General features: G+C 37.0%; 1 protein-coding gene, 1 non-coding gene and 1 pseudogene across 3 annotated transcripts; 1 reads left to right on the top strand and 2 right to left on the bottom strand.

Annotated features, from left to right (window-relative positions):
• Positions 1 to 19,541: 19,541 nt before the first annotated feature.
• On the top strand, positions 19,542 to 47,458 carry DSC1 (desmocollin 1). 2 transcript variants are annotated; one of them, XM_028098363.2, is made up of 16 exons: positions 19,542 to 19,604; positions 22,638 to 22,722; positions 23,947 to 24,149; positions 25,319 to 25,438; positions 26,277 to 26,432; positions 32,696 to 32,840; positions 34,008 to 34,174; positions 34,624 to 34,758; positions 36,239 to 36,424; positions 37,310 to 37,569; positions 37,653 to 37,795; positions 42,000 to 42,212; positions 43,455 to 43,694; positions 45,307 to 45,425; positions 46,133 to 46,387; positions 47,261 to 47,458. In XM_028098363.2, the coding sequence occupies exons 1-16, from the start codon at positions 19,542 to 19,544 to the stop codon at positions 47,456 to 47,458; spliced, it is 2,688 nt and encodes an 895-aa protein (XP_027954164.1). The 2 variants fall into 2 exon arrangements, with proteins under 2 accessions (XP_027954164.1, XP_087875411.1); XM_088019285.1 differs by lacking the exon at positions 47,261 to 47,458 and adding an exon at positions 47,134 to 47,169.
• Positions 40,661 to 40,816, bottom strand: LOC114205113 (U4 spliceosomal RNA; annotated as a pseudogene).
• Positions 47,459 to 55,678: 8,220 nt separating the features above from the next.
• Positions 55,679 to 55,784, bottom strand: LOC114205131 (U6 spliceosomal RNA). Its single transcript, XR_003608330.1, has one exon. It is a non-coding gene; the product is annotated as a U6 spliceosomal RNA (small nuclear RNA).
• Between the last annotated feature and the right edge of the window lie 5,164 nt (positions 55,785 to 60,948).

The following is a 60,948-nucleotide window of genomic DNA, read 5'->3' on the forward strand; positions in this document are numbered from 1 at the left end:
TCTTTTTTGAGCATTTCCTTACTTTCTGACATTATGAGACGTGCTAGGTTCATCTGGTATTTTTCCTGCCTCAGACCTGCAATCAATCTGTTTTAAAGGATTTCTGGACTTTTTATTTGGAGATTTATTTATTTATTTATTTAAGATTTATTTATTTATTTTAGAAAGAGCGAGAGAGGGAGCGAGCAGGGGGAGGGGAGGGACAGAGGGAGAAGAACCCTCTAGCAGACTCCTTGCTTAGTGCAGAGCCCGACGAGGGGCTCAATCCCAGGAGCTCAAGATCATGACCAGAAATCAAGAGTCGGATGCTTAACCCACTGAACCACCCAGGTGCCTCTTAACTGGAGACTTAGAAACCAAGATCGGAGCACTGGGTGTTCTCATTGCTACTGGGGCATCAAAACTTACAGAAAAAAAAAACAAAACAAAACATACAAAAGAGACAAAACTGACAAAGGAAATTTCTGTTATGATATTGATGAGCAGTCTCAGGAAATCAGCTGTACCAAAGCCCTAGAGCTCCACAAGGCCAGCTTGGGGCAGGAGGACAGAAATTTTCAGGAAGAATTCCTACAAAATATAAATGGAACTGAGCAACTGCTAGATATGTCTAACCTAATCAACAGTCATAATAAGGTAGAAACTGGACACTGATTTAATCTAAATTTATGAGGAAGTTGGGTGAGAGGTTCAGAATTGTGGATGGGGGATGTAAGAGAGATAAACACATATTTTCATTGGCTTTTTTGTGAAATTGATCCATATCCCTATTAATAACATCATTGTTGGCGGCTGAATACCTTTTTAGAAGAGTTTTTCATCTTGGGGATTGGTGAATAAGTGAGGATTTGAGAAGCTCATGGAGTAAAAATTTGCCTATGTTTTGTGTTTTTCTTTCATTTTTTTTTTGTCTTCCAAGGTGTTTTGTATTTGTAAATTAAAACAATTCAAAATAAACTTATCTTTTTTCCATCAAAAAAAAATACCATGTATAAACATGGTATTTAGCAAAGTGGTGGCAAATGACAGAACAAGTAGCTTAAAAATTGAATGTACTTGCTTTTAACAGTGAGAATTGGGATTTGGGAGGAATAAGGCAACAAACTGCGATATTTTTTGAGCAATGTATTTGAGATTTACATACTTTGTTGTTATAAATAAAATATTAAATTTAAAAAGGAAAAAAGAGCACAGCCAAAAGTTCCAATGGATAAAGATGGATGGAGCCACATCTATTCCAAGTAAAATCAGTTCGAAGAGACCCACAGCTAGAGATATATTTGCAAAATATTTCCATTTCAGGACCAGGAAAAAAATCCTGAAACAGTGTGCAAAAATGTAAAAATTAACAGAAAATAAGATAAGTTTAAGGAAAAAATAAATAAAAGCTGTGACCCAAGAATATTACACCCTAACAAATTGCCTACCTTGGGTGAAGTCAGTGGAAATTCAATTTCAAATATTTTCAAGTTCACAAAATGTACCTACTCTGAAAAAAAGCATTTTCATACTTAATTATGAAACTAAATATGAAATGTCACAGATTAAGTAACTGATTTGCAGAGAAGTTGTGGGGGTTTTTTTGCTTTATTTAATTAATTAATTTATTTATTTTTGGTTTGTTTTTTAACCTACTCAAAGTATGTAAGTGTGAGAGGTAGAACTAGCATTGAAACCCAAGTCTGTTCGGGTGGGAGCATTATTCCAAGAAACTCTCCTTTTTCTTCTCTTTATCTTTATCCCTCTCTTTTTCTGCTTGGAAAACAAAACAAACAAAAACCTCTGTAACTGATTCTTGGGAAGGAGTTTTAAGCTCAGAATACATAAATCTGTCAACTTTTCCTAAAAGAAAAAAAAAATGCATTCATTGTGGTTTTTTTTCCCAGTGAAAGTGCAGCAGCAGCAAAAGGGAACAAAATCTGTGTGCTGGGCACTGTGCCAGATTACGGGGACACAGTGATGAACAAGACTGATGAGACCCTGTCCTAAGGGAGGACACATTCTAATCGGGGAGATAGACAAAGAGACCAAAAAAAAAAAAAGTAAAATACAGTGTTAGGTTGTGGTAACTTCTAAGAGGAACACAAAGAAGGAGTTGGCAGAGAAAATAATGAGGACCAAGGTATCTACTTTACATGGGGTACCCAGGACAAACTCTAGAGATGATTTAAGCTGATTCATAGTAGATGAGAATGAGGAGCCACATGCTAGGTGGTGAGGAGGCACTCCAGACAGAGGGGCAGGACATGGCTAAGACAAGACAAGAATGACTTCTGAAGTGTGTGGTCCTGTGTAGACAAAGTTATTTGTCAATACTTAATCTAGTTCTTTTTCATTCAACAAATACTTAACTTGCTTCCCTCTGTGTGGGAGGCATAATTCCAGCCCCTGGCAATACACGGTCCCTGAACATAAAGAATTTATCATCCAGGAACGAAAACTTACAAGTCCACTGGAGGTGACCTACTAGAGTGAAGAGGCCTCATATCAGAAGAGTAGCTAACACCAATCTGGATGGGGATTAACAGAACCAAGAAAGTTTTGCCTACAAAGTTATGTCCAAGCAGATACGTGGACTTAAATAGGAGTTATATGTAACTAACGGTGCATAAAAATACATGGGGCATAACTGGTTTTGTTTTGTTTTGTTTTCACTGGATCAAGAAAATTGGATAAATGTCTTCAACATTGTTATGGGTGGAATTGTGTGCCCCCCAAATTCATATGTTAAAGTCCTAACCCCCAGTACCTCAGAATGTGACCTTATTTGGAAACAGATTTATTAGTTAAGATGAAGTCATGAAAGTGAACACTAATCCAATATGACTTGTATTTCTAAGAAGGCAAAATTTGGACACGGAGACACATGTAGACAGAAGACAATGTGAGGAGACATGTAAGGAAATGTAAGGAAAAGACAGCCATCTGTAAGTAAAGGAGAAAGGACTGGAACAGATCCTTCTCTTAGAAGTAACCAACCCTGCTAACATCTTGTGAACTCTGAGGTAATAAATATCTATTGTTTAAGTCACCCAGTTTGTGGTATTTTGTTATGGTAGCTCTAGTAAGCTAATACAAACATAAACTTGGAATTACCTACAATATTATAGTAAACGAAATAAATATACAGAAATGCATACCCTCACCAATAACTTGGCAATGTATCACAAGCACACACATAAGCACACACGCACATACACACAAACATTACGCCCTGGGGAGAAAATATTTGCAAACGATATATCTGACAAAGGACTGTTATCCAAAATATGCAAAATACTCTTAAAATTCAACAGTAAGAAAAAGAAGCCAACTGAAAAATGGGCCAAAGAACTTAAGAGATCTCACCAAAGAAGATCCATAGATGGCAAATAAGCATATGAAAAGATGCTCCACATCAAATGCTACTGGGGAGATGCAAACTAAAATAACATTGAGATATCATTACACACCTATTAGAATGACCAAAATCCAGAACACTGACACCACCAAATGCTGGTGAGAATGTGGAGCAATAGGAACTCCCATTCGTTACTTGGGGGAATGCAAAATGGTACAGCCCTGTTGAAGACAGACTGGCAGTTTCTTAGAAAACTAAATCTACATCTGTCATATAATCCATCAAGGGAACTGAAAACTTAGGTCCACACAAAAACCTGTACACAGCTGTTTATATCAGCTTTATTAATTATAATTAATTTTATATAGAGTTATAATTAATAATTGCCAAAACTTGGAAGTGACCAAGCTGTCCTTCAGTAGGTGAATAGATAAACTGTGATACATCCAAACAATGGAATATATTTTAGCCCTGAAAATAAATGAGCAATCAAGCCATGAAAAGACATGGCAGAAATGTGAATTTATACTACTAAGTGAAAGAAGCCAATCTGAAGAGGCTGCATACAGTATAATTCCAATTCTAATGACACTCGGCAAAAGGCAAAACTATGGAGGCAATAAAGAGATCAGTGGTTGTCTGGGGTTAGGAGGGAAAGGGGATGAATAGGCAGAGCCCAGAGGATTTTCAGGGCAGCGAACCTGCACTGTATGATACCATAATATAGATGTATGTCCTTGTACATTTGCCCACATCCGTACAATGTACACCACTAGGAGTCAACTCTACTGTAAACTACGGACTTTGAGTGATCATGACGTGTCAATGTGTCCTCACTTGTAATGAACATAACACTGATATTGGTAATGTAGGAGGCAGGGGGTATATGGAAAAATCTCTATACTTTCTTCTCAGGATTGCTCTGAACCTAAAACTGCTCTAAAACATAAGGCCTCTTAAAAAATGCCACAGCTTGTTTTGTAAAGCCTGTATATGTAGAATATACCAGAAAGTATGTAAAAGCAAAATAAATCCTTCTATTTTGGTAAATGTGAAGTAGGACATTTCTGTCTGTTCAAAAAATCTATTTATAAGTAAATATGACAGCTTTGTAAGTTGTACTTGATAATTAATTCTATATTTTATTGCATAAGTGACAATGATATTCACACTCTGAACTGAAAACAAAAATAATCTTTTTTAAAAGATGAGGTTTTCTCCAATAACATTAATCCTAGCCCTGTCCTAACTGCCCAGTTTGCTGCCTTTTCCTGGATTTTCAAATTGTGAAGATGGGAGCAACTTCCTTGGGGACTTGATTATATCCTTTTATTCATTTAGACATTTATTGGAATTTATTAAAATAAAAGGAGTGTACTTTCACTACAAGATTGGATAATGAAAATAAAAAGTTCTTAAACAACAAGTACACATCCGTATAAATCGGATAGGCTAAAGTTTAAATTGCTAAGGGGAGTGGGTGAGATGTCCTTAGAGATTTGATTTGATTTGATTTGATTTGATTTATTTCATTTCATTTCATTTATTATCAGATTATGCTGGAAATTCTTCCACTTTATTTCCTCCCTTCCTGCCAATTCTCTGTCCAAAAATGCAGACATGAAATTACAAGAGGAAGAGAGTCACCTCTGCGGTCCTCAGAACATCTAGAAATGCCCCAAATTTGCTACTTTTTTCCTAAATGTCTGTAGTATCCACAGATTGGACAACCGGTGTTTTCTTGTTAGGATTTCATTGATTCCTGTTTTAGAGTAGTATTCTCTCAGCTTCCTGTTAAGGTAAGGCCAGTGATTCTCACTCTTGGTAGCACATTAAAATCACCCGGAAGTCTTGTGGTGTTTTGTTTGTTTGTTTTGTTTCATTTTAAGAATGTGCCTGAGGGCGCCTGGGTGGCTCAGTTGGTTAAGCGACTGCCTTCGGCTCAGGTCATGATCCTGAAGTCCCGGGATCGAGTCCCACATCGGGCTCCCTGCTCAGCAGGGAGTCTGCTTCTCCCTCTGACCCTCTTCCCTCTCGTGCTCTCTCTCTCTCATTCTCTCTCTCTCAAATAAATAAATAAAATCTTTAAAAAAAAAAAAAAGAATGTGCCTGAGCTCCAATCCCAGAGGTTCTGATTTAATTGGTCTGAGGTGGTGCCCAGACATCAGTATATATATATATGTATATATAACTCCAACTGATTGAAGTGTGTAGCCAAAGTTGGAAATCCCTCATCTGGGCTGTGTTTCTTATCCTGGCTACTCATCCAAATCACCTGGGGCACTTGTTAAAAATACAGATTCCTAGGCCACTCCCTCAAGAACCTGATTCTGTAAGTCTGAAGTGGACCAAGGGAATCTGCACCTTAATAAGCACCCTAACTGCTTCTGATTACTAGCCAAGTTTGAGAAACACTGGAGATGTCCAATAAAAATGCAAAACAAGCTAGACTGGTCTGTTTTTTGCTTTATGACAAAATTTCCTCAAACTCATCTTAACTACAGCCTCTCATTGAAAAAAAATTCCTTTCAAAATATTCTACTTCTTTCTGTGTGTGCATGTGTATTTGGGTTAGCTATCCATCAACGCTTCTCAGAGCATTCAAGAACCAACTTGCAATATTTATTTTATACATACACATTCACACATGCACGCAACATATAAAAACAACAAACTAAATAGTGGTAAAATACTTGTGTATATATAATCCCTCTGAACACCAAAAACACTTTTCTAAGTGATATTTTTCTTTGGGGAGCATTTCTTTCTCTACAATCAGAGCCTTCTTTCCTTCCCAGTTCTGAATCATCATGTTCTATCCAAACAAACTGGAGATTCTTAATTGACATTCGTAGAGTCTGACAACACTGGGTCTAGGACGCATATAATCAAGCACATTTTCCTTCAATTTTCACATCTTCCACACCAGAACACCTTATGCTCATCCTCATTTTAGAGATAATACCACTAATTGGGGGTGGGAAGGGAGTCCCATTCTGCTGACCAGTCTTTCCAAGTGGCTCTGCCCAGTAAGACTGTCTACAAAGCTGCTTTGTTAGACAGGTATCTTTCAACCAGGGATCAGATTGCAACTCCCAAGTCCAAGTGGGTGGAGTAGGGACGGAAGAACTCCTGTATTTTCATAGTTCAAATATTATATACAACATTTTAATTTACAGTATCTGCTATGTACATTTGTACTTCTCAAATCAGCATGGGGTTCTAGAAATACATATTTCACCTAGAAAGATCACTTTGCAACTTGTGTTCAGTAAATATCAAGTTGTTGCTACAGACACAGGAGGATTTCCACATTTAACAAACAAAGAAAACAAACACAAATGAATAAAACAGCATCATCAACAATAAGAAGAAAAAATACATTTTGAGACAATAATAAATGAGGTTTTCTTTCTTTCTTCCTTCTTTCCTTCCTTTCTCTTCTTCATTGTATTCTTTCCTTTTTACTTATGGATATTTTTAACTTAGATCTTCAAACCCTCTGCAGTTAGATTTTTTTAATCAGGCTTAATATTTTTATTTTGCTTTAATTCCTCTTTGAGAAAATGAAATGTATTGATATATTGTCTTTTCTTTTTCCTTTTCTTTTTTTAAATTTACAATTGGAAATAGAATGAGATTGTCCAGGTCTAAAAATAAAACAAAACATACAAATAGACAATCAATGCTTTACTTGTTGGTTGTTTAACAATGAACTCTCCAGAAAAAAAAAAAAATTAAATTAAAAAGAAAACCCCTCTGATTTAAAACACGTGATGATTGCCGTGTGTACATATAGCCACCATCGGCTGATTTCAAGCTACCAACATATGCCTCTTAGAGTGGATGTTAGAAGGGATATACACTGTTGGCTCTAGAGAACCTGGACACACAGCTTTAGCACACCCCTGGCAGGAACTTTACTGGCATTTGTTCACTTGATATCCATTATAACCTGATGAATTAAAAGAAGAAACACGTAATTTAAAATCAGAACAATTGGGTCTGAGTCTTGGTCTGGCTACTTTTTGGCCGTGTGAACTTGGGTAAGTAACTTCATTCTCTCTGATCCAGAGTTGCTGGAAATAATGTATTTAAATCTTGCTTTTTAATTATCTGCTTTAGAGGATTTTCTACTTCTTAGCATGTTTCAAATTTATTATAATTCATGTTGCTAGTATGCACCCTTGATAGGATGTAATGAAAATGGCACTTTACCCCAATCTAATCATGAGAAAAACATCAGACAAATCCAAACAGGGCATGCAATACCAGCTCTCCTTAAAACTGCCAAGGTCATCAAAAACAAGGACAGTCTGAGAGACTGTTACAGTCAAGAGGGACTTAAAACATAATGATCAGATGTAATGTGTTATCCTTGATGGGATACTGGAACAGAAAATACACATTAGGTTAAAACCAAGGAAATCTGAATGAGGTATAAACTTTAGTTTATAATAATGTATCAATCATGGGGCGCCTGGGTGGTTCAGTCTGTTGAGCGTTCAACTCTTGGTTTCAGCTCGGATTGTGAGATCGAGCCTGGCTTTGGGCTCTGCACTCAGTGGAAACCTGCTTGAAGATTCTCTCCCTCTGCCCGTCTGCCAACTTGCACACTCTCCCCCTCTAAAAGAAATAAATCTGAAAAAAATAATAATGTATCAGTGTTTGTTCATTGATAATAACAAATGTACCATACTAATGATATCGATAATTGTTGATATCATATTAATAACAGAGGAAAATAAGTGCAAAGTATATGGGAACTCTCTGTACTCTCTTTGCAATTTTACTGCAAATCTGAAACTGTTCTAAAGCATAAAAACAAGAACAGAAAAACCAAGTGTAAAATTTCCCCTCTGTGATCATTGAAAACAAATATTATATACTATCACCACTGTCCTCTTCTGTTGGATGAAAATTTCCCATTTCCTTAACCATTCTTTACATGAGACCACTTGAAATTTTGTCTCTGTCTAGAAATTTCTGACCATTTCCTGAATAAGCATGGTTTTTTCATGCTTTTTTGGTTTTGATTATATAATTTTCTGGAGATTGTCTTTCCTCTGGACCCTTCTTTCTGGATAACGCCTGTTCTTTTAAGAGCCACTAAAAAGTGACTCCTCCCTTGCAACACACCAAATCGAGTAATCTTCCCTTCCTTATCTGCCATGCTGAATGACTTTCTTCTCTGTACTCATGATATTTGTTCATAGCTGTATTTCATCATGCTCTGTTGTAACATTTTTCTGTTTCTCTTATTCCACTGGGAGTAGAGGCCATGCCTGTCTGCTGAAAACCTAGGAAAGCACCAAGGAGGATAGGAGGGGCCTGATGAGTATCGGTTCATAAAGTTGGAAAGGTGGTCCTACTTGGATTAGCTTTTCCTTCTTTTTAAGATTTTATTTATTTATTTATTTGACAGAGAGAGAGAGAGAGAGGGAGCACAAGTAGGCAGAACAGCAGGCAGAGGGAGAGGGAGAAGCAGGCTCCCTGCAGAGCAGAAAGCCCAACACAAGACTCGATCCCAGGACCCTGGGATCATGACCTGAGCCAAAGGCAGATGCTTAACCGACTGAGCCGCCCAGGTGCCCCTAGCTTTCCCTTCTAATCCATTTTTTTTTAAAGATTTTATTTATTTATTTAATTGACAGAGAGAGAGAGAGAGAGACAATGTGAGGGGGAACACAAGTAGGGGGAGTGGGAGAGGGAGAAGCAGGCTTCCAGCTGAGCAGGGAGCCCGATGTGGGACTCGATCCCAGGACCCTGGGATCATGACCTGAGCTGAAGGCAGACGCTTAACCAACTGAGCCACCCAGGCGCCCCTTTTCTAATCCATTTTGATCAGTTCTCCTGCTCTTCTCTCTTTTCAGGTGTTCTCCATCCTCCTTCTACTTACCGAATCCTTATCTACCTTTCATGTCTCCATTTATGGGATATACTCATCTCCCTCTGAACCTCAGTTTCATTTATAGTTAGCAAAACACCATTAATTTGCCTCTCCTCACTTTAATGTACTTTTAGTTTGTCTGAACTCAGGACCCTTGTCTTATGCTATGCTTGTATTCCTGAAAGGTCACCTTACTAGGCTAATTTAGCTAACTACTATGTGCTGATGGTTTGGTTTTCTGATTATCCTATTTTTCACTGAATGCCCTTCTTCTAAATGCTGGGAACACTTCAATTCTGTACCAGTACTTAGCATGTGATTATATATTTGTTGTTCCATTTTCTCTTTGACAAATATACATTTTGTCTGCTTAGCGACATTGTAAGCATTTTTAGGGCATAATTGTTCTTCCCTATTAGCCACATAACAGATACTTAATAAATAGTGGACTTATTCTAGACTCATACTATCTGAGAACCTGCTAAATATTGAGTCCAAATCCAAACTCTGTGAATGGAATCTGGGGGTTCCTAAACTCTACATTTTCTAGACTAACTTTTCCTGAATTATTCCATGGCAGGGGAATCATCTGTTACCAATTGATTGCAGAAGCATTTATAATGCAATAATAATTTGAGCCCAGTGGGCTAATTGAGGCTAATTCTTAGAGGGAGTGTGCTTTAAAGGGTGTAGTTTCTTTTGTTTAATATTACTCACTCTTAATCCATTTACACTAAGGAAACCACAGTTAACAGAAATCTAAAATATAGAAGTGTATTTTTAATGTAGGTTAATCTAAAAATATTCATGGACTACTACTGTCTCTTTCTCCATCTGTAACTATTTATATATTCTACACTAAATCTGTAAGGTAAAAGTTCTTATATACTTTATTAATGAAAATAGAAATGTAGTTGTCCAAGCAAAGATTTCTTTCCATTCTATAATTTGTCTATTTGTTTTATGATACAACTAATAATATTAAGGATTTTCCCAATATATGCCATTTCTTTTAACTGAAATTCACTAAGAGGTTTACAGAATTTAAAATCTGAACGATATGCTATCATAAAACACCTAACATCCAATTCTAGAAATTATAATTGTGAAAAAAAAAACCCTTATCTTTTAGCCTGATTTTTCTATTTTTCACTAATTTACTGCTCAAATCAGTAAGCCAGGTATATGGACAGACGCTTAACTTATAGGCAATAGACCTAGATCTGACTGTGTCCAAGATCAATGGTGTAACCTTGGGCACATTCTTTTTCTCTTAGTTTTCTCAGCTGGAAATGAAGGATTAAGTGAATTAATGCATACAAAGGGTTCTAAGGGTTCTATAAACTTATATGATATTTTAATACGTTAAAGAAGATACTTAGCTTAAATTATAAAATTTGAAGATAAAGAGTAAAATCTGGATAATAACCTTAGGAGCTCCATTCTTCATAGTCTTTAGCATCAGGGACCTAGAAAATCAATTGAACAGAGTCTTCTGTCCTTTTTGGTGAAGGCAGTTTTACTTTCTATCAGACTTTCTTTTTTTTTTAAGATTTTATTAATTTATTTGACAGAGAGAGAGACACAGTGAGAGAGGGAACACAAGCAGGGGAAGTGGGAGAGGGAGAAGCAGGCTGCCCACTGAGCAGGGAGCCCAATGCGGGACTCGATCCTGGGATCCCCGGATCATGACCTGAGCCGAAGGCAGACAGACGCTTAAAGCCTGAGCCACCCAGGCGCCCCATCTATCAGACTTTCACAGGTAGGTCAGGACACATAAGGTGCACAGCTCAAAGGAATTTTTCCAGGTTGATTTATAATATTTTAATCAGCTCTGAAATGAACAACTGTTTTATTATGCTTTCTTTTGTTTTAGCCATGCAGAGTGTTTTGATCATGTTGCAAATCTTGAGCGCTCTCTCCTTTGTGTCATTGTTAATTGTCCTATTGATATGGAATACTGTTCTGTCTTTCCTTTTTTATTGATAAATTCCTACACCTCCTTCAAGACTCATTTCAAATGCCATGTTTCTGGAAAGATCTCCCTGCCCCTTCTGCTCTAGGTTGGTTAATTATGACTCCTTTGTGCCCCATCAGATAGTGAGCTTATTGTAGCCATGTCACTTTGCACTTTTCTTTGAGCAAATCCTGATCTAGTGTGTGGTACATAATAGCCACTCAATACAGCCAGTTGAATCAATCCTTCTCTCCTCTTCTATCTTTTCTCATGTCTTATCTCTTTTTCTTTACTCTTGGTCTTTCCAACTCTAATTCATTTTTAATAGTTTTGTCAACATATTATTTTAAAATTTATATTTTCTATAATTTTTTTTTTACTATTACTACTGTCTTTAAATTTGTGCCATGGAATTTAAAAATCCTAGATGTTGTGGTTTTGTTTTGATACATTGAGATGTATGCAATTATTTCATTTTAAAAAGACTAGAATTATGGAATGCTTTACATTCCATTTTTAGGTAGTACAACTCAACCATTCCATCACACTATATTCATTTTCTAGTATCTATTTTCTAGTATAATATGTAAATAGGGCATTTGTCAGGCTATTCATGGGCCAATATAAGTTACCGCCTGCTTCTCCTCTGTGACCTGGTTCCTCCTAGGATTCTCTTCCTAGACTTAGGTTCTCTCTCTCTCTTTCTCTCTCCATATATAATATATAATGTATGATATTATATATGAATTTAAAGATTTAAATTATAAATATATATAAAATCTTACAACATCAGAAAAAATTAAAACCATTCACAACATGACTATTCCTCTCAATCCCAGGCAGAAGAAGAAAAAGGAAAGAAAAAAAGAAAATCATCAGAACTTATTCACTGATTCCACTTCCTGGACTGGCCCAATCTCCTGTTTTCAGTTGCTCATGATATGAATCTCTTTACCCCCCTCTCATTAAGATCAATATCCACCATCCTCACCAGACTAGAATAACCCACAGGACATAGTGGTGCATCAACACATTCTCTAGAAGTCAAATTATTTGGTGTAAAATAACACCACCAGGGCTTCAGCAAAACATACCATAATTGTGCTTTCCTTTCAGAATAGTGGTAAAATAGCAAGACAGCCTAACAGACTCAGCTAAGTTGAGGTAACACCGAGCGTTTTCACTGTACCTGGGCCCTCCAACCTGTTTTAGAGAAACACAACGCACGCATGCATGCACATATTCAAAGTAAAGGCAGAAATTCTCAGAAACATTCTAGTTGAAATTCACATAAGGAAACTTTTCCCGAAAGACAGCATGATTTACAAAATGTTTCTCTATCCACACAAGAGAATGTGTTTTGTTCGATCACGCAGAGTTCTTTCTGTTTCCCATTCTCATCTTTCTAATTATCTTCTGGAGTAAGAAATAGCAGGGTTTCGTAGCAACCCATGTAAAGACCAGCAGTCTAATTCCTCACCTTCACCTTAGACCCATGAAGTAGCAGAGGACCATTGAGACGACAGTCTGTTCAATTAACCTTAGGTAAGAACCAATTCTTAGGGGCTCTTCATGAAACAGGATGCAGAATCTGCTCAATAGGCATTTTTTTTTTTTGTTATATCCAAAACAAGCTGCAGGAATCTTGGGGAATGTTTTTTTTTTTAAGATTTTATTTATTTATTTGACAGAGACACAGTGAGAGAGGGAACACAAGCAGGGGGAGTGGGAGAGGGAGAAGCAGGCTCCCCGCTGAGCAGGGAGCCCGATGTGGGGCTCGATCCCAGGACCTTAGGATCATGACCTGAGCGGAAGGCAGATGCTTAACGGCTGAGCCATCCAGGAGCCCCCCGGGAATGGGTTTTATTTTCAGTTTAATAACAAATAAATTAGAAATGGTTCCTTTGAGTCGGTATCACATTTCCTATAGAAATGACAACACTGGGTGCCTGGGTGACTAAGTTGGTTAAGCGACTACCTTCAGCTCAGGTCATGATCCTGGAGTCCCGGGATCGAGTCCCACATCGGGCTCCCTGCTCAGCGGGGAGTCTGCTTCTCCCTCTGACCTTTCTCTCTCTCTCAGTCTCTCTCTCAAATAAATAAATAAAATTAAAAAAAAAAGAAGACAACACTTACATTGCAATCTAGCCAACAAATCAACTTATAAAGCTCTAGGTGAGTTTTGTGATTGTTACTTTAGAAAATAACAATAGTTTCTCAGGGAATATTAGTGTTTCAAAGGACTTATAAGGCAAAAATACTTTTGTACTGTCATCAAATTCAATCACAAATAAATAAAAGGCTAGAAACTAAAAATGTAACAATCTTCTTACTTCAAAGCAGCAGCTCCATTGAAGAGAGTTTCAATCATTAACTTGTTTGGTTTACTTCAAATGTGCCAATTTCCTTATAATTGCCGATTTATGCCAACATATTCAAAGAGCGTGTGTATCATGAAAAAAATGCAATGGCTTAGCATTTGTGAAAAGGGCTGGACATCATGATCAGACAAATAATTCAGATTAAAATGATAATGTCTTATCAAAATAGGATTTTTTTAAAAAAGATTTTATTTATTTATTTCACAGAGAGATAGCAAGAGCAGGAACACAAGCAGGGGGAGTAGGAGAGGGAGAAGCAGGCTTCCCGCCCAGCAGGGAGCCCGATGTGGGACTCGATCCCAGGACCCCCAGATCATGACCTGAGCCGAAGGCAGACACTTAACAACTGAGCCTCCCAGGTGCCCCATCAAAATAGGATTTTTAACGAAATGTTATTATTCCATCCTCGCTAGGATCCTTACTGTTTGTGTTCATTGTCAGTGAGAATGTACATCAGTACTCCGTTTTTGGGATATAAGTTGGTTTTATATATCAAGAGCCATTAAATCTCATATCTTTTGACCTAGAACATCTATCTGTAGGACTCTATCTCAAGAAATGATCCTAAATCCAGAAAATGCTTTAGCTTTCAGGATGGCTTTTATAATAATAAAAAATTTGGAAAAACTTAAGTACTCAATCTTAGGGAGTGGTTTAAATCAACTGTAATGCCTTTATTTGAAGGAATTTAATATAGTTATTGACATATCTATATAGGACTTGCCATGATCTGGGACAAATGTTTGTTTTATAAAAATTTTTAAAGGGAAAATGTATGCTACAAAATTAAATTTGTAGCACAGTATAACTGTTTAAAATTCTATAAACAGAAACTAGACTAGAGGGGTGCCTGGGTGGCTCAGTTGGTTAAACTGCTGCCTTCAGCTCAGGTCATTGATCCCAGGGTCCTGGGATCGAGCCCCACATCGGGCTCCCTGCTCATGCAGGAAGCCTGCTTCTCCCTCTGTCCGCTGCTCCCCCTGCTTGTGCTCTCTCCCTCTCTCTCTCTCTCGCTATCTCTCTCTGTGTGTCAAATAAATAAATAAAAATCTTTAAAAAAAAAGATATCCACGATTATAAAAAAAAAAGAAACTAGACTAGAAGATGTACACTGGAAGATTACATTTAGATCATGGGTGAAGTTTTCCCCCCTAATTTTCTATCTTAACAAAGTTTAGGTAGTGAGCATCTATTCTTACCCATAAAAATCAACATTTAATAACATTATTTTTAATATGTAAGATACATAATTGACAGTAAGATTCCATGTATCATAGAAAAAAACAACACGCTTTCCAAACATTTAACTTTGGAGGCCAGCAAAGAAAATAAAAATTGAAGGAAATTTCAAGAAGTGAATAAAATCTAAAATATTCATTACGTCCATTTCACTATGATTTTAATCCGAACTATATCATATGAAGTACTTTAACTAATTTTCAAAAATGTATAATAGATTTTTAGGTCCATGAGGGCAAAGGTCATGTTTTCTCAGCTTTCTGTCATCAGCACCGTGGGTAGTGTTTAGAGTATAGAAGCTGTTAATAAATGATTTGGTGCATAATTAATATTATTGAAATGACAAATAAAGAAACGGACAGTTTGGAGGATATTTGCCTGCCGAGTTACTATGCCTCCTTTTTTGTCAATAGCCTACAGTTGTTTTGGGCAATGACCTCTCTGCCACTTTTTGCCCATGTGATCTGGCCTGCCCCTTGACTTTAAACTTATGGACAAAATTTGGCCAGTGGAATTGTGTTTTGCCCAAACTATTGGAAGCAAGATACGTTCTTTCAACTAAGGATTACCAAACTGGTAGAATATAATCTTAGTGCTTCTGCTGGCCATCTTTGCCTCAACACTGAGGAAACTGAATGACAATGAAACCAACACAAAGGAAGATCTGGAGAGAACCAACAGCTTGGTAAGATCATTTGATCACTTGGCTCGAGCTATGCCTGAATCCAAGATATCCCTGGACTTTCCAATTACATGACCTAACAAATCCCTTTATCCCCAACTATTTTGTTTTGTTTTGTTTTGTTTCTCTTAAACCAGTTTGAATGAGGTGTGAGTGCCGAATAGAGTTCTAAATCAAACAGAGACATTATGCTGATCTTTCTTTTCATAGGTTTGCCAACAGTTTTGATAATGCGAAGCAGTCATTTTTAAGGTAAAATTAATCCATACTCTATGCAAGCAACCTCAAGAAAACATTGCTAATAATTATCAGTACTTATAAATTACTTTTAATTTTCAATAACCTTTTACCCAGATAAAAAGATTATGAGTCCAGTGGAATTGAAGGGGCTTTCCACTGTGGTACATTGAACTCATGGGACCCAATGTGTCTTTTATAGCTAAGACTTTTTTTCTTTGTTCATACACTTCTACCTTCCCACATTAAGATCACACACCCTCATTTACCCCTGTAGTTTCTGTTATCTTTGGTCGTGTATATTTAACACAAAGTGCCTTGTTATGGGTTCATCAATGTATACAGACTCCTAAAATAAATTGGGTCACCTGACAGAATAACTCTATCAGTGTGTGGCTATTTTGAGGTCTTGAATTTATTCATCAATAACACTTTCAACAAGTTGGTTGTGCATAAACATTTCTTATGAAATTTGTTACTGTATTTCCATAAGACACATTCTTGGAAATTCACAAGAAGGCATTATTTTCTCAACATGTCTTAAACTAAAAACTAAAGAACTATAAAGGCCACGTGGGTCTTTAGATTTAAATCTTTCTCTGTATGACCATAAATCTGTGGTGAAAAACAGGTTATGTAATACTGACATATTTAAATATTTTTTTCCTTCTACAGGACTCTGCATTTAGAATGTAATCCTTGTCTCTTAATTTCTCTCTGAATTGCTAAGATATTTAACATTTGCTATAGTGTCTTCTTTTACCCTATATTTTGAACTAGAAAGAAAACTACATTTGTACTTTCCTCCAGAAACTTGTACCTTTTTAAAATTTTAATAAGATGCCTGTCTTCCTTTTTTTTTTTTGGTATATGGGGCTTATCTTCTACCAGAGCTAAGAGTCCTGATATGGACCCTTAAATATGTGTTCAATGAATACATCTGTTTGTGGATCTTTAGATAGCTTTTACATAAGAGACCTTGGATTTACAATAACTTTGTGTTTGTTTTACTTAAGTGCAGTCTCTTTAACTTTTTATTGCACACTTAGGCAATTATATGGTATAAAACATTAGCACTTGCTATGAGCCAGACACTGTTCAAAGTGTTTTCTATGTATTATCGCATTTATCCTCATAATAATCTATAAATTAGCAGCTATTATTATCCCCATTTTATAGATGAAGAGTCTGAGGTGCAGAAGAGTTAAGTAACTTGCCTAATGTCATATTGCTAGTAAGGAGTAAAGCCAGGAGTTGAAGCCCCAGGTCATCTAGCTACAGAGTCTAAGCTCTTAATCTGAAGAATCTAAGCTTCTAACCACTGTACTATACCATCAATCATTCAGTTATGCTGGTAATTTAGACATAGATTAAAACAAAATGCAACTAACATACACATAAAAATGAAAATAAAATAGAGCTTTTTCTGAATAATCTATAGTACTATAAACATATTTAGATACCTATATTTAAATATACACCTAGATAATCAGGCAGAAACATACACAGACAGAATTACACTTGGATCTGCACATATACATCAGGTAATTATTCCTATTTCTATATTTCCATTCTTTTCTTTTCTCCCAAAGTATCAAATATGAAGATATCCAATTAAAGTGACTTTATTTCTGAGCAGTCAAATTCCAATGCAGACACAGAATATATTTATCAGTAGTATACCTTTGTATACCTTTGGCAATAAAATACTACAGGATATATTTAGTTCTTGTTCCCTGGTCTTTTATTTTCCAAATCTTCCCAGCCTCTATGTGCAAAGCAGCAGTTATATTTACTATTTTCATATTTACATGCAGGAAAGGAATTGCTCCCACTGTCAAATAACCAAAAGAAAATCTTTCATCCTTCCTTTCTCAGCAGCACGGGCATTGGGCTGTGCCTTTACTTTTCAGTTAAACACAAGGTAGAAATGTCAGTAGCAAGAGCAGGAAGAGTAATTTCATGTATAAAAATTCGTCATGTCAATGGTTTAACAACCATTTTACTTGACTATAGAATGACTCTCACAAAAGAGGCCAGGTGCTCACAGTATTCCAGAGTGATGGGCCGCTATTAAGAGGTGTTAGGTTATAACTGCTTCTGAATACATTTTACTAGTCCCAACCTGGCTTATTCAGCAAGGCTGAGTTCTTACAGGCCTGATCACTTTCTTTCTTTCTTTTTTTCAAGGATTTTATTTATTTATTTGTCAGAGAGAGAGAGAGCGCACACACAAGCAGGGGGAGCATCAGGCAGAAGCAGAGAGAGAAGCAGGCTCCCCGCTGAGCAGGGAGCTCAATGTGGGACTCGATCCCTGGACCCTGGAATCATGACCTGAGCTGAAGGAAGAGGCTTAACTGACTGAGCCACCCAGGCGTCCCACACCTGATTACTTTCTGCTCCTTTTCAACATATGGGTCTATATTTATCATTGAAATAGCATGAGAGTGAAAAAGTAGCATTTTAGTGGCAGTCAGGCCTGGTTCCGATGTTGACTTCTCCATCGTCTGTGGATCAGTTGGCAAAGGATGATCACCTACTTTCTCGTGGTTTCATCATCTACAAGGAGCCCTCGCTGGGCTGTTTGGGAGGATTCACTGAAACGCCTGCCATGGTTCCTGATTTTTAGCAGTGGCTCAGGAAATACGAACTTTAGTTCCTTCTCTATAGGCCAAATGAAACATTGCCATTTGAAAATATTTACCCTCCTTTCCTAACGTCCATCACTGTGATGGGTGCCATCGATACTGAACTCACTGAGTCGCGACAGGAGAAGTGATGCTTTAGTCCTCCTTGCAAGGGTCATTAGTGCTTAAAAAAACTAAACTGGATGGAATATGGTACTTTTAGGCTAGGATAGCCTGCATGCGATGCAGCAGTAATTAGGATGAATGGAGTGATTTGAAAGAGAGTTGGTCTCAGATCCTAGCTGCTCTCAAATAATGATACTCAAGGAAGAAAACATATTGCCTCACAAGTAACAAAAAAGAAAGCCATACAAAACTTACATCCCAGCTGTTTCTTTATTCTCTTTTATGAGGTCCGTATACACTGTGCTAAATTCTTTGTGACACCTAGAAGACCAAACCATAGTGGCCAGCCGATGACAGGGAGTAGGCAGAGCGAGGTCCCCACTGTAACCGGAGCGCCAGGTCTCCCTGGGAGCTGCAGAGCCGTGGGTAGGCAGACAACACCTAAACCCTTAGATGGGGAGATAACTTCCCATGGCTGTGACTGCACATGCATATGGCCCCTGATTTGCCAAAACGACAGCTGAGGTGGCATCACTTCCTCGTAGGGAGTGTGTGCACCGTTTCTGTTTGTACCCAGGGGCAAGACAGGTTAATAAGGCCAAGAAGGAGGGGAGGACGTAGGAGTGGGTAATAACTGGAGAGCATCAACCTGGGGGGAAAGAAGGAGGGGCGAGGATGGAGGGTGTTCCCTCTTGCTTCTGCCTATGTGTCAAGTGGCAGGAGAAATTTTGAAAGCTGTGAGGAGGAGCTAGTGACTGGGTTTTGGGGTGTTTCATACCCCACCCTCCCCACTTGTAGGAAAACCTCTGCACATTCAGAGGTAATTGAATTGGAAGGAGGAGGACTGACCTGGAAATAGGAGGAAAGCAATTCTCCTGCTGTTCCTTCTGTCTTTTATCGCTTGCCTCCTGACTCTCCTCCAAACCCAGCTCAGCTGCGCCAAGGTGGCCGCAGCATACCCCACGCACGTGCCAACCATTGGGGAATCTGCTAAAGCCACCCTGTGCATCCCAAGCTGCCCTATTGTCCAGCCACCATCCCTGACCATTGGGACCACTTCTGATGGCTGTGGCCTCGGCTGCCCCAGGGAGCATCTTCTGTAAGCAGCTCCTTTTCTGTCTCCCGGTGAGTAACAACCAAAGGATTAGGGAACTCAAGCATGTCACTACGTGCTTCCTCCCTCCAGTTTAGGCTTGAAAGGCAGTAGGGGTGGCAGTGGAAGGCAGAGAAGATAGACTGGGAGAACAAAAACAGAGCTGAGGAAAAGTCAGGGAAGGGTTGAGAGACCTGTGACCTGGGATGGCAGGTGTTTTGTTTATTCTTCATGCGCCCACTGCCAGGACATTAACGTTTTTCAAGGGAATCCCCTGTTCAGTCTTGCTCTGGTGTTTTCCTAAGGAGTAGTGGAATGACTTCATTCCTCGGGCATTTGGCCCAAAGGTTCTGAGGTTTGCTTTTGCTAGGAGTCATTAAATAAGCTGTCGATATTTTACAGTTTAGTTCCACTGAGCTGCAAGAAGAGGAAAAGGAGCCTGGGTGAAGTTGCAAATTATCCAGGACTTTCGTTTTACCCACCAGGAGCTAAGAGACAAGCAGAACTCCTAGTTTGAGCAAAGGGTTTAACTTGAGAAAAACAGTAAAGAAAAATGTGACCGTCACTGAAAAAATTCCATTAAGCTGACTTCCACTTAGGTTTTTCAGAGTTTTGTACATGTGTACTCAGGTGCTATTTTTCTTTGGTAGGAATGAGGGAGAGGGGATTTGTCCAATATCTCCACCTGGCATTTTCTGAGCTGGGAATTTCCTTTTTTTTCTCTCCATTTTGGCAAAATCCTTTAGCTTCAAGTTATATTTTTAGAATTTAAAGATTTAACTGTATGGGGGTAAACAATTTCTCCATGTAAATATATGATGCAGGGTTGATGGTCAAATTCTCATTCTGTAACTTCCTGGGGTAGGGGGGACAACAACAACTTCAGAGACCACCTTAAATTAGTATTAGGTAAAAGGCAGTGAAAGATTTCTGAGGGATTCATCCAGATTTCTTTTGCTTCTGGTCTCTGCTGTGTCCAGTATCCTTTGGTTCATCCCTTGCCCATCCACCCTTAACCCCCATAATAGCTAAAAGGTTGTCTGACCCCAGCTCCCTCTAAGTCATTAAGCTGCGAATTTAACTTGAAGCCTGGAAGAGTACTTCTGCAGACCTCCATTGGCTATGCCTACAGAGGCAGAAGCAAAGAAGTGGGGGTCCTAGGGCGGGAAGGAAACAAGATTGGTGTGGAAGTGGGAATGTGGCTACATCCTATGAGAATCATGTGTGTGTATATATAGGTTAGATATATGTATATACACACGCATATATATACACACAGATGTGTGCATACATATATATATTTTGTCAATTAAAAAATACTCTTTCCATGTCATATATTTAGATCATTACTAATAGGATTCTTTATGTTCAGAAAGTTCTTGGGCTATAATTTAGCTTATTCCTTGGCATTAGGAATAAGTATATTAAAAAAGTCAAATAAGAACGTCTTATGTTTTAAAAAAGTGGTTATTTAAACCAAATACAATTCCAACAAATTCATTCTGCAACTATCTGTTAAACACCTACTATGTGCTGAGCACAGAGTTTCTGACAGAGAACAAGAGAGGTGTGGTTTTTCCCCTTCAGTAGCTCACAAGGTAATGGAACTGAGGCCTGGAAACAGAAAGAACATTGCATGGCCATATGATTAGCCTTATACTACATTCCGGGAAGGGGAATGTGGGGGTGTTGTGAAAACATATAACAGGGAGGCTAAAAAAGTAAAATAAAATAAAATAAATATAATTAATTAATTAAAGTGAATACAAATTGACTTTTTAAATTCCAGTTTTTTGTATTATCTGCATAACAGTTTTTGTAAAATTACAAACTATTTAAATAGGCTGATACAATACGGCAAGTGCAATTGAATTGAGTTGGAAATGAACTATACACTCTGGGTATGGACGATAATGCCCTCCTCTTTCTCTCTCCCAAATAATATGTCCCATAACTCTAAAATACATCCTCAGAAAAATTAATCATAAAATTGACCTGTTTCTGGGAAATCTAGCTCTGCTCTATCTTATATTTAAATAATCAAAAAGCAGTCATTTTGATAAACAGAAGAGGAAGCAAATAAATACAAAATGCCAAGAAAAAGAAGCAAACTATGTTTTGAAACTGTCGATACTTTTAAGCTAATAACTTTTTTCCCCCAGACAGTTTATCTTCTTTCCTTTAACTACCTAGCTTTCTAAAACAATAGCTGTGTCTTGAATTTAGTTACCAATCTTTACCCAGTTGAAGGCTACTCCCTATATTTTGATTTATATTTCTTTTTAGACCAGTTTTTTGATTCGAGATCAATTTAGACTTTCAAGTTTACGCCAAACCAGTCCCAGGAGTGATCTGAGATGAGTGAAGATTTGTGGGTGTCGTTCTTTACAAGGTTAAAAAAAAATCCTCATGGTTTCTAGCCTTAATCAACTATAACTTCAAATTGTGTGGGGTTATTGGAAATGATGATTTGTGTACAAATATGTGATCATTAAATTCCAAAGTTAAGTACTTTCTTCATGCTAAGAAATCAGGGTGACATTTATGGATTGGCCTTAGAGATGACAGTCTTTATATAAAATCAATTGTTTGTAACCCATTTTTTTTTTAATGGTACAATAGGATTTGGGTTCTAAGAACTACTGTTCATTTTAATTTTCATTAATACTAAATGACTGTGGTGCCCCTAAAGCCACTTCCTTTGCTTTTCCCTTTTAAAATGAATATGGGGGGGGGTGCCTGGGTGGTGCAATCTGTTGAGAATTGCACTCTTGGTTTCGGCCAGGGTCCTGATCTCAGGCTCATGGAATTGGGCATCAGGCTCAGAGTCTGCTTGAGACTGTCTCTCTCTCTCCTTCTGTCCTTCCGCACCCCCCACCTTCTCTCTCTCTAGAATAAAATAAATAAATCTTTAAAATAAAATGAATATGAAAAATATTGAAGGACCAGAAGATAAATTTGTTTCTGAAATTGACATTATTTTTATCAATAAGACAAAACTGTAATGTGAAAGTTTGTGATCAAATATAATTCCTGATTTCTTCTTCTTTTTTTTTTTTTTTGAGGTTTTAATATTATCTTGCGATGCTTGTCAGAACATTTCTCTTCAAGTTCCTTCTCATCTTCAGGCCGAAACACTTGTAGGCAAAGGTGAGAAACGGCATTAAGAATTTCATAGTTTTAACTGCTACATTTAGCTTCAGGCTGCTCTTGTAAAGTTTGGGATAAAGCCATGTAATAGCTACTTGGCATTAAAATTCAACATAAAATGAAAGATGGACTACTTGTTTTTTGGTAGTGGTTAGAAACAATTAAAGTAGCAAGTTAGTTGTATACTCTTCTTGCCAGAAAAATTAGCAAACATCAAAGGGCTAAATTAGCTTAGTTCAGACTAATGAAGGCATGAAAACCAGAGGCATATTTTTATCCATATCAACTAATCTGCTGCCAAAATTCCAAAGCCAATGCTCTTTAATTGATTAGATATAAAACAGATGTGTTAAAATTTAAATGTCCCTAAATAATATTCGTGCTTGAGGTTGACTATAATGAACAAGTACCCCCCCCAAGAATTTATGTGATCTGTTACAGAGAATAGCTTGTGGGGAAAGTCAAATAAAATTTCAACAAGTCTTACTATCACAGCCATCCCTCAAGCATAGGCTGGTCGCTCTGAGTCCAAGGGTCACATTCCTTTTATCAGGTTTTTCTTTGGCCTTAAGTTTAGACCTTGAATACAGAAGTGGTATCCTTTCCAAGACAGACATCATTTTGCCCAGTGCTTTGAAGTTTTAAATTAATCCATTGCCTTATATCTTCTAAAAACACTTAAAAGATAATACAACCTATACTCTATAGACACATAGCAAATGTGCTAAATATGTTAAATATGAATCTGTAAGTGAAATATTTTGATAACAACCCCATTATATATATTAAGTATTACTCAGGTATAGGCCAATTTTCTTACTTTTTGCAAGATAGTTTTAGTTATCAAAGATTGTTGCTGACATGTTTCCAAATCTACTGATACCATACAGTTATATACTACATATAAAATGATAAATTTGTATGTATATGTACAAACCCATAAGTAAGAGTTAAAGTGGAAACAATAAATCCAGGGACACTAAGAAAATATTTTATATCTCTTCACAAATTGATTTATGATGAAAATAATGGAAACTATGACTCCATTTATTTAATTATTTAATTTCCATGGCCCCTCAATTTTATAATAGCAGGTACTCAACAAGCTCCAAGCGTAACCTCCCTCTTTTTGCTTCTCACGGACTTACTGTCAGTTGTCATTCCTGTAAAACCTGTTCTATTCCTGTTTTATTTTACAAATTACTGCGAATGTCTTCCCTGCAGTGAATCTGAAGGAATGCTTCCCTTCGGCCCGCCTAATCCTGTCAAGCGATCCCGACTTCAGGATTCTAGAGGATGGTTCCATTTACACAACACATGACCTCATTTTGTCTTCTGAAAGGAAGAGCTTTTCCATTTTTCCTTCAGACAGCCAGAGCCAAGAACAGAAAAAGATAGAAATCGTACTGGACGTGGGAGGAAAGAAGGTATACAGTCTGCTTATGAGAGTCCATCATTTCATGTGTTTCCTTCCCCCCTAAAATCATTGTTCCTGAACACTCAACTTGTTTATTTATTCCACTTCTAATTAACCTATGCAAAGACTAGACTGTTTCAAGAAATGGTAGAGCTATCTACAAAATGGTGTAAAAATGAACAGCTCTGCAGCCTATCAGATTTTCAGATAGTGGTTGGAGGTGAGGCAATTAGCACAACCAACCTGAAGAACAGGCAGGGGTGAGTCTAAAACTCAGTGAAAACTGGTTCAGGTTGGAGGTGTGGCACTCCACCCTGAGTGGCTTTCTCCCAAGTGACTGTGGGTTTCAGTCGCTTTAAAGAGATTGTCTACAGCTTACTCCCATCTTAATAGAAAATGCCACGGGGTCCGTCTCTTCAGAGAATGAAGTATAGCCAGCCCACAGGACTGGTTGGAATGTTCTGGCTCTAGGCTCATTTTCTTGCAATGAGTGCTAGTGATCAAGGAGTGGGAAGGGAGAGGTTACTGAAATTCACAGAAATCTCACTGTAAGCAAATTCTGCACCATGAAATATGTCTTGTGGAATAATTTATTAATAAGTAATTTAATTTATGAGAGACTTCCCCAGCTAAATTCCTTCTGATTATAAGAATTCTTCACCAAATTTAGAATATGCTTGCATTTTAATATGCATTACACATATTACAAATTTAGGAGAAGGCTTATAAGACATTATTTCATACTGTAGAGTTCCCACATCACATAAAATAAAATATACTTGAACGAATGCTGACCTCTGTCTTTGCATTGTTATACAAATGCTTTGCACTGTAGCACGTGTTTTAACAAATATTGGTTATGCCACGCCTAGTGAAATAAAAATCAGTTTTTAGATATTTTTTAACAGATTATCTCAGTTTAGGGGGTTTATACTTCTCAAGATGGCATCTTTCAGCAATGCCCTACAAAATTCTGGTTGATTAACTGGTTAAATCGAATGAAACTTGTTCTTACGTGTGCATGTATGTATCTTAATAAAAAACAGAAATGGTTTGGGTATTACCTGTGATATCATTAGGTACAGCATTTCCTTATTTTTTTCATGTTGATGTACATGTGAAAATCACAGTTCCTGGCGAGAGGCAGGGCTGTATTTCTTCATCTCTCACCACATGCAGGCTCCCAAGAAGAGGCACACCAGAGACACAGTTCTCAAACGCAGCAAGAGACGATGGGCCCCTATTCCCTGTTCACTAATGGAGAACTCACTAGGTCCGTTTCCACAACATGTTCAGCAGGTACATTTTACCTCATTTGACTTTATATAGTAGAGGTTTTGCTTGTTTACTTTTAAAACTTTCCATTTGAATGGAATCAGGCCTTTAACTTGTTGTACTAATAAGGATCATCCATTCACCAGGACTAGAAAAAAAAAAAAATCAGTGTATTTGGTCACTTTCCTCCAGAAATCATATTCAACATTTAGAAACAAGTTTAAGATTTTGAGTTTCTGATGCTCTTAAATCTATATCTAGATTTTCCTGAATACTCTACCAGACTTCAGCATTCTTGGACAGAGGACATGCCTACAGATTTTGCATAATTCAATTGTCCCCTTAATTAACACTTATCCTCACAAAAAAGACCAGTATTTTTGTTTACCAAAAAGGTGATGTTACTGCCAGCTAGCTGAAGCGTAAAAATACGCCAGCTTTGAAATTATGAATTAATTGTGGGTGGAAGGTTGCATTATTTTTACTTTTTTTAATCAGAAAAGTTTCCATTCCAAATCACTCAAAACCACTGAAATTGTTACTATGCTTTATATAGGAATAAGCATTAAGTGACTAGGAATTGTGAAGGTATGTTCAACTCCAAGATTTTCCAGAAATATGCAGAGAATTCAGAAGAATTTGGGATCAAATAGATGATCCAGTTTGTGGCTTTGCACACTGTAGAATGTGAATAAGAATGTGAAAAATATGGGGAATGATGGGAAGATAAGCAGGGGCCAGAAAGAATGGGTGAATAGGAAAGAGAGCAAGTGAAAAAAATTAAAGCATCACGACAAATTAGGTTGAAGGTATTTATCATAGCATATTTGTTCTTTTACTAAATTGTCACTTAATGTTATAGGTCCAGTCTGATGCTGCACAGAACTACACCATCTTTTATTCCATAAGTGGACCAGGAGTGGACAAAGAACCCTTCAATTTGTTCTTCATAGATAAGGACACAGGGGATATCTTTTGTACACGAAGCATAGACCGTGAGCAATATGAACAGTTTCCAGTAAGATCATTGGATTATTCAGAATTATCTTTTTTTAGTTATGGTTTTTATATTTTCAATGCTGCTTATTTACATATTAGAAGCATTATTTGATTTAACATTTTAAATATTGTTAAGTTATAATGTAAACTTCAAATTTCTATTAGTGCAGTTAATGAAGAAAGATAACGGGTAGCATAAGGGAAGAAAGGGGGAGAAAAGCTATGTAAAATACAATGACAAATTTTAAAGGCCAGGCTTTGATCTGTAGAACCCTGGGACAATAGCAGTGAATTTTGTTGAGTTTGTAGTTCCCGATAATAACAGGTTTCAACTATTCTCAACCTGACTGTACATTACAAATCACACGAGAACTTTTTAAAAAATATTGATGCTTGGGTCACTTCCCAGAAATTCTGATTTAATTGTTCTGCGATAGGGCCCCAGCAATCGAAAATTTGAAGTAACCCAACATAATTCTAAACATATCTTAAGATTGAGGTTCACTGCTTTCACCTCTTGAATAATAGAGTGCTTCTTTTCTTTTCTTCTCTCTGCCTGTCCTCCAGCCATGAGAACCTTGGATATCATTTTATTTCTTTAGTATCCCAGAATAAGTTTATCGGTTCCTCTTACTCTATCTAATTTGACCCAAAGAAAAATTCTAGCTCTTCTGAAAATTAAATCCTTTCTTTTTTCTGTTTCAAACTTCACATAACTCCTTAGTGTTCTGAGGTCTAACCTGACATACAGGAGAAATTCACAGTGAGTTTCGGGGACACGGTGAGTTAAATTGTTTAAGCGCTTGGATTCTTGAATTAAAAAACTCTTCATTAAAGGAGTCCATAAAAGGAAAAATTATCTCATACTTGGGCAGTCCAGAAAGTAACATCTTAGCAGATATCCGAAAGATAAGCGGGAACTAGTAGCCACACAAAGGCAGCCATGAAAGAAGTGAATGATCACGGCGGGGGGGGGGGGGGGTGAAGACCCTGTCCTAAGGGTGTCAAAGCACTGGATAAGGTGATAAAATTTTTAGAACAGCATAATGTCCCACTTTAGAGATTTCATAATTAAATTAAATGGTTGGATTAGAATGACACATTTTCTTTATAATTTTATGCTCCCACCCAAATTCTCTAAACAAACATACCTTATGCATAATAATACTAAATGATTACTTTAAGAAACAGCTTACATAGACTCTAATAAGAGAAGTATGCTAAGCATTATTGCAAACATTTTGATCTATCAAGAAACCAAATAAAAAGTTGATACATATATATATGTATATATATATATACACACACACATAGGTATGTGTGTGTAAATATGTAAATTCTCTGCTCCCTCCTTTTTAAAAAGATTTTATTTATTTATTTGTTAGAGAGAGAGAGCACAAGCAGAGGGGGCAGCAGGTAGAGGGAGAAGCAGGCTCCCACTGAGCAAGGAGCCCCAATGCAGGTGTCTATCCATGGACCCTGAGAGCATGACTTGAGCTGAAGGTGGATGCTCAATCCACTGAACTACCCAGGCGTCCTTCTGCCTCTTTTAAAGATCCAGTATAAGAAGAAAAGATCTAGCACTAGTAGTCACTCCTGAGAAGAAATAATAAGCTACCTACTCTGTATGCTGCAATGTACATTTCATTTCTTATTTTGCTGATAACATCCTGTTTTTGAGTTTTTGAAGTTTCAGCTGCTTCTCACTGGATCATTGTCAGAGAAAAGGAGGAGAGAATAGTTTTATTCCAAAAAAAAAGGGCACATGGGTGGTGCAATCGATTAAGTGACCAACTCTTGGTTTTGGCTCAGTTGTGATTTCAGGGTGGTGATCTCAGGGTCGTGAGACCGTGCCCACCTGGGGCTCTGTGCTCAGCATGGAGTTGGCTTAAGACTCTCTCTCCCTCTCCTCTGGGCTTCACCTTCATGCTCTCTCTCTAAAATAAATAATAAATAAATCTTAAAAAAAAAAATAAGTTACATGGAGTGCCAGGCTGGATTATGTTGGTAGAGCATGTGACTCTTGATCTCAGGATTGTGAGTTCAAGCCCGAAGTTGGATGAAGAGATTACTTTTTTTAAAAAGTGACTTTGCTATTTTTAAACATCTTTTGAAGGACAAAAGGAATAAAATAGTTTGGAATTTATGCTTGTTGTTGGGCTTCTGGATAATTTTTATTTCAGAATTACCCATGTTTCTCTAGTTCCCATTAACATAGTTAAGATTGAATTGATATTAAGAAATACCACATGCAAATTAGTAAGATTCATAAAGGGAAGTATAACAACCAGATGTAAACATGATGAAACATGGAATCACTTGAGGCAATATAGAATGGAAGCCTTCTCTGTCAACATAGAGGTGCAAACTAAAATAATACATCTTTGCTTTTCTATCAAATCAATTTCACTTACTAGCTTTATATTGGAAAGCTTATTTCTCTGGAAATTAGTAGATCTTCATCATCTGCCTCTTTTTCTTAGCCTTAGACGAGTCACAACCTTCAGGAATCTGTTTCCTTCTCTGTCTTACGGGCTACTAATAGTCTTATCTACCTCAGAGCTGTTACAAACATTAAATACTCAAATTAAATATTGGTAAAATCAGTATGTAAACCGTACAGCTCTTTAAAAATGTCCTAGTGGTGGGTCACACAATACACATGCTCTAGGATTTTGTCCTCAAAACAGGATTTTGACGGGATTTCCCAATTTTTTGCATTTATCTAACCTATACAAATGTTATGTATTACTCAATTATTGTTGCTTGAAATAATTGGATTTCATTGATTACTGGCACAGGTTGCCATGGGTCTAATTCAATATACATCCTCATTGTGCTCCTGTTCTCTCTCTTGCCCCATGTTAGATTGTTTAATCTTGGCTTGTATTTTTCTGGATGAGTCATACCATTCTTACAGTTTGAGGAGTTTGTCTTAAACCATTAAGTTCATCTAATCTTTCAGGGATGTGTATAAGTCCATTTTATCCAAGCTTTTCAAAAAATAGTTGTATAAGAAGAGGATTTTCTTCAATAATTCCCGGTTATTCTATGAAAGAAAGCAGTTGCATACCTATTTCTCTTTGAGTGTTGAGGAGAATCTGTATCTTTTGTAAATACATAGGGAAAAATTGGTTTCAAGCTAATCCCTTTCCCATCCAACCAGAGCCTTATTATCTTGCAACATGTTTCTTCTTCAGCTGCACAGGTCCACCCATTGTCTTTATATGTACGTTGCTAATCATATTGTGTACCCACTCCACTTTGGTGCCACTGCTTCCCCCACCTCTGCCCAATCTACACGAGACATCTTTCTTTACAAGGTCAAACTCAAGTTCCCACTCCTGTTGGCAACTGTTTGCATCTTCCCAAAGATATAAAAAAAATAAATAAATTTAGCAAATTGCAGTGGGAAAGGGCTAAAAGAGATGAGATTGTTCAAGCTACAGAAGAATTCAAGGGAGAAACAATATATCAAAAATGCACATGAAATTTAAATAATTCTCTTCTAACTCAGCTAAAAATATGACTAATTTTATTTTATTTTATTTTTTTAAAGATTTTATTTATTTATTTGAGAGAGAGAATGAGATAGAGAGAGAGCATGAGAGGGGAAAGGGTCAGAGGGAGAAGCAGACTCCCCGCTGAGCAGGGAGCCCGATGTGGGACTTGATCCCGGGACTCCAGGATCATGACCTGAGCCGAAGGCAGTCACTTAACCAACTGAGCCACCCAGGCGCCCAAAATATGACTAATTTTAAAGTATAATATTCTAGGGCGCCTGGGTGGCTCAGTTGGTTAAGCGACTGCTTTCGGCTCAGGTCATGATCCTGGAGTCCCGGGATCGAGTCCCACATCGGGCTCCCTGCTCAGCAGGGAGTCTGCTTCTCCCTCTGACCCTCTTCCCTCTCGTGCTCTCTATTTCTCATTCTCTCTCTCTCAAATAAATAAATAAAATTTAAAAAAAAAAATAAAGTATAATATTCTATATACTTCTTATAGCAATATTCAAGTATATGATTATTGGTTTCAGTATAAAATAATGTGAACTCTACTGTAAAAGCAGTACTATTATTGAGTTTACTTTAATGACTAAATAAGAAAATATTTATAATTAGTTTCTCTATTACAGGAACATAAATGGATTCTCCTAGGGAGCTAGGCTATGCTTTAAAGTTTAGCTATATTCCTAGTTTAGATCATCCTCTCTACAATAATGATTTCAATTTTGATTTATTTTGGAGATACTTAGCTCATTATTAGTAAAAAAAAAAAAATAAAACCAGGTACCTGAAATAGTACCTGAAATAAAATCACCACATCTGAATCCGTGGAATGTGAGATAATGATATTTACTCGTTGTTAAACATCAGGAAACACTATTATTTCAAACTCTAAATGATTGTATGGTGAGAACCAGATGATCTTCATTTCTGATGAAGAGAAACACTAGCAAGAAATTGTGTAAATTATAGCAGGATGGGTTTAGGTTAGATAGGGAGATAATTTAATGCCAATGTGATGAAGTAGAAGAATTCATTACGAGTGATTCTATGGAGAATGTTTATGATAATTTTTTACAAAGGGCCGATTTAAAGGGTAGTTTGTCATTCTAAAAAGGAAAGATGGATGAAATTGAATGTGAAAAGCTACTTATTGAAGAATTACCTCCTTGTGCCCTGTGTTAGGTGCTTCGGCATACAAATATCAGTATGTCTCAGGCTCCATCCCTGAGGACAATTGTCAACTTATAGAGACATAAAACAATTCAATTTTCTGTTGCTAAAAATCTCAAAATAGCAGCAGTTTAAAGAAAGAAAAATTCATACAAAATCTGAGGGGAAAGGAAAAGATTGATAGGAAGGCTGATAGGTGTGACATCCTGATAGGCCGGTGGTGATGAAAACCACCATGCTGCTGATGGGGATGGTGAACCAGAATACCCCTGTATTTCCCCTCGGAGTTCAGAATTTATTGAGAAATAAGAGCTAGTGATCAGACTGATGGAAATCAAAGTATGAGTTTTATTACTGAAAAAGTCTACCTGGGGATTGTTTGGGGAAAAGTAAATAAGGAAACAGAACATGGTCATTTCAATACCTTCCATCCCAGAGAGTGGAGTGGAAGTTTCTTCCCCTCCAGACGAACTGTGAAGATGAAATGTTGCCTTTTAACACAATAGTGGGGATTTTGTGGTTACTCTGGTAGATGATACATAGATCACTAAAGAATCTGATTAAGTAATATCATGATCAAAATTGTGTTATGTGGAAATGAATCTGAGTCGAGTGCTACAGAAATTGGAGAAGGTCAATGAGGACAATTGCAGGAAAATTGGTGGGATAACATGTAGGATACATTTGGGGTCTGTTGAGAATGATGGCATTAAGAATAAAAAAGAGATAATGAGTGGCAGAGACACAGAAATGCCAGAATCTCTAGAACTTGGCAACTGACAAATAAGGCTAGAAAGACAGGGAGGAGGTAGATACCTGGAATTTTAACCCTGGTTCATTTTGGAAGATGGTTACAGTAGGAAAATCAGGAAGAATTAATATCGGTGAAGAACTAAATACAGAATTCACCTTGGGCTTGTTTAGTTGGTGCTGTCAGTAAAAGAAAATCTGTTTAACTCAACAACTATTTATTGAACACTTATTATGCATAAGCCACATAAGAAGAGGGCAGAAATAAATTGATGTTCTTTGAAAGGAAAGGACATTAAATGCTGGCCTTTGAAACCAAGATATATCATTTTGAGATGGGATTTGGAACGTGTATATGATTTTATTGGCACTTTTATTACACAAGAAATATGTTTATGATAGAAAAACGAGAACATGCAGGTAAATAGAGTAAAGAATTTATAACTGAATCACTGAAGATTGTTGATATCTGTTTATACATATATGCAAATCCATAAATAAATGGAATCCTATTTTTTATAAACTTTAATAAAATACTCGTTATTAGCATAACTGGGGGAAATTTACATACATTCTAACAAGCAGAAGGCACGCAGTTAATTCTCGGAGAACAGAGTAGCCTCATTTAGCTGGGGTGCATGGTCCTTGTTGGGCGAATCACGTGGATGCTACAGGAGGATTGAAGGCATATGGCAGCATCCACTGTGCTGGTGTGTTTTCCATCACCCAGGTTCTTAGTTACATATTCATTTGTGGATGACTTTTTAAACATTATGTCTTTCCCCAACCGCTAGGCTTAATTTTGTGCCTAATTGGTCATTTGTGAACAAGCTGACGGTGCTTGTCTACCTTTCAGCTATATGCCTACGCCACAACAGCAGACGGTTATGCCCCAGAGTACCCACTCCCTTTGCTGTTCAGAGTTGAAGATGATAACGATAATGCTCCGTATTTTGAAAACAAAGTGACTGTCTTTAGTGTGCCTGAAAATTGTCGAACTGGTAAGTCCACATCGCAGGAGAACACTAGATTTTTGCTTTGATTCAATTCCTCAGTAATGTTTTAAACACAATTATGCAAAAACACTTAACAATGCTTGAATGTCAAGGCTATTCGATATAAAACTTTGTAATCTTCGAAGAGCGTATACTCTTCAAAGGCAAACCTTTCTGTGCTCATCTGTGCTGCGCACAGGCACCAGGCAACTAATACATGAAGTTACCAACTTCGTTAGATTAGTCCATGATGCATATGAGTGTGTCACAGAAACGCTATTCATATTTTCTATTTTGCCCATGTACATAGGTGTCACAGATGCATTTATAAAGCAATAAATAATCTGAGTCTTTAAAAAGTTTCAATACATTTTCAAGGACCCAGAAATATATCATCTCGTGGAAATGTTTATCTGACTTTTAACAATATATACATCCATTTCCTTGGCAAATTGGTTTGATGTTATAGGCAGCCAAGATTGCTTCCTAGGCACATCAGTGGGCATAAGACTATCCAGTTTCTTTTAAAAATGAAAACGTTACAAGAAATGCCTCCTCCATTCTCTTGTCATTAGGTTTGTATGCATGTTTAACACTGTTCTTTCATAGTTAGGGGTTTGCTAAAGCAACATTTCTCATACTTGGATCCCTGGGCTGTAAAGCTTGTCCAATGATACTCGGACTGCTATACAATGTCTGTCTTACATATACTAATGAGTACTTGCATGTATTAACAACTCAGCACATTTATTACAATATCAAGGTATAAAATCTTTGTTATCCTATTCAAAGCTGTGCTATTCGTCTCACTAACATTATCAAGTTTGCCTATAAAAGAACCAAGACCTTGCAGACAAGGTCCCATCCAAAAATGGTCTGTGAACTGGGGTGGTGGGTTGGGGAGAAGGATTTGAGAACCACTCTTACCAAGGGTAGTGTGCATCTTCCCGGACATGTGGCATATAAATCCTGTTATTCAAAATACCCACATCATTGAAATTTCCAAGTGAGGGGAGCTTGGAGTTTGGGAGAGCATTTAAGACACTGCACTTGTTTGTAAAATCAATATACTTGTCATTTTGGGGAGAATAGGCTACAACCATACCTTGTTTGTTTGTAATTCAATTATATGGCTCTTTTAAGTTGTTGACAATATGGGATTTATCTGAACAGGAACTTCGGTGGGACAAGTGACTGCCGTAGACCTCGATGAACCTGACACTCTCCATACTCGTCTGAAGTATAAAATCTTACAGCAAATCCCAGATCATCCAAAGCATTTCTCCATACATCCAGACACAGGTGTCATCACCACAACTACACCTTTGCTGGATAGAGAAGTAATGAACTGATTAACTAATTTTACAGTCACTAAACTATATTCAAACTGATAATGAACTCCCAGAGGAGTCTGACCACCTCTCCAAGCTTGCTTCCACACAGGCTGTGCTTAGGGCTTCTCTGGATACTTCCTTTGTGTCTACAAAGATTTGGGGAAGGTACAAGGAATTAGATAAGTTCTCACTTAAGATCATTGACCTGATGTGATGTGTGGATGTGAAATAGCTTTAAATTTTGAAATTTTGTTAGACATATCAGGTTTCTATTGGACTGACTAGCCAATCTCTTGTTCTGTATTTATATTTGAGGTGGCCTTTTCTTTTTTTTTTGTAAAAAAATAAAAAAAGAATGTAAAATAATCAGAGCCTACACATGGCTATGAGAATTGCAAGTTATAGGAAATAGAAGTGTTCATCAATGTACCTTTTTCTTTCTTTTTTTTTTTCAGCATTGTGATACATACAAGTTAGTAATGGAAGTGCGAGACATGGGGGGCCAACCTTTTGGTTTATTTAATACAGGAACAATTACTATTTCACTTGAGGATGAAAATGACAATCCACCATATTTTACCAAAACTTCTGTGAGTATATCTTTGTACTCATTTACCTAGGTTCATTTACTTTTTCAAAAAAAACACATAAGGAATTCGGTAGTTCTGTGAGATTACATATTTTGGTTTTAAGAGCTACCACTGACAGATAACATGTAAAAAATATGATTTCTGTAAAAATAATTGAAGAACCAGTTATTTCTAAATGCTAAGGAAAAAAAAAACTAATCTCTTGGCTATCTAAGGGCTTCTTTGTCCTTGATGTTGTTCATGTATTCACCATTTTCTTGGATGCCAAGGTCTGTTATTGGATGCCTTGGATTTAAATTTATTTTATAGAGTGCAGGAAAGGATGCCTTGGATTTAAATTTATTTTATAGAGTGCAGGAAAGGATGCCTTGGATTTAAATTTATTTTATAGAGTGCAGGAAAAGAGGCCCCCTCTCTCTCTCTCTGGTATCCTTTGCACTTCAGCTTCCTAAGATGCAAAAGAGATTAGCTTTATATCTTCTGCTTTGCTGGGGCATCAGTAAGTACAGTGTGGTCCTCCCATTATCTATATGCAGATCCTCCCAGCATCATGTATGAGTGAACTTTCCCTTAGGAAGTACACAAAACAAGAAATATATATAGGATGATACTTCCAGGAAATGGCTCTTCTTTCCTGAACTTTTAGTAAGTGATCATTTTTTTCATTAATCTATATGAGAGTACAAGTTAAAGAAGAGAAACCTTCAGTGATAGGCACATCCATACAATGTTTTATATGAATCCCTACAATTTGTAAGGATATGTTTATCCCATAGTTTATTTGAGAAAATGAATATTCAGTTAAATAATTTGCTTATGATCTCATACATATAGACCATGTAAGAGGAAAAACTGGGATTAGAATCAAGATCTGTTATACTCCAAAGGCTATGAGGTTATCATCCTTCTTTGAATTCATTTTACATTTCTAGAAGATTCTGGTTTACTACTTTTTTTAATCTTTTAATATAATATGCTTCTGTAGCTGTATTTCTTTTTTGGAGGGAAGAGGAAAAAATGTGATTTAATTTCTCAAAAAGGGAAAAACTTTTTCCTTAAAATGTTTGCTAAGGAATCAGAAGTAAATTAAAAACAAAAATTGGCATAATAACAAGTCATCCAGTAATAATAAGAAATCAATGTAGGTTATAATTATCTATAAATGTTGAAGGCTTAATATGTTAATATAAAAGGGGCCATAGGCTATAAATATTGAGGAGATTCAGAATAGAGACAAATCTGAGGGCTTGAGTGATCTCAGAGAAGTTTAGAAGTTAAGACATGAGTCAGTCTTTGAAGAATGGATAAGATTTGAGAAAGCAGTTTAGTGAAGAAAGAAGTAATCTATGCATGAAATTTGTAAATTCTTTCCAATTTATGATTGCATGTTCCCATATAACTTTATTTTCTTTTTCTTTAAATGTAGAAAATCATGTTGTTAAAGCTATGAATTTATCATAACAAGAGGCAATTGTTTTAGTATTTTACAGAAGTAGAAGAAAACAGAATTGACGTCGAGATTTTACGAATGGCGGTACATGACCAGGACTTGCCAAACACTCCTCACTCTAAGGCTGTCTACAAGATCCTACAAGGAAATGAAAATGGAAACTTCAAAATTAGCACAGACCCCAATACAAATGAAGCAGTCTTGTGTGTTGTCAAGGTAAACAACAACAACAAAACGATCAAGCAATACTTTAAAAAATACTGATGTACACTTGAGCATTGATATTTACATATCTATATACTACATACTATCTATCTCTCTAGTAATTCTTTGTATGTATATGACTAGAGAATTGCAATGCAATGCTGAAATGATTTACATTTGTTTACTTAAATGTTTTATTATTATTTTACCCTCATTTTTTTTCTTAGAAGATGGGCATTGCAGGCACAAAACACATTGTTCTCTATACATGGGGAAAACCAAGGCAAAGAAATATTGTATTAGTAATCAAATATTAGTCTTAGAAGGAGTCTTAGACACCCACTTGTCCCTTATTTTATAGAACACAAGACAGAGAAAAATGGAAGAACCACTACTGGAAATCAAACCTCTAGATTTTTCAATTGCCTTCATGCTCATATTATACTTTTTTATGCATACATTCAGAGTAACTGCTCCATCATAACCAAATCTCATGTCCCAGTGGTCTAATTATTTTATATACTTCTTCTTATACTCTTTATATACTTCTGTTGTCTTAGTTATCACTGTTATCCCATTTGATAAATTCGGATTTATTCAAACACTTATTCTGTACTTCTATTAATATTTAAACTTGTAATAAAAAAACTGAAGGCGGGACCTTCCCGAAGAAAAGTGACAAGAAAAATTGGTTAAATCGTCAACAGTTTTGCATTTGATAGTGCTTATCATTACAGGAAGTCAACTATTAGTCTTTAACTACATTAGCACCTGCTTTTGGTAACATTTTATACACAAAAATGATATTCCTTTTTGTGCTAAAATTTGGAATCGTAATTATAAGTCTTCTATATATAGTGTTACAAATTGACTGATTAAAGTATGTTTATTCAACAGCCATTGAACTATGAAGTCAATCACCAGGTTGTTTTGCAAATTGGTGTACTTAATGAAGCACAATTCACTAAAGCAGCAAATTCAAAAACTCCTACTATGTGCACCACAACTGTCACTGTTAAAATTAAAGACAGTGATGAGGGTCCTGAATGCCAACCTCCAGTAAAAGTTATTCAGAGTAGAGATGGCCTCCAACCTGGACTAGAATTGCAGGGATACAAAGCGTTGGATCCAGAAACACGCAGTGGTGAAGGCTTAAGGTAAGGTATTTTTCAAAATGACATATTTTGAGATTATGTCCACTCTTTGGTTTGAGCATTTACACTTGATTTCTAAAAATTAGGTATAAGAAGATAGGAGATGAAGATAACTGGTTTGAAATTAATGAACACACCGGTGACCTGAGAACTATAAAAGTGCTAGACAGAGAATCGAAATTTGTAAAAAACGACCAATACAATGTCTCCGTGGTTGCAATGGATACAGGTGAGCGCAATTTTCTAGAAATAGAGGATATATTTTTAAGGAAATCTTGGAGTGAACTTTGTTTACTTTCATATCAGAAGTTCATGCAAAACAGATTTGCATTGATTGCTCAATGTATTGGAGACCACCCAATGTCAGCTCCAGTTCATCAGTAATGCAAAACTAGGAAGTGAGGAATGGCCGAAGACATGGTGGCATCCTCCAGGATCTCCGTTTTTTTTTTTTAGGAGTACATATTTGGATTATTATGGTTTGAACTTGTTGAAAGGGTTTAGCCCTCCTAAAACAGTTGGGTTCAAGGTACGTCTGTTCTGAGCCTCTCTTAATGGGCTTATCCTATTTCCTAAGAAATGGTCAAAAGATGACTCAAGACTTTTGTGGTGGTTTGCAATCCTTCTCCAAGGTTAATCCTAGAAATTATCTTGTGAAGAAATGTCCTTCAAATGTCATAAAGTAGTAATTTCCAAATCCTTTTGAATGTGCACTCCTCGCAGCCATTTTTGAATGTGGACCATTACAATGGGCTACAGTGTATGCCTGACAGCTTTGTTTTGTTTTGTAATGCAAGTGCCTGCCTGACTTAAGCTTTGATTGCTAAGGCTTCAGCTTCAAAGATGGCTATCTGGAATAAACATTGCCAAGCAGACTAGAAAATGATCCAGATCAAGTCACAATAGCCCTACCATCCCAAGCTCCTTTGTTTTAGAGAGCTTGCTTGATTTCAGTAACTGACCCCTGGGGCCACTGGTTTTTTTTCACTTCCAAGCTCTTTAAATTTCTACTCTTATGTCTTAAATTCACCAGTAAAGAGTGAGCTCGAGAAACCCTCAGCCCCCGCTCTTGACCCCAATAAAAGCAGTATCCCAGGCTTGTTTTTTTTCTCCCTGCCCCGCACAACCTCGCTGTGTGGCCCCGGGAGTGCCATGTAATTTCCAGGATATGTAAGTAATAAACCTTTTTCCCCCCAAAGTTTCCTGATAGTTGGGACACCATGCAATCATATAAGAACCACAAGGGCCAGTCTAGCCACAAAATTGTTTATCTACAGGCTGAGAGCCACACACAGCAACCTCCTTATATTTACTAGTATGTTTGTATACATGTGCTACTAGGCTAATGTATGCACCATAAAAATGCACAAACAAGCACTTGTAAAGTACTATTTCCATGTGCCAAAAATATCTAGTTTTCAAAATCTAAAAGAAAAACTAAATGACCTTCCCTTCCTCTTGATACCTCTCACACAGACTTTTAATGTAGTTCTTTCAATATAGGTAGGAAAAAAAACTACTAAAGAATGGAGAAAACATTAGCTGAGAAATATAGTTAATGTTGCGGCCACTCTAAAACCCTGGATGATTTGCTACTCCTGTATAAGCAGAAGTGAAAGCTGAATGGTTTAAAAGCACAATTATGATGTCAAAGAAGGATTTACATTTACTCATTTATTTCACAAATGTTGATAGTCTTGTAAGTTCCAAGTACTCGGCAAATCACCATGGAAACTAGAATTCAGAAGACAAGGCCAAATTCTCCTATGATATGAAAGAAAGGATTACTATATTCTCCTAAGAGGTTCTTGGTATGACCACTTTCCCCATAAAAAATTGTATGGCTATCATAAGAAGTAGAAATTAGTTAAGAGCTGCCCCGATTAAAGGATAAAGGCGAGTTTCACATAAATGAGGAAGCTTAGCTAGCGATAGGAAAATGAAATACTATTTGAAGAGAAGGAAAATACAGAGAATAGAAATATAAGAAATTAACTTTGTCTTTTGTTGCTAAAAATACAAGGAAATGAAATGCCAAATCTATAAGAATCTATGCCCCAGGCTCATGGATAACCTAGGTGTGCTCACGAAGAAGTAAAGACATGGATGTTATAGACATTTTAATGTAAGACCACATGGTGACATCAATGCTTTTGTGTAGTTGAACTTTAATCCATTAATATATACTTCCAAGGACCAAATATATAAGTATTTACTTATGTTTCCACATGAACGTTTAGTTTTGGTGCTCATAAATATTTCAAGATTATGACCTAGACTTTCTTCTAGCTTTCTTCGAATCCAATTTCTTTACTTCTGTTTCTTCTGTCAGTCTTCTTTGTCAAGCAGACTGGTTTCCCTGCTGTCACTCTAGAAAGCACTGTTTTATTTATTTTTATTTTTATTTTTAAGATTTTATTTATTCATTTGAGACACAGAGATACTGAGAGAGAGAGAGCGAGAGAAAGCATGAGCAGGGAGAGAGGCAGAGGGAGAGGGAGAAGCAGGCTCTGCGCTGAGCCAGGAGCCCGATGTGGGGCTCGATCCCAGGACCCCAGGATCACGACCTGAGGCGAAGGCAGACGCTTAACCATCTGAGCCACCCAGGCGCCCCTAGAAAGCACTGTTTTATGCACCTTCTGCCTAGTACAGCACTGCCCCTCCTGTTTGAAATTCAGGTCCCTTAACTTCTTCAAATGAATGACAGTGACATCTTCTATGACTGTTTCCACTCGTCTGTGTTTAGTTCTTCTCTTAATACCTCTTAAGTCTCCCTTCCCTGGGGATGATATATTAATTATCACAAGTAATGTATCTTTTCTATAAAAGGGTGTTTCATTGCTTCTCATTTATATCACGTTCCTCTAAGGAATTCTGTTAATAACTCACATCTTTGTTAGTTTGCTGATTTTGAAGTTGTTACTTGTATTCAAATTTATCTACAAATTTCTGGCAGTATCAAAATGTTTATATCCTATTGCAGATTTCTTATTAGAAGAGCTGTATCTCTCTTTTATTTCTAGATATTGTAAAATTTGTTCAGATAGAATAATTTTTAAAGAGGTATATAAAATAGTGGCCTTTTATGAAGTAACTTAAAAATAACTTTTAATAAATTAATTTTGTAGTTATTCAACAGAAAATCAGCACTGAAATATACTCCAAGATATGGCTTAAGTGTTACTTCAATTAGCAATAATCGCGCCTTGGATAAACCTCATTGGCTACGAGACTGCCACTGCGCAAAGCTTAAGTGTTATTTCAAATTAAAAATGGATTATATTTGCATATGATTTATAGTGGTCTTTATGATAAATGCTGAATTTATCTAATGCTCCAAATTTAGACCAGCACTCAAAGCAAAAAAATGAGAAACCGTATCAATTATTTTTCTGTTTATTTCAATTTTGAAAGGTTACCATTTATTGTAGTTTATTATCTTCTCACAAATGGTAAAATTTAGACCTGTTTTTTGAACTTCATTATCTCTTAAACACAAATATTGGGCAATATTTTCATTAAAGATATTGAGACTTATGGTGTAAAGCATTAGGCCAGTAACAGTGGCCATCTGGAGATGAGTAATAGCTCCTAGGCCAAAAACATATTTATTGAATTAGGGAGGGGGTGCAAACTTATTTTTATGGTTTATTCAACTAAGTCTTTTGTAAAGTATAAAATAGTAATTGCATTATGTTCAAGGTGTTAGTATGAAGTTGTAAGTTACCCAAGAAATGCAAGGCAGATCATTCGGCTCTCAAGATAAACATGACTTAGCTCTTAGGACGAACAGGTTCACAGTTCAGTGTGTGAGACGGTGATGAGCAAAGTGCTCTGAGAAATCAAAGGAGAATATTGCTGCCATTGTCCATAGATGTCACGGCAAGTTTCAAGAGGAGTTATCTGGTGGATTCTTGAAGGATAACAAAGTATTACCAGGCAAAGCGAAAGAGAAAAGTAGTCCCAGCTGTGGCAACAAAGCAGACAGCAAAAAGTGCACCTAGTGGGTTTGATGAGAGGTTTTACAAAGTTCGAGCAAAGAATAGGTGAGGAAATGAGTCAGAAGAGGAAGTCAAAGGAAGTGACTGATGACCAAATGTGAAGTCTTTGTATATTCAAGATGAATATATGCTCTTCACAAAGAGATCTGTAAGAAATTTATTTTCAAGTGGCTATTCTGTAATGACATTGCTCATAATCTCATGCTTTTTCATTTTAAAAAGCACCTCAAGATAACATCTGATAGAGCCATCAATCTTCAGGGAAGAGTGACATGTCACTATTTTGTATTTGTAGCAATGGTATTTGTGACCCAAAAGTGTGTGAAAATCAAGTTCAGACAGCCACTAGAAAACAGATGTCAGCTGTGTATCACAGAGATGTTGAAAATCAGTTTTTAAGCGAAGAAATATCCTATTTTTTATTTTTCTTAGATGGCAGATCTTGCACAGGAACATTAGTAGTTCTTTTGGAAGATTATAATGATCACCCACCACAAATTGATAAAGAAGTGACAATTTGTCAGCATGCTAAGGATTATGCTGTTCTGGAACCTGTAGATGCTGATGGACCCGAGAATGGTCCACCTTTTCAATTCTTTCTGGATAATTCTGCCAACAAACTTTGGAATTTAGAAACAAAAAATGGTATGTAATTATGCTAAATCTTCTAATCAGTGGGAACTTAAGATGGCTGATGGTTTTGACATTCACCTTAGTTCATTATGATGTACATTCATTTTAGGAAATTATTTTATTGAACCCCCCAAAAGGATAGTACCTTGTTTTTTTTAAAAAGCTCTTGTTAGCATTTAATGAATCTCCCTCCCCATGGCTTCAAGCTACCAGGACACAGACCTACCCCACACCCTGCCACCACACACACACACACACACACACACACACACACACACACACACACACTCTTCTCCTCCACTCTTCCACTGAAGAATCTGACCTTCAAGATGGCAGGCTGTTTGGGGAGCTTTCCTTCTCCAAAACTTCGCAGTAGCTGGGGTGCAGCACATCAGTGATAGGAGCAGCTTCAGTTTTGTTTTGGGCTGCATTTACCCGTGCCTGCTCACTGCCCTAGGTCCACAGTTTGTCAAGGTCGACAGTTGGGCAAAAGCTCTGGTTCCTTTTTAAGTGGTAATGCCTCATACTAACTTTTCCAAAGTGACCTAGGTGATACTGGTCAAAGTTGATCCGGCGGTGACTCATGCATGCCGCCAGCATCACCCCCGCCTCCTGGGCTCTTCCCGTGTTAGCCCATGCGGCTGTGGCCGTGGCTCACGTGGCCCCCGAAGTTTCTGGGTTTTCCTCAGTCTGGACGGCATGTTGGCAGCCCAGACAAAAGAGCAATACCTTACCTTTTAAAAGCAATGGATAATATATTTATGTTTAGACTCTTGTTCCAAATATCTTTTAAGAAAACACATCAATCCATTTTAGTATAGTATTTGAGTAATGTTAAGTATAGATTAGTCTAATTAAGTGTAGAGCAATATTAATTCATTTTCCTGGTTTTTCAAGAAATCAAAATCATTTTTAAGAAATAAAAATGAGGGGCACCTGGGTGGCTCAGTAGGTTAAGCATCTGTTGGACTTTTGATTTCAGTTCAGGTCATGATCTCAGGGTTGTGAGATTGAGCCCTGTTTTGGGCTCCATCCTGGTCATGGAGTTGCCTTAGGATTCTCTCTGCCCCTCCTCTTTCTCCGTCTCTCCCTCTCAAAAAAGAAAGAAAGAAAGAAAAAAGAACCACTAGAATTTTTCCTTTAAGCTAAATTCTGCACCTTCAACTCCCCACCCTACCCCAAGCATACCAAGTAGGAATAATATTGTGATTGAAAGGTCATATCAATATACATTCTGTCTTTTTTTTTCTCTAGGTAAAACTGCCATTCTTCGTCAGCGGCAAATTCTTGATTATAACGAATATAATGTGCCTATCATAATAAAAGATAGACATGGTTTAAATGCAAAACACATGTTAATGGTGAGAGTATGTGACTGTACAACCCCATCTGACTGTAAAATGAATTTAAAAAATGTGAGAGATGTTAAGCCAAACGTAATACTTGGAAGATGGGCTATTCTTGCCATGGTGTTGGGTTCTGCATTGCTGTTATGTAAGTATAATTATCTAGAATGTGTTAGTTGAAGGCTTATTTAATATTTAAAATATATATATGGTAGTTCTTTATTTAATGACCTTTATAGTCTTTGGTAAATGTGCCCTTTAAATGTGTCCTTTTAAAACTCTTGTGTGTACTATGTGACTGGGGGTTTCAATTCACGGAAGAAACATATCAGTAAGAGCAGATTAAATTTAAACTAATTTTCGGAGGTGTACCCTTAGTTCTTCCATTAGAAGGTGTGAGACACTGGATAGATCATTTCCTCTTCTTTGAGCTCATTTTTCCACAAGTATAACAAAGAGGTTGGTTAAGATTCCTTCCCATACAAAACATAGTCTTTTAACCACCAAGTTTATGCACAGGAAGAATTAGTGAAGAGTACTTACAAAATTCACATAGTTTATGCTCACTGTTATTAATGAACGGATTTAACATACATTTTTTTTAAAGATTTTATTTATTTATTTGACAGAGACAGACAGAGAGACAGGGAACACAAGTTGGGGGAGTGGGAGAGGGAGAGGCAGGCTTCCCACTGAGCAGGGAGCCCGATGGCAGGGCTCGATGGTGGGGCTCGATGGTGGGGCTCGATCCCAGGACCCTGGGATCATAACCTGAGCCGAAGGCAGCTGCTTAACCAACTGAGCCACTCGGATGCCCTGATTTAACATACATCTTAAGAAGACTCCAATGAAGCATGACTGGCTGGCTCAGTCAAAAGAGCACACAACTCTTGATTTCAGAGTTGTGAGTTTGAACCCCACGTTGGGTGTAGAGTTACTTAAAAATAAATAAATAAACTTAAAAAAGAAGGAAAATTGGAATTCTAAACAAAAAAAAAAGACTCCTGTTAGTGGAAAATGGTCATATGGTGAGCCACTGAGGAAAACATTACATGCAAAGGATGTTAAGATTTTGCATTCTGCAAACTTTTTTTCAAGATGCAGAAGTGATGGAAATCATTGCCCACACTTCTTTCATCTCTCCTTCCCACTCACCTTTCTTTTTCAATAATTTATTTGACTACAGAACCTATTTGCATTTACAGACTTTCCCCATAGTCTTTACTGTGTCCTAATGTATTGATTTGAGTTTCAGGTAAAACTGGACGTTCCCCTTAGCACGGTGATTACACTTTCAAAACTGGGCACAGATTTTATGTAACTGCCTTTCATGTTTGTATTTATGCCTAATGCCCTTTGAGTGTGTTCTACATGTATGGATTTGAGTTATCAATAATACTAGCTTAAATTTCAATCAAAGGGAGTTACTATTTCAGTGTGGAGGAAATAAGAGAAACATTTAAGTTAATTCTGGGCTTGGGAGGACACCTATTAATAAACTATGCTCACTTCATCCTTCTTACTTTTAATTGATCTTTTTCTCATTTAGCCTAATAACATAATCTCAATAAGACAGAGATGGTCTATATACTAATACATTTGTTAATATTCTGTTTTAAATTTCATGACCCAAAGGGATCTTAATTTATAGAACAAATTCTTTAAAGTTCTGTGAAGAAACTTTTAAAATATCATGATTTAAATGATATACACCAGCATGAAAAAATGCTATTTTACTTAAATACTTTTTTATTTTTTAGGTATTCTGTTTACTTGTTTCTGTGTTACTGCTAAGAGAACAGTAAAGAAATGTTTTCCAGATGTAGCCCAGCAAAATTTAATTGTGTCAAACACTGAAGGACCCGGAGAAGAAGTGATGGTAAATTAGATTTCACTTTCGTACGAATTGTGTGGTGATCCAATGATAACAGCTGATTATTACATAATAATAGTAATAATAATAACAACTGTTTACTGAGCGCTTACTATGCCAAGCAGAACTCCACCTGCTCTGCATGCATTAACTTATTTTTTTTAAGATTTTATCTATTTATTTGAGAGAGAGAGCAAAACAGAGAGAGCACAGGTGGTGGGGAGGGGCAAAGGGAGAGGGAGAAGCAGATTCCCTGCTGAGCAGGGACCCCAACGCGGGGCTCGATGCAGGGCTCCATCCCAGGACCCCGAGATCATGACCTGAGCCAAAGGCAGACGTTTTACCAACTGAGCCACCAGACATCCCTGGGTTAACTCATTAAACTTCATAATTCTATTGTATTAGTTTCATAGGACTGCAAAGAATCACAAACTGGTAGTTCCTTGACTTAGGGCAGCATAAATCAAATCTTCATATGGCATTCTTCTCCCTGTGTGCATGTCTGTGTCCAAATTTCACCTTACCCACCCTGAGTGTGGCCTTATCTTAATTTAACTAAATACATATGTAATGACCTATTTTCAAACAAGATCACATTCTAAGGCATTGAGGGTTAGGGCTTCAACATAATGAATTTTGATGGGAAAGAAATGAAAGGAAATTGTTAGTTTCAATTTGATTCACTCATTTTATAACTCTACCTTTATTTTTAGGAAGCAAATATTAGACTCCCCACACAGACATCCAACATTTGTGACACAAGCATGTCTGTTGGCACTCTTGGTGGCCAAGGAGTCAAAACACAGCAAAGCTTTGAGATGGTCAAAGGTGGCTACACTTTGGATTCCAGCAAAGGAGGTGGACATCAGACCTTGGAATCTGTCAAGGGAGCAGGACAGGGAGTAATGGAGCCTGGCAGATACACATATACCGACTGGCACAGCTTCACCCAACCTCGGCTTGGCGAGGTGAGTGCCAATGTCTTCGAGTTCTTATTGCATGAAAGTTAAAAATGATTTATAAATCAGGATTTCCCAAAAGTTTTACTCCTCAGGCATGTGGAACTCATCACCTTTTGAGTCTTTAATTATCATAGACATAGATTTCAGGCCCAAGCCCAAAGGGAAAAATGATCTTTCCAAGTTTAATTTTTAAAATAAGGTTTACAAAACTGCACAGCTATCTAGGAATGGCATATGTATACATGTTTAGGAAGTGTAAGAAGACTGGTAGCTTCTTCTGTAAAAATTACCAGGAAAATCACCTGGAATGAAAGATTTGTATAGAGTGATGCATGGATCATAATTTATAAACATTTTTTAGTGTACTGAATCCTCTGTGTAGTTATGAAGGCCTGGCTATCAACATTAACCAGACAGACTGTTCAGATTTTATTTTGGGTTTTAGTTCCTTGTTTTAGGTTCAGATTAATCAATATTGGTTATTATTAGCCAGTTGAATATATTACATTATTGTCACTATATAACTGTATATAAACAGAAGCCTATATTGGTTCCCCCAAATATGTGAAGAAGCTGAAAAGATACATTGGAACTATACAGATCTTATGTTCAAATGGGAAATTGTAGGTTAGCTTTGTAATATATGTGTATTTTTAATTTTCATAAATGTGTTCACTAGGAGCATTTATATATCTGCTATATTTTCAGAATGAATATAATACAGACCAATCATGTGCATTTTTTATATGTAGGAATCCATTAGAGGACACACTCTGATTAAAAATTAAACAGTAAAAGGTAAATCAAAGACATTATTTTTATGCTAATATGTTTAGGTGTCTTTAAAAAAATAATAAAATGTGCTCTTTTTTGATACAGAAGGTGTATCTGTGTGGACAAGACGAGGAGCATAAACATTCTGAAGACTACGTGCGTTCGTATAACTATGAAGGAAAAGGGTCTATGGCCGGCTCTGTAGGCTGCTGCAGTGATCGGCAGGAAGAAGAAGGGCTTGAGTTTCTAGATCATCTGGAACCCAAATTTAGGACGCTAGCAAAGACATGTGTAAAGAAATAAATGTGTTTTAACAGAGAAACATCTACAAATGCATATGTAGGAATTTACTGAATGTAAAATGATAGCAGCATCTGCTAATATGTTTGTTTATTGGAAGTAAACTTTGAGTCATGTATAGGTAAGGGTACTATAAATACAAAGCTCCCCTAAATTCTCCTCGTCTGATATAACTTCCGTATTCGCTAGAAAGAAAAGTTTCATGTGTTAATTTTCTTTTATATGCATGTATATATTGCCCTTTCCAGGACTCTACCAATGTGCGTTCTTGCATCTTCTGTTTGAAAACTTACATTACTCTCTATGCTATGAAAGTGTGTGGTGGGAGAGCTGGGTATTGTCGAGGCTAATGAAAAATGAATTTTAATTTGATATGAAAATTAAATATTTTCTTCAAAATTCTGGGGAGATTGCTCTTAGAAATATTCTTAGAAATATCGTCTTTGGTGCCAGAGAATTGATTCTTCTACCTGAGTGGCTATGTATTGAAGGACTTTTAAGTATTCTTTGGTGCAGTCTTCAATTTGGTAAATAAGTATTCATTTCTCACTGGACTTTTCACACTGCAGAGGTGCTTCCAGCACTGTTTGCTTTCAGGAGCCTTCAGCGCTTGGTCCTTGGATCTCTGCCCATATGGATGCATAATCAGGTTCCAGCTTCTATGTTTGTTGGAAAGGCATGGACCAGAACAAGCCCACAATAATGTGAGCCACAGAGATTTTGTAAGGATCGGATGGGAGGATTTCCAAGAAAGAATTGTAACCTTGATGCCCATGGTTGACTTAGACTCACAAATATGTTTCGTTTGCCCACCAGGATGTACTATTACCTTTTTAAAATATAAATACCTTGGCAAAAACATGCACTGTCTTAGTTTGACAGAGGCCCACCATCTTCAAGCATTGGTGAAACCAGCCTGGCAAGCATTAGACTTGCAATCCTGATCCACGGTGCTTAGCCTTTAAAATATGCTAAAAATGGAATGAGCAACCATATTGGAATTGAATACTCTGCCTACCTTGGTAATTACTTTAAGAAAATGGAAAGTCAAAAATAACAAATTTCTAGCATGTAAATGTTAAAACATGGAAATCTATGAAAGCAACACTTAACCAAACAATTGTTGAATGATGGATAAATGAATGAACATATGAGTTAATAAATTATTTTGAATGTATAACATTTAAATAGGATATTATATTGTATTAAAATAGAAAGAAGCTATATATTTAATATTTTAATAGTCTTTTGTGCCAAACTCTCTAAATTTATAGACAATAACAGTATATATCACATAGAAATTTCTCATTCAGACCAAATAACTCTTTCATTTTCTTTATTAGCTAGTAAACTATTGAAAAGAGTGGTTGATTTTTCCAAATTTTGTAATTATTCTTCTTATTCTCAATTACAGCTTCTGATTAAAGCTGTTTCTTGATGTGAAATTGGATATTAGAACAGAATACAAAAGTAGTTTTAATAAATAAATATTTTATTTTATAGGATGTCCACAATGTATGATTTTTTATAGCAATTGTGAGTAAAATAATTTTGGGGCATTAATGCAATTTCTGTTGTCTGAGGTATACATTACTCTGACAATGGTACCTGTTTGGAAATCTTTAAGTATAATATTAAAAATTTGGAAATAAATCATGCCATGTTATATTCTCGAATGTAGATGCAGAACATTTTCTGAGCAATTAAAAACCATTAGCTGAACATTAACTTATATGTGTTTGTTTATGTTTTCATTTCTTATATTCACTTAAATAGGAAAGAGAAATTTTATATCTGAACATAAAGTACAACTAAAGGCTTAAGGTTAGCAAAATAAGACACTCTAAAAGTATTACAAGAATTGTTAGAAAGTATGGAAAATGGATTTGTATTAAGCAGTTTTGGCTATTTTAAATATTTTCAAATATTATTACAATTTATCTTGCAAAGGAACTATGATTTGTCTTTTATTTAGGAAATCCACGTTCTCTGTTTACACTCAAAATTAAATGTTGTTTGTATGACTGATAAGATTTATGAAACTCCACTGGCCTGTTTACCAATTTAGTTTGTTAATAAAGCATTTTATATTTTTATGGATTATTTCATATAAGTTAATCATCAATTGTCAATAAATAAGTATTATGAATTGTTCTTCTGTAATTAAATCTATAGTTAGGGAAAATATACAATTAAGCTTTTCTTATCTTGGTTCAGATCTCAAAAGTATTCCATGTTGAAAAAAATCCCATGGGCACACTAAGATAGACGAAAATTGATACAATTATTATAAATTAGCTTTGTTAAATACCTCTTTAACTTTACTGAGCTTTCAATTCTCATGTTTATTAAAAATATTTTATAAAAGTTGTTTTCTATGCTTATGTTTACTTTAAAAAAATGGAATATGCTGTTATTTGGAAATTGTTCACAATAGATGTTTTAGAGTTAAGGATTTTTATTATCATAGAAAAGAAAAGCAAACTCCATTTTGTGGTGTCTTAGCTTTAAAAGCCCTGTACCAGTTGAAAATCCTCAATTAGATTAGGGTAACAAAACAAAACAAATTATGTATATTTCTGCATGTCTCTGGTCTCTTATCTGCTTTTCTAATAAATCTGAAAGAACACTGCATTTGTCTTTCTACTTACACAGGGAAAAGAAAGAGCAGAACGCGTTACTAAGAATGGATAGACCCTTGTATATTTTGTATGGTTCAGGAAAATTAAGTGAGCATAATTTTTAAAAACTCTTTGAAAGGATAGTGTTGCATGAAAAAAATAATAAAAATCAGTCTCAAATCCTTATCACTAACAATAAAATAACCACATTCAAATATACGAATAAACTATATTAAGAAGCATCATAGAAACAAATATGTTAAGTACAGTCATAACACATTTTGTAAAGATTGATCGAATTATTTTAAAGTCTTCAGTGTTGAAGAACAAAAATTTAACTGAATAGATTTGAAGATGTAATTGGCTTTACTCAAGGACTCAGGAATCTACCAGCATCCCCTCTAGTAAACAGACAGGCTCTCTGAGGAGCGGTGCAAAATGGAAGGTTTTTATAGCAGAAGGAGGGGGTGAGGGGAGAAAGTCATTAGCAAAAGAAAAGAAAGGATTGTTTTGGACCAGGCATTATTATGCAGATTATCTCACTGATGCTGATCAGGAAATTTCAGATTGACTTTTGAAAGGTCACACTTCTGGGAGAGTCTGAAACTACAATTAAATCATGGATTGCTGTCCTGGGGGCAAATCACTCCATTTTGGGCCTGTTGTTTCTTTCCCAACACTACTTAAAGTAACTTTTTTGATTGATAAGAATAAAATGCCCTTTGATAAAGCCAATCTACGGTTAGAAGTTGTTTGTTTCCAAACTGTAAAGAAAAACAATTAGAAATGAGTGTAGACTTCCTCTATATTTGGCCCAACATTTTTTTTTTTTTTTAAGATTTAGTTATTGGGGCGCCTGGGTGGCTCAGTCGTTAAGCGTCTGCCTTTGGCTCAGGTCGTGATCCCAGGGTCCTGGGATCCAGCCCCGCATCAGGCTCCCTACTCAGCGGAAAGCCTGCTTCTCCCTCTCCCACTCCCTCTGCTTGTGTTTCCTCTCTGTCAAAAAAAAAAAAATAAAATCTTAAAAAAAAAAAAGATTTAGTTATTTATTTGCGAGAGTGCGTGCTAGCAAGCGCATGCGTGAGCAGGGGGAAGGGCAGAGGGAAAGGGAGAGAATCCTCAAGCACACTCTGCTTGCCGTGCAGAGCCCCACACGAGCCTTGATCCCAGGACCCTGAGACAACATTTTTAAAATTTAGTTGTTGGTGTGCAATAATTAATACCTGCAATTTTGGAGTGTTCTTATTTGCCTATGTTTAGGGACCTTTAAATGCTATAACATGGAATTATTAATGTTAAAAAGAAACTTCAAGGCTTCCTTTGAGATAGCTGAGGTTTTACCTAGAATTCATACTAAAAATTCCTGTAGCATTATTTTCTGCCAGAACTCTGTAATCCAAAGTGGAAATGAAGGAATTCCCTTGCTTTGGCTTTGCCTCTCCTCATGTATTTAGGAAAGCTGAGGGGACGCCTGGGTGGCTCAGTTGGTTAAGCGACTGCCTTCGGCTCAGGTCGTGATCCTGGAGTCCTGGGATCGAGTCCCGCATCGGGCTCCCTGCTCAGCAGGGAGCCTGCTTCTCCCTCTGACCCTCTTCTCTCTCGTGCTCTCTATCTCTCATTCTCTCTCTCTCAAATAAATAAATAAAATCTTTGAAAAAAAAATTGAGGAATTAAGGGTAGATGACATTTATATAGTTTATTTATATATAATTTAAAATCCAAATTCACAAAGACATTTCATCCATAGTAGGTATTCTACAAGATGGATATGTTACTGTCTATACCCTCTATATTTCTCACCTGTCTGAGATCTATGCTGAAATTCTACCAAGTGGTTCTTGAAATGTGATTGCTGGACCAGCAGCATCAACATCACAAAGGAACCTATTAGAAAGGCTAATTTTGGGGTCCCTCCCCCAGATCCATTAGATAGGAAACAGGGAGGGTGAGACCCTCTTGGCATTGCTAAGGAATCAAATTTACCTCAGTACTAGCTCTTGGCTACTCTGCGTTGTTTACACCACCTGAGAGCTTGGGAGGAAAGTGGATTCAGACCCACCCCCAGACCTATTGAATCAGAACCTGCATTTCAACAAGATCCCCAGGAGATCTACCCACACAGGAAACTTTGATTAGCCTCTTGTAGTTGATCCTTTGAGAGGAACCTGCAAAAACTAATATGTGAACAACACAATGAGCCAATGAGAGTAGGTGACACAAGTAGCCTCAGGCAGCAAGTTTGTGGCTACCATCAGGGAGGAAAATTGCCCCAGTTCACCTTGTGGCCTAAATTCAAGCCAGCTTGCCTCTCACCACCCAAAAGCTGACCCTCCCACTCTGTGTTCTGTACCTGGATAATTGACTGTGAACTTTATACCTAAGAGTGCCTTGCATTGGAGAGTATACAATGACACATAAGGTAACCAAATTTAGGTAGATGACATGTTCATTGTCACTTTACTTAGTAAATTTATTTTGCTAACCCATAATTTTAAAAAATCACATTTTGATAGTAATTATTTTTGATCAAGCTTATCCAATTAATCTACCAAATCATGTTTAAAAATCAACCTGAATAATCCTGATAGTTTAAGCAAGACACAGTTTCCTGATTTCATTTTGGCAAATAGGTGTCTTGATGTATTCTTTCTGACTGAGCCAATTTATCCCCACGTACATTTCTAACGTTTCATTTTTCTGGGCGTGGCTGACTTTGAGTATTATAGGTGTGGCTGAGAACCTGTCAGAACCAGTGGTGATATATTAAGTAACGGAAGTCTGTCATGATTATTTCTTTTAGTTTCAGACTGGGTAGAAGAAAGTTAAGACAAATTTTCAGAGTTGTTTTAATTTTATATAGTACATTATCAATATTAACTATATATAGTACCCTAGAAACATGGAATATAATTATTAAATATGTCAAATATTAACTAGTAATATTAAATACTAATTTGATATTGATGCTTTTATTAAATATATTTGAAGTTAAACATTAAGAAGATTGTTGACACAAACACATGGCCCTTGGTATTTTGTGAGGGTGATGGCAGAGACTGCTGGCTGTCTACCTACTATCTCCTAACTTAGTTCTTCATTAGAGATGGAGCTCTGATTTCATTCGGGTTGGCTACGTGCCTCACTGAGAGACCACTATTTCCCAACCCCCTTGAACCAAGTGTCACATGCCCTAAATTCTGGCCAGTGAGAAGTGAAATGCTGTGTATAAGATTTCTGAGTAGGTGTCTTAAAGGTGTCTTAAAGGAGCTGATTCAACTGAAGAATTTTTTTTCTTCTCCCAATTTTTTTTTTTTTTTTTTTTTTTTTACGTAAGTTCTACACCAAACGTTGGGCTTGAACTCACAACCCCAAGATCTACTGACTGAGCCTTCCAGGTACACTTGCTTCCCCCAATTGTATTTCATGATGTCTAGAACACAGATGTGATGCCCTGTGCTCAAGCAATCCTGTTGTGAACTTCAGAATAGAAGCCACATTTGTTGAGAATGGAGGAGCATAAAGATAGAAGGAGGCTGGATCCCTGATAACTTTGTGGAGCCTCCAAATCTGCCCTGGATTTCCTACCTCTAGACTTGTTTACTCGAGTGAAAAATCTTTGTGTGTTTAAGCAATGAAATTTTAGGTTTTGCATTAAATGTAGCTGAATCTTATTTGATATAGGGAGAGAACAGAGACTGAATGGAAATAATTGACTTACCTAAACATGATTCAATAAACTTGGGAACTCATTTTCTTTTGGCTAAGATTTTAAAAATGGATAGACCTGAAGACATTTCAGTGTTTTCTTTCCTTTTTTTCTTTTTTGAGAGAGAGAGCATGCTCACAAGTGGGGGGAGGGGCAGAGGAAGAATAGGAGAGAGAAAATCTCAAGTCGACTCCAAGCTGAATGCAGAGCCTGAGCAGGACTCGATCTCAGCACCAGGAGATCATGACCTGAGCCGAAATATAAGTCTGTCACTTAACCAACTAAAGCCGCCCAGATGCCCCAAGACATACATTTTTATTTTTTATTTTTTTAAGTTTTTATTTATTTATTTGATGGACAGTAAGTGAGAGAGAGGGAGAGAGAGAGAGAGCATGAGTAGGGGAAAGGGGTGGAGGGAGAAGCAAACTCTCCACCGAGCAAGGAGCCTGATGTGGGGCTCGATTCCAGGACTCTTAGATCAGGACCCGAGCCGGAAGAAGATGCTTAACCACCCAGGCACCCCAAGACACACATCTTTAAATGTTGCATACTAATTCTACCACTTCATCCTCTGTTCCTCTGAACAGTGTGATCAAACTGATATGTTCCCTTAAGTCTGAAAGAGTCAGTATTTTGTTCCACTCTAATAGCCTGAGGCATACTCTCATTTTTCAATTAATTAATATATAGGTAAATAAAATTTATTTTCCTATTTAGCCAATGAATTTCTATCATAATCTGAAACTGTTCTTATGCCAACTCAAATAGACTTGAAAATGAGTAAAGCTGTGTTTGACAAACACAGGAAATTACAGAGGTTTCAGCATGTGACAAAGAAGACAATGTTATGGTTTTGGTGTATGACAAATGGTGATTCCATATGCTAATAAACTCAGTTGGATTTCTGCTTTTTTTACATTAGTGGCTATATAAAAATGCATTTTAAAAATTACCTCAGTGAATTGGCTAGGACTTGCCTTAGAGCATTTGGTAACAGAAATAAAGTGGCTTAGACAATGTAAAAGCTTATTTTCACTAATGTAAAACAAGCTCAAAATCTTGGACTTGTATGGATGCTGGTTTTTTGGTTTTTGTTTTGTTTTGTTTTGTTTTTTTACTGTTTTTAAAACATTTATTTTAGAATTGCCATGAAGGGGAAGTTTTACAGATTTGAATCCATTAAGTCTAAACATTTCTCCAGGGGAAGAGATATCCAAAACTAAGGCATAAAACAAATAAGTAAATCAGGAAAAAAAATAAGCATTTGTGAGAGACAATACATTACCATTAATAATATACTAATGAATTTCATAAATTGATATGAAAATAGTAAATTACTAAGTAAAATGGGCAAAAAATATAAACAGATCTTTCACAGAAGAAAGGACAGTTAAATTTCAAAATGAAAATATTCTAATCTCACCGATAGATTTAAAGCAATGAAAAATTAAACATCTGTTTACTACTATATTTCTTTCATTCAAATTAAATGATTTTTAAAGTATGTATGTTCAGGAAAAATTATGGAGAAATAGAATCTCTCATAAATTACATCTGCAGGCTAAGGTGTAGCCGTCAAATGTTTTGAAAAAAAATTATGAATACGTTGCTATATTCAAATCAAGACATTTTACCCAAAATGTAAATTTGTGACTTCTTTTGAAAAATTGACAGTTCTAGTCATATTCCCAAAGTCTACCAGTTGGCTGGAAGTGCAAAGTGTCATTCAGTGCCCTCTGCCAAAGCCAGCGCCCTCTGAAGTTGCCCTTCATGTCTCAGAGAGGAAGGCTTCAATTATCATTTATTAGGACATTTGTACTCTTTCTTTCCTTCCTTCCTTCCTTCTTTCCTTCCTTCCTTCCTTCTTTCCTTCCTTCCTTCCTTCCTTCTTTCTTTTTAAACATGGAATGCTTCATGAATCTGCGCATCATCCTTGCACCGGGCCATGCTACTCTTCTCTGTATTGTTCCAGTTTTCGCACGTGTGCTGCTGAAGCCAGCACTGTACTATTATTTTCTGAAGGTAGGTTTAAGAGGAGAAAAGAAACGGGTTTTCTGTACTTTTATTTTTTCAAAACAATTTCAGAATAACTTAAAAGGGCTGCTTTTTTCAACCAACGTGACTTCTTTATCTTGATTTCTTTCCTGACCCCTGCAGGCATTGACGTTTGTAGCTACTTGCGCTACATGAGTTTCAATATAAAATGAATTATGTTGCCATTTGGCATACAATATACTTGACTTCTTCCCTGTGTTCATTGCTTATTGTTTTACACCCACATTGGAGTGTAAGCTCCATCAGAATGGTGCACAGCACATAAAGGGAACTCAATAAATATTTTTTGAAGGAATTTATTGAGTACCTACCATGCACAAGCATTCCAGAACGCTCTTTTCACAAATATTATCTCATTGAAAATATCAACAACATACTTCCAATTTAAGCATTATTATTCCTATATACTAATAAGAAAACTGATGCAGATAGAGGTTAGCTGACTCAAATAAGCTCAGACTGCTAGGTTTCCAGAGAGCCAGGATTTAAATGCAAGCCTGAACAATGATTGTACCCTGAACATTCCTCTTCAAATGGCCTTATATCTGTAATACAATGGAAAAAAATGTATAGGACTTCTTAATCCTAAAAGAAAAGTATGCATCCTGTGTATCTAGGTTGCTTATTCAGGACCTTCTACGCCGTAAATTTCAATCCTCAGCTGGTAAATTTCCTTGGGAAGGAGGATGACAAAACACAGTCTTTCTTACATCAGAGCAATCCTCTCCACACCAGAATCTATGGGTTAAGTAGATGAATTGTTTCCATTTGGAGTTGTCCTACTTATGTATATATTGATAACAATCAAGTTTGCATCTCCAGATTGGATGTCTCTTGAATTCCACACCCATATTCTTCACTAATTATTTCCAGCTTTATGGTTCACAGAAATAGCAAACTCAGTATCTTCAAAAGTGAATATTTAAAGCCTTCACAAATAAGCACTTCGCTGCTGTCCTTATCTTTGTTGCTAATAGTAACATCCACTCATTGTCCAAATGTATATCAAATCCAGAATTCTGCAATTATCTGGGCATGGAAGAATAGAAAATTAATGCACTCCCAGAGGAGACAGATTTATAAATCAAGTAATTACAACACTTGGGTCAGATAACAAATAACAGAGGCACATGTCAAAGCCTGTATGTGCACAGAAGACTTGGAAGTGCTTTTCCCTACACAGGGAAGTGAGGGAAGGCTCCATGAGCACTGTGGAAGGAGGCTTTCTAGTAGAAGTGGAAGTAAGCATTCCCAAACCAAACTAAGCCCAAAACAGGCAACTAAAAGCAAAAGAAAACAAGCAAAAAACAAGAATGACTGGAGTTCCAAAAAACACAATTTGAAAAACCACTATCATGGAGGATGGATTGGAAGGCTCTTAGAGCTGGAAGACCAATGAAGATGGTCCAGATGAGTGATGTGGAATCAGATATAGCGATTAACCCGGAGACAGATGGATGTGAGCGTGAGTATCTAGGATGACTCCCTGGTTTCTTTCTTGAGTAAGTGGGAGGATCATGAAACCATTAACTACAAGGAAGAGAAAAGCAAAGTTTTGTTATGGAAAGACAATGGCTTTGGTTTGAGACATTTTTTTTTAAAGATTTTTATTTATTTATTCATGAGACACACAGAGAGAGAGAGAGAGAGAGAGAGGCAGAGGGAGAAGCAGGCCCCTCAAGGAGCAGAGAGCCCGATGGGGGACTCGATTCCAGGACTCTGGGATAATGACCTGAGCTGAAGGCAGACGCTTAACCATCTGAGCCACCCAGGCGCCCTGGTTTGAGACATTTTAAACTTTAAGTATCTTTTTTTTTAATTTTATTTATTTATTTGACAGAGAGAGACATAGTGAGAGCAGGAACACAAGCAGGGGGAGTGGGAGAGGGAGAAGCAGGGAGCGGGCAGCCCGATGTGGAACTCGATCCCAGGACCCTGGGATCATGACCTGAGCCGAAGGCAGACGCTCAACGACTGAGCCACCCAGGTGTCCCTAAACTTTAAGTATCTGTGGGAGTTCCAGGGAGGTATGTCCTGTCTCAAAGTTGCAAAGGACATGATTGATGCTCCCCACCCCCACCTCCCACTCTTTATTACTTAACATCCAGGTTATCCCTCCCCAAATATTGGAAGTTCATTTAGGCAGGACCCCATTTTAAATTGCTTTTTATCTAAGTAACTCATGGTATAAATACCTTTTTTTCTTGTATGAATATTCAAAGCATCTTCTCTTTCCTCTGCTCAGCAAGGACTGCCCAGGCATTTCCCCCTTACACCTCTTTTCTCCCTCCCTTCCAGCATCCCTTCTTCCCTACCCCAAACTCTAGGATTTGTCGTGAAAATGAAGCCAACCAGCCATATGCTAGTGAGGACTACTATTAAGTGAAGTAAGATGAATGTAAGAAAAAAGGACGTGAATTGTATCTCAATAAATTTGTTATAAAAAAAGAAAGGAAAAAAAGAGGAGATGAGAAAAAAGAAGAGCTCAGAGAATGAGGAGGTAGTTAAATTTATGTGGTGATAGTTGTTGAGAAATAGAAAGAAGGAAAAAGTCAAATTCACATTTTCAGGAGGCAGCATTACACTGAATACAGGACATCTGGAAGGAAGACAAGATTGTAAAGATGGTTGCAGGGTATTAAAAAATACCTCTTGAGAGGGCTAGAAAAGACTGGAAGTACTTGAACGGTTGGTGTTTGACTGTGTTTCCTGGAAGGCCCTTGGGCTGAGACTGGGACTGGCAGGGGCGGACAGGCGCGCCGGCACAGTCACTGGTCAGGCAAACGTCAGGGGAACGATGGCATTGGTGTTTGGTTTTGCTCTTAAATTTATTGAGGTATAATTGACAAATAAAATTTATATATACAAAGCGTACAATGTGATTTACTATACATAGTAATTTATGAAATGATTATCAGAATCACGTTAATCAGCCAATCCATCAATTCTCATAGTTACCTTGTTTGGTTTGTGTGTATGGTAAGAACGCTTTGGGGTCTACCTACCTGCTTAGCAAATTGCAAGTATGTGAGATCTCCAAAGCTTATTCATTTCATAACTGAAGCCTTGTACATTTTGACTGGCATTTTCGTCTCCCCCCTTACCTCTCGGCCCCTGATAATCACACTTCAATCTTCATCAGGTTATCTATCTGTATCTGTAGGCCTATCTATCTCTCTATCTATCCAATATGGACTAGCTGGCTTCCCCGAAATTGATTAGATGAAAAACCCAACCATAGCTAAATACATGAATCCCTGCAATTACTTTCTCTGGAGCAAGTTCCATAGAATTGTGTATATGGAATACATCTTTGTTGCAAGCCAATGCTTGTAATTAAGAATCCTGGGACTTTTTATTTTTGGTTTCAGCCTCATGTTTATGACCACTGTTTATTAATGTTTTTTCATATGCTTTCTACAACTGGAAATTACATAAATCTCTCATGCCTTATTATTAGTTGTTTTGAAGGATCACAGCCTCTATATGGGGCGACTTCTCAGATGCCCAAGTATAAATTTCAGGTTTGCTTATAGCCAGTATTTTACCTATGTGTATCTCAGAGTAACATCATAATTTGTTAATAGTTAGTCTATGGATTACAGGTAGTTTGGTAGTTTGATAGTGTGTGTGTATATATATATATATATATATATATACATTTGTTCAACACATGTTTACCAAGGGCCCACGTTGTGGCAGGCACAAGTTGTAGCCACTGAAAGTGGAGAGGAATATAAGACCTCATGAAAATGACATTCGAATAGACAGAGATAGACCAAGAAAGCAAAATAAGTAAAATATGAGAGACAGATAGATGGTAGGATGGAGTAGTATATGGAAGACCAAAACTCCCACCAAGACCAACCAAGAAACCTGGATAAAATACAAAAATTTATCTGTTTTGAGATATCAGAAAGTTGCAGAATCAACAAGAGCAAGAGAAGCTGATCTTCCAGAGAAGGACAGCACCAGAGAAAGGCGGGTTTATCCCCTGTAAGATAACTTCACTTTTTCCCAAAGGAGCATTTGAAGCTGCTGGACATGGGCTAGCAGCTAAGAACCCAGGCTTGGCCAAAGCAGAAGGCCACTGCCTGGGAGGAGAGAAACGGGGAGCTTTTGGCAATTTCTCAGGGCTAGAGTGACAAAGACACTTGACAGATTGCGCCTACCTCCAGCTCTCCCTCTGAGACATTTGCTGGGTTCTAAACCTTCATGGGGTGGGAAGCTAATAAAAGCAGAACCCTCAAAAAAAAAAAAAAAGCAAAACCATCCAATAAACAGAAAGCCATTTCCACAGTCTCATAGCTCAGGAGACAAACACCTGTTCAGGGAAGGAGTCACAGTGAACCCACCAGGCTCTTAGTTAAAATCCACAGGAAGTAATCAGAGGTTTGAAGTTTCAATTAGGGTGGACAGGGAAGGCCCCAAAGAGAAGGCGGCACAAGGATCAAAAGCTGAAGGAGGTGAGAGAGCCATCTGAGGGAGGAGTGTTGAGTGCAGAAGTGAAAGCCTGAGGAGGAGTATGCCCAGCACGTTCAAGGAACAGCCGAGGGCCCCAACCCCAGCAGAGCACGTGATCGGGGAGTAAGAGTTGGAGTCTGAGAGACACACAGTGGATTGTGTCAGAGCCCGTGGACCACTGGACAAACTCTGGATTTGATCTAAATGAGATAACAAGCCTCAAAGGGATTTTTTGTTTTTAATCTTTTAACTTTGGAATCTTTCTAGAGGAGTTTGGGTAGAGAAATGTCATGATCGGACCTATTTATTACCACGGACAGTGTGGCTGCTGGATTGAAAAGAGACTGAAGTGAGGCATATTGGAAGCAGAAAGACCAGTTAGGAGGTTTTTCAAATAACCCAGGTGGGAGACAATAGTGATCTGGACAAGAATGGGCATGGTGGGAAGGGGGGGATGCTGGGTATATTTTAAAGGTAGAGTTCATAGAATTTACTGACAGAATGAAATTCTGGCATAAGAGAAAAAGAGGAAGTCTGCAAGACATTTTGAAGGAAATAATTGGGAAGGATGGAATCACCCACCATTCATTGAAAGGGGAGAGACTGTGGGCATCGTCAATGAGGAAGATCAGGAACTCAGAATTGGA

The sequence above is a fragment of the Eumetopias jubatus genome, unplaced genomic scaffold, assembly GCF_037043125.1.
Source record: "Eumetopias jubatus isolate StellerSeaLion01/CBP00866 unplaced genomic scaffold, mEumJub1_p1.0 scaffold_16, whole genome shotgun sequence".
Lineage (NCBI taxonomy): Eukaryota > Metazoa > Chordata > Mammalia > Carnivora > Otariidae > Eumetopias > Eumetopias jubatus.

Bases quoted from the DNA above. Each gene is read 5' to 3' on its own strand.
- DSC1 (XM_028098363.2), top strand. From the start codon at position 19,542: ATGGCTGTGGCCTCGGCTGCCCCAGGGAGCATCTTCTGTAAGCAGCTC. The intron at 32,841-34,007 runs GTAAGTCCACAT...TTATCTGAACAG, and splicing joins GCCTGAAAATTGTCGAACTG to GAACTTCGGTGGGACAAGTG. The intron at 42,213-43,454 runs GTATGTAATTAT...TTTTTTCTCTAG, and splicing joins GAATTTAGAAACAAAAAATG to GTAAAACTGCCATTCTTCGT.